Here is a 55468-nt window from a genome sequence, read left to right as displayed (position 1 = left end):
GGCCTTGTTGAGGAAGAAGTGTAAAGTTTGACATTGAGTGTTGGCATTCTATTCAACAATGGGGGTCAATACTGGTGATGTTATGCTCACTCAACATCAACCAACCTTGCACATTCTGGTTTAGTAATGAATAGTAATTAGTGTGAATAGTGTGAACCCTGGCTAATTTTGCTCTCTTTAACTCAGACATGCTGAGATTAATTGTAGCTCCGATTGATGCTCTGGCTCAGATCTCGATATGAATCCAGGACCATCTGTATGACTAAGCCTAAATACACTTTTAAATGTACTGCAGTTTGGAAAAAAAACTATTATTAATATATTTATTTCTTTGGATGAACATCTCAGTGCTTCAGAGATAATCTGGAGTATTGAATTTGGAAGAGAATTTAGGGCAGTTAGAGTGTCTACCAACTGAACCAATATATTACAAACAATACAGATTTACATTTATACACCAGCTTACCCTTCAAGAGGATGTTTCAGGGTGCTTGGCACCTGAGCTGAGTGTGGGAGCCAAGGAAGCTGGGAAGGGGAAAGATGGCCAAAAGTCAAAGAGGTAGGTCTTGAGATGGACTTTGAACAAGGTGAGAGAGGGTGTGAGTTGTAGGGATAGAGTTCCGGTGAATTGGGGCAATATTTCTTTAAGAAAGATTCCTTGTTCTCATTTTAAGCTGCAGTAAACCCAATGATCTGGTGCAGTAGCACCTCTTTTTTAAACATAATCGCTAAAATTATTTTAATGCATTTGTCAATTTTTTTCTTTTAATTTTCCTTGTTGCCTCCTCCTTTCCTGAGTGAATAACTATGGATTTGGCAGCCCTCCAGTACATTGCCAAGTGCCTATTTGTTACAGATGGCTGTTCATGCCATATTGTCAGTTGTGTAGATGAGCTTGGTCCTGTTCTTAACAGTGTCCACATTTGCAGGAGATATTACTGCCTTACTTATCTTCTTAAGCTGTATGGCTCAGTGCCACATCCTATAAAACTATGGCATGGACCCTGGATATATTTTTAAATGCATTTTCACCTAATAAGGGTTCAGACCTGTGCTTGGCAGATATCAATTGACCAAGTAGTTACTTTCCATTTCATTCTAACACACAGGAATTTCCATGTGTAGGTGGGATGTGTGGAACTCTGTTTGATTTGAATACTCTTAAGCATGGTAATGAATTTCCACGTATGTCAGATATCCAGTTGAGCAAATAAAAAGTTTGAGAATTTTTTATTGAAGAAAATCTCTATTGAGAATCAAACTTCTTATAATAAGGATCCAAAACACCATTGCCAGAACAAGAGCCTTTCAACTACTCTTTGTGTTAGTTTGGGTGTTTTATTCAATGCTTCACATCTGAAGAATGATTTGAGGTTTTTGGAATCATTTGGCAAACTGATCAATATATTGCCATTTCAGTTTTGGCACCGTACCTGGTCATCTGTTAGACTCGTGGTATGAGCTTGAATGTACCCCCACATCTGCTAGTTGATCAGGATTCTGAATTGGCAATTTTCAACTTTCTTCCAGTAAGCTACTTTATTTTCACTGTTCCTGCAAACACCAGAAGCTTGTGAGACATATGGTCATTGGAACAGCTTTAATCCCCTCTAATATTCCATTGTCATTCCCTACTGGAACAAACACTTCAACTGTTGAAAACTACTAGGGGAAGGTATCTACTATGTCAGTGTCAGTCAAGATGAACTTTGTTCCGAGGAAGTAGCAGAACAGCAACTCCTTTGGCAGAGGTGGATGGTGGAAGCAATGGAATACATCCTTCATAGCCCAAAGTTTAGCCACATTCTTGGTTGAAGGAAAAAGAAACCATTCCTCTCGCCTGTAATGAATTGCCAAGAAATATATGGATATCCAGAATGAAGTCTACCCCTGCCCCGCACTGAATGTTCCTTCTCATGTTGGGTTTAAAAAACAGCTTCACAGGGCAACACCTTCATACCAGACTGCAGTAAACTTTCAAAATGCTTCAGGCATTTCAAGTGTTTCAGTTGAGATTTTGAGTAGAAATCTTTAAGCTTCCCATATCCTTTTTGTTCATATGTTGTAAAATCAGATGTAAGACTTAGCTGAAGACTATTCTCCTCAGGGATCTGAATTGGCTCCAAGTTGGCATACTTGGCAACAGAATGTCAGTATAGAATCAATCCTCTTGGTAGTTTGGTTCCTGCGCCAGACTGGTGTGCAGCACTGCAGGGCATTGTTGATAGATCAGCTAGCCTCGCTCATCAGTAGGACTTGGAGGGGTTTCATGCAAGACAAGGGCAAAACATGGAGAGAGCATCTTAAAATTTAGAGCTAAGCTGGTTAGAAGTAAGATCAGAAACCATTTTTACAAAGGAATGTTTGAATGTTGAATGTGCTTCCCAAGAAGTACATGGATTGCTAAACAATGGAGCAGTTTGACGCTGAGCCAAGGGAAAGGGGAGATGACCATAGGCACAATTGAAAAAGAAAATGTTCAGGTTCAATTTGAGACAGGAAAAGTCATGGGATTGCGGCAATCAGTTCCATAGATTTGGGGTGGAGCAGAGATATCGGGGACCTAGAGGAAAGATGAAGGAATGGGATTAAAAGTTGTCTCATGATCTAATAAACTGGTGGAACAGATTTGAGAGTCTGATGAACTTCCTCGTGTACTTGTAGTCCTTCGATGGTCTATAGTTTATAAAATAAGAATAAATAATAATCCTTCTGTTTGATATAGCACTTTTCATGTCTTCTGGACATTTCAAAGCGCTCCACAGAATATACCGTAAAGTGAATTGAATGTATATTGTGGTCAAAACACAAAAGGTTGGGACATAACATGTACATGCGACTGCCAGGATGATGGAAGGCGAAATGGATGGACCTTCTTTTGTCTAGTAAATCTTATGTTCTTATGTCTTATTTCTTCAATACGATGTTGAAGGAATCTTGGTTTATATTCCATAACTCATTGTTTTCTTAAGGAACTGAGCTCTGGATGAAAATCAAGTTTGATTGTTATGACAATGTACCGCTGGATCTAGATGCTAATGTCAGCTCCATTAATGAGCTAATAAGCAGTTACTGCTACTTCCAGCAGTAAGCATGGATGCAAAAGTTTTGCAAGGCAAACATGCAAGTACATTACCCACCCACAGAATATGCTTTTGTGCATATATAATGGCGTCAATCACCAGAAAGCAAATAGCACCACCTAGCACTCAGAGACAGGGAAGTGAATAGATTTGTTGACTTGTTGATTAGGGGAATGGATTTATTACTGAAATTTGACTACTTTAACTAACTAAACAGCCCAGTATATCCATAACAAAGTGTTTTAATAATCAGGAAATTCATAAAACCATCTCCTTTTGGAATCTATAAAGTTCTAGAACTAAAATTCGGTTTGAATTCCTTCAAGATCTAATGATCAGCACTTTGAGTTAAAAGAATGTACAGGTCCACAGTATTGGGGTCTTTTAAATAAAAATCACCTCAAATGTATTTCTAATTTGAAACATAATGAAAAGATTACCGGTTTCAGTGATAGGGATTCACACTATGTTTCTGTCTCTGATGCCTTTCCAAATTTATATTCAGAGGGTGAATTTTGCTCTTATCAAAGTGTCACTAATAATGGTGGAATTATTTCTGAAGAGAGATTTGGGTGGATCAGGACCTTTGACCCATTCAAACTCACCCGTAAAATTTTAAAAAATCCATACATTTCATAAATAATACTTAACAGAAGGCCTACAATAGGCGACAATCCATTGCCCATCACTTTAACAAGAAAAGTCACCCTCTGAATATAAATTTTTAAACATAAGACCTTAGACATCAGGAGAATGACTCAAAGCGCTTCACATAATATATTATAAAGTGTGATGACTGTGTATTTCGTAGGCAAAGGCAGCAGCCAATTTGGACACAACAATGTTCCACAAATAGCCATGAAGTGAATGACTAATTTTTAATTTTGTTGGCCCGGTCACCGGGAAGAAATTCCCTTCTCTTTTTGAATAGTGCCATGAAATCCTTAATACTGAGCAAAGGCAGCAGCCGGCTTGGTGAAGTAGGTTTACAAAGGTAGGGTTGGGCGAGACCGTGGCAGGATTAGAACGAGAATCCTGAACTCGCTCTGCTGTAGGATAGGGAGCCAGTGGAGCTGAGCGAGAATAGGGGTGATAGGTTCACGGAGCCTGGTGTAGAAAAGGACATGGGTGGGGGCTGCCGAGTTCTGGATAGTCTGCAGCCTTGTGTAGGGAAGTTCAGCAAGTCCAGAGTGTTGGCATAGATCGTGATTAACAAATAGATGGGCCATGAGGAAGAATGATTGGGGTTATAGATTAGTTGTTTATGCAGACATGATATAGCACCCTTTATGAGGGGTAGCATTTTGGAGAACTGGAAACTAGTGGAAATAAAAGATCTCCACTTACTCTCCCCCAGGTATCAACTGGCAATAAACTGCCCCAATCCTTCTCAACCTGAAACACCATCTGAATTGTGTACCTTGTGGTAACACAATTGAAGAGCTGCTGCTAATACCATGAGTCCACACAGATGGGACCAAACAAATACTATCCTGAAAAAAAAACAGTGTTTGGGGGGAAAAAAATCAGGTCAAATTAAATCAAAATGACGATCACATTCCTGAGAACCTGGCAATATTTTAATCTTAAGATCTGTGTGAGATTGTTTAAGGAACTGTTATTTCTTATCCATACATCAGTAAATTGTTTTAAGAAAGCAATTCAACAAAAAGCACGGGTGTCATGTTCTCTGAAATCTAATGCAAATTACTGAACTTTACTGCAAACTAAGAAAATATTATCCAATGTCCTACCTATGTTATAATTGTAGCTCTATTCGATTCAGGGCACGATAACCGGACTAAATACAATATCATTTGCATTAAAGTGTTCATTGGAGCAAGGAATACGCCTGACAAACTGTTTTGCAACAGAGCCAGGAAAACTGTTGCTGATCAGGAGGCTCTCTATAATGTCTTGGGAAAATTATAATCTACTGTACGAGATCTCTGTCCGATTGAGGGCAAGATAACTCAACAAACTGTGCCCTATGGAGCACAGAATGCCTGTTCATGCCAAAAACTAAATTTTAGTGTGAGTATTAAAAGCAATCTTAGCCTAATTGATTACTTATTCCAGGATTAGATATATTTGCTTGGTGTTTGAGTAATTACATCTCAAATGAAAGAAAACCCATCCTTTATTAACACTTTTAATGTTGTTGTTGTTTTCATCACTGAGCATCACTTAGTTTTCAGTGAATGATCATTATTTTGTGATAGTTCCATTTGTGTTCCATTGGTTCTATAGGGGTTGGGATCCAGTTCCATGAAGGTTGGGAGTTCTTGTAAATCTTGTCCATCTTTTACAACAATGGACCTTTCTAAAAACATTCTCACTGCTTGTCTGGCTAGAGCCACCCTGACGGTTAGGGCTTGCCTGCAACAACAACAACAACAAGATTCCATTTATAGAGCGCCTTTCACGTCGGGAGGACGTCCCAAGGCGCTGTGACAGGTCTGCCCTTCCAAGACTTGCTGATGGGCCAGACTGCTGATCTGTCATCGGCTGTGCCCTGTAGTAGTGTACACCAGTCTGGCTCAGCAACTGGACTTCTATGAATCTGTTTTAAACACTCATGGTTGCTTGTGGAAGTCTGCTGTGTGCAAATGCTGCCATGTTGCCAACAAAGACAGTCACTACACTTGACAATAGATAATTGTAAAGTAATTTAACATATTTTGATATATGTACCTACATTAAAAATGCACGTTTCTTTCCTTTATATGTTCATGAGGAACAATTCCCTAAGAAATATGAGGCAGAACACCAAAACAACAACAACAACTTATATTTATACAGCACCCTTCCTGTGGGTCAATGTCTCAGAAGACTTGACGTCAGAAACTGAGCAATGGAGGATGTTGAAGATATTGAACTTTATTTAAACTTTGTTGAGTCAGCAATGTCACCAGTGCCAACGTTTTAGATGGGAAAAGAACTGAGCATCTCCTAGAAGGTCCATTAGCACCCTGATCTTGGGAATAGTGAAATGGGCTTGATACTGGACATGTGCAGACTCTGTTACAGTGAGTAAGTAACTCACTGTAACAGAGTGGAACCTCTATGTTCATCTTTACAGCCTCCTGCTGTAATACTCTATTATTTCAAATTTCTGTTTTGAACACATGACAACAACAATCAGTTCATCACAATGCAAAAAGTGACTTACCTTTCTCATTGATTTCTCGTCAAAGATCCTCTCACTAAAGTCTACATTAAACTATCCAATAACACAAGGATTGTGATCTCCATCTCTCCAGCATGGTATGACACAAATACACATCAACATTAGCATTTTGTGAACAGAGATTCCCCCACTAATCACAGGATCCACATGCATAAATTTGCAAGACTTGGTGAATGTGTCACAACAGTTTGGGTGATATTTGCAAAAATGATCAGAACAAGTTACCTGCAAGAAGTTATGACATAAATAGAAGCAATGGGTTAAATGGTCTGCCCTGCTGAAAATGTCTTTGTAAGAGAAGAAACTTAAATTTCTATAGTGTCTATCATTTGAAACATCTCAAAGTATTTCACAAGTTTAGTGACTGTTTACATTAGGTTCTATCCTTAATTGGTCTCATAGTTCTCACAGCATTGTGGGAACTAGCATCTGCACCATTAGCAAAGTGAGGAACATAGGGACAAGAAGAGATGCTTTACCCTGGTGAGGCTATTACAATATTTTATTACTTTATCGGAGATCTTCTTATCCTCCTTATCTGTCTGTCTGTCTGTCTGCCTGCCTGCATGCCTGCCTGTCTATCCTTATCCTTCTTATCTATCAGAGATCTTCGTTCCTCCGAGTCTGGCCTCCTCCTTGCCCCCCGAGTCCTCTGCTCCACCCTCGGTGGTCGTGCCTTCAGCCACAATGCCCCGAGGCTCTGGAACTCCCTTCTTCACTCACTTCACCTTGCCCCCTCTCTTCCTATTTTCAGGTCTCTGCTGAAGACCTTTTATTTCGACCAAGCCTTTGGTCACCTTCCTCCCCCTCCCCCTGGCTCGGCCCCGGGATCCGTTACTGTGAAGCACTCTGAGATGCCATGGAGGGCGCTATATAAATCCAAGTTGTTGTTGTTATCCCATTTTTCCATTTCTTCCATTTCCCTTACTTCCCAAGTAACCATCTACTTCTCTTTCAAATTTCAATGACCTCAATTCATTCTGTATCTACAGCCTCCTTTCATTGCATTGCACATTTCTCGCAACCTTCTGAATGACAAAATGTTTTCTGAACATTACTGAAGTTATTATAACTTCAAATAGTGCAGAAGTATGTAAATATTAACCGGTACTTGAAGTATGTGTCTATCAGCTTCTATTCCTTAATTTCACTCAATAGTGTGAAAGAAAATTCGCCACATTGGAAGGAACCTCCATCCAATGACTATTTTTTCATTTCATGTCAATGTTATTACACGCAGAATATTTTATATTATTGGGTCTGTTATTTTTACAAGAGAAAGAACTGCAAATTCCAACCCAAGATATAAGGACTGAAGGCAAAATACATTACGGCTTTCTCCCAAATTGCTCGAGCATCCTATGAATAGGTTCATCCCACTATCTGAACAAAGTAATCATCATTCCCAGAATTATGGGAATCTGCCTCCAGTCATGCTCAAAGCCGGGCTTAAATAAACACAAAACATTAGTTTCAAGGTGATTGATTCTGCAGCGTGACCTGCATTGTACACTGAGCAGCCTGACACCCCAGGGAGCAAAGGGGAGGAGCCACGTCATGTTGTTTAAAAGGCTGAACTTCTGAAACATATTCAGAGAGAATCTGAGAGTCTTGAGGTGAGTGACAATCTGCCTCCCAGTGTTGGCGTGGGGGCTGTGTGGACACACACTGAGAAGCCACACTCCTCAAATATATACTCATTAGGTTGATAGTTGGGATGGGACATCTACAGCAGGCAATTTACTATCAGGACTGGGATTAATTTTACCATTAGGACACAAGACCTCTGATGGACATTTTGATGCACCAGCTATACTTTCAGGAATTAGGGTATCTCAATAGTTTAAGGAAAGTTACAACATCTCTGTATTATTAAAGTCTGCATTTAATTTTCAGTCTCCCTATCGTTAATTCCTTTCCACTCTCGGACCATAGCTGAATCCCCAGTAACTGTGAGCCCATCTCTAAATTGTCAGCTTGGCGTCTGACTCATGAATGAATGTGTTTCTTTCAGAAATGACACCTGTGTGGCTCCTGGGTGTGATCCTCGCTGGCTTTTTCCAGGCTCCGACTGATGGAGTTTCAGCAGGTAAGAGACTGAGCAGGAATCCCCAGAGCTCTCTGAAGTACTGAACCTTTCTGAATTGAACATTTCCTTTTTCAGTATCGACAGCTTAATGTAAATCTAATCTTTCCATTTTTTAATATATATAGTTAAATCAGGCTTTGGTATCAGTAGATATTCAGAATTAGAAAAAAAACATTTCAACAGATTTAATTCCAACAGGTTTCTGGCAAATAATTCAAAATAGTTAGCACAGAAGTTGTACTAAAACACGTTTTTCATATTTAACCGATTCAGAATTATCTGCATCAATCAATGGTGTTGTTAATCTCATGTGAAGAGTATATGGCAGAGAATAATGGACTAAAACTCCCACCTTCAGGAATATGTTGGAGAAAGTTAAAGTGTGCGTTCCCATTGGAACCTAATGCAGGTCTACAGGTGTACTTTTACTTTTGCTAACCTGCTGACTGTTTCTGTCACATTTCCTGTGCCATGGCTTGTCAGTCTGGTTTGTTCTCATAGTCTCCGCTTTAATACAGGATCAATCAGGCACTTGAAATAAAACTCAATCTTCACCAGTATGCCTCGTATTTTGGTGCTCGGAAGAACCGGGCTGACAGAGACTGCCACACAGCGATGGCATGCTCACCACCTGCTATAACTGAGCCATTAAGGGATTACACACAAATCACACAGCTGCCCAACTTTCCAGCACTGAAGAGACAGCCTCTCTTTTTAATATGCCAAACACCGCCCTCTCTGAGATGCCTACATTAAATCGAAGCCACTGGAGCAGTTACACAAGGTAGCAACTCTCGGCAACACTGATATATGTTTGCAAATTGATGCAAAGACCATTTTGGCCGCATTTGGCCCATCTTGCAATTAGTGAAGTGCGCACAAACATGATGCATTTGAATCAATATAAAAATAGTATGATAAAGCACTAATGGGATTTAACACCAAACTGAGTTTATAGTAACGCTGAGAGTCACATTCAGTGTAAAGCAGCTCTGAGAGACTAAAGTCATACAGAGTTTTCAGAGGCAAAATAGGTTTTGTAGAACAGTTGATCGAAAAAGGCAGCATGGCTGATCATACATGAGATCTAACATTTTATATAATTGTCTTAGAGGCCACTTCATAAATTGTGCCTTTGGTTACCTCCCTACAGTTGTTGCCCTTTGTTTGTGTGTTCTCTGTACCTTTGTAATATTGTCATTGTGAGAAAAGTGCAATGCAGTGAAGCCAGGATGACAAGTTCAGTAATGCAAGAACAACAACTTGCATTTATAGAGCGCCTATCATGTAGGATAACATCTTGAAGCATATCACAATGATGGAGATGGATAAGGGAGTGGGGAAGGGAGAGATGACTATAGGTGTGTTTGAAGAGATACGTTTTTATTATTAATAATAATAATCCATAGATTTGTTTTTCTCCTTTCATGTTGGGAGGACGTCCCTAAGTGCTTCACAGGATATGTTGTAAAATGACAATGTAACTTAAAATAATAATAATAATCCTTGCATTTGATATAGCGATTTTCACGTCGGGAGGACGTCCCAAAGCGCTTCACAGAACATACTGTAAAATGAATTGACTGTATATTTGTGGGCGAACGTGGCAGCGAATTGCGCACAGCAATGTCCCACAAACAGTCGTAGATTGAAAATGACCAATTTTATTATTGTTTTTGGTTTTGGAGGGATCATTATTAGGCTCTGTGTGGAGTAAGGAAACTTGCCCAAGGTTTGGCCCTCTGCCTGGAATTGAACCCAGGTCTCTCACTTGCAAAGCGAATGCTCTAACCACTGAGTTATCGGACTCCACTTGTGGGTGAATGCAGAAGCCAATGCAGCAATGTCCCACAAACAGTGAAGTGAATGAAGCAGAATTTAAAGACAGATAGAGAGGCGGTAAGACCAATAAGGGTGAGCGGGGGCGGGGGGAGTTCCAGAGGTTAAGGCCATAGTACCTGAAAGTTCAACCACGGATGATGGAATGGAAGGGTGAGGGTAGGAGTGGAGTAGGTGAGTAGAAGAATGAAGTAGGAGAAAATCACAGAGAATGCTCCAACAGAGAGTCAGCTTGAGTATTTTAAAGCATTACATTGCATTATATTTAAAATATTATTGTTTGTGTAGACTAGATTTATAGAAAGATTTAATCACATTAGGTAAAAATATTAGTCTATTCAGAGATCCAAATGTGCCCACAAATTCCTCCACCAAATCAGACGACTACTTTCTTGACATTAAACTGTGAATGACTTGCCATTGTTTCTTATTTGATTATAGAGCAAGATCTAGTGGAGAGGGAGTATATGTACAGCGATCAATTGTAGGTATTTACCGTAATATCACTTACTCTGTAATTTGATAATAATAATCCTTACATTCGATACAGTGCCTAATCACATTGTTGAGATGTCTCAAAGCGTTTCACAGAATATACTGTAAAGTGAATTAACTATATATTTTGTGAGCAATGTTGTAATAATAAGATTATTAGACCATGTTCTAATAATCTTACGTATAAACAAATTCTTTTAACTTCTCCCTTCGAGCCAGGTTATAGAGTATTGTGCTTGGAAGGTGGGGAGGGAGATCTCTCTATTTTGGATTTTATCTAGTCTCAGATTCAGAGTAAAGTTTCTTCTATTCTGTCTCAACAATAAATCTTAGCTCTAAACTTGGAAGTCTCTCTTACAGCAGAACAACATCAACAACAAATTGGTTGCAACAAACGGTTACTTTTTACACTTTATCACAAGCTCAATTCCAATTCTGTGACATATTATTTGTGCCAACCTACTGTCAAACCAATCTATCTACTTACAATCATATTTCATGTTCTGTGCAGCTAATTTATTCAAACCAGTTTAGTACTGAAATGATACACATGTGATCGGTGCTTCCCAATCTGAATTAATAATTGACATCATATTATCTTGTTAAGTGAAGCACTATGATCTGCTTCATCTGATGTTTCAATTAATTGGGAATCATGAATATTTTAATTATCTTTCTATTTGAGGGCATCAAGAAATTGTAGGGAATTGGGAGAGCAAGCAACATCATGAATACAATGAGTAAATAATGACTAAATAACCCTTCCATTTCATAAAGCACGTTTCACATCAGGAAAGCACTTCACAAGATATACTGTAAAATGCAGTGACTGTGTATTTTATAGGCAAATACTGCAGCCAATTTAATACAGCATTGTCCCACAACCAGCCTTGAAGTAAATAACCAGTTTTTATTTGGGGAAAATGGGCTGAATAACCTCTTACAGTGTTGTAGATGTCCATGATTCTTTAGTTCATGCGTTATCTTTGCCTTGAAGAGTTCTCATAAACTGAAGTTCCATTACTTGTTGCTTATCATTTATTTTCTTTGTTTTTACCAGAGCTGAAGCTACTCATGATAATCTGAAGAAACGAAAGATGTGTAAGTTCAATCATGCAATTGAAGGAGAGTAATATACTGAAAGGAAGGCCTAGCAATTTGACAGTGCATTCTCTTGTTCTCCAAATAACTGAAATATGATTTTCTGTCATTACAAGTGCCTTTGGGTGGTAGGTGAAAGCAGAGTGACTGCCACCACACAATCCTCTGCATATTTCATACACTGATTATCCTTGCAATACTTTGCATGACCCAGGTTCCCTGAATATTAGGTAGGTTGTTACTGTGTGTTGGTTACCTACTGAGAGAGGACGGAATCACTGCCTCAAGACTGTTACTAGTTGGTAAGATTATAGAAACTGGATCTGGTGCCCTTTTCTGTGTCTCTATCTCACTGGAGGTTTTTCCCTGGTGCCCAAAAATGGTTCATAGTCTTTTAGATGAGATGTTAAACTGAGGTTCAAGTGCATATTAAAGATCTCATGACATTGGTAAAAATGGGTCAAATACCTGTGAAGGTAATTATCTTGGGAAAAGTTAGCCTTTGCACTATAGCAAATTCAAGAATTCTTATTATTCCCGGCTCTTATGCGTTAGGACATCAGCAGTATCTCTTGACCAACCTCCAGGTTAGATATTGCATTCTCAAATAATAGCTTGTAACCAATTGCTCAGGTTCTCTCACAATGTGCAAAGCTATCATTAGTTCAATGATATCTGTGGGAATATTTTGGAAATGTTCCAATCCACAGAGGACCCTTTAGATCAGTGTATTTAAAAGGAATTGTGCAAATGTGAGGGAGAAGAGAATAGAGGCGTATAGGAGCGGAGAATAGAGGGGTGGTGGCTCATGTGGGGTATAAACATTGTTATGGATTAGTTGGGCTGAATGGTCTGGTTCCATGGGGGTAAAAGAACAGAGAGACCTGGGGGTGCAGGTAAATGAATCCTTGAAGGTGGCAGGACAGGTAGATAAAGCTGTAAAAAGGGCATATGGGATACTAGGCTTTATAAATAGGGGCATAGAGTACAAGAGTCAGGAGATTATGATTAACCTATATAAACACTGGTCAGGCCTCAGTTAGAATACTGCACCCAGTTATGGGCACCTCACTATAGGAAGGATGTTAAGGCATTGGAAAGGGTGCAGAGGAGATTTACGAGGATGGTACCAGGAATGAGAGACCTTGATTATGAGGAAAGGCGAGAGAGGCCAGGATTATTCTCATTGGAGCAGAGACGGTTACAAGGAGACCTAATAGAGGTCTTCAAAATCATGAGGGGATTTGATAGGTTAAAAAGGGAAAAACTATTTCCACTGGTGGGTGTGTCGGTGACCCGAGGTCATAGATTCAAAATAGTCTCTAAAAGAAGCCGAGGGGAGGTGAGAAGACAATTTTTTCATGCAACAAGTTGTTTGAATCTGGAACTCATTGCCTGAAAGGGCAGTCGAGGCTGATTCGATAACTACTTTTAAAAACGCGGTGGACGGGTATTTGAGAAGGACGGGTTTGCAGAGTTATGGGGAAAGGGCTGGGGAGTGGGATTGACATTAATTGCTCTATTCAAAGAGCCGGCACAAACTTGATGGGCCGAATGACCTCTTTTTGTGCTGTACGATTCTATGATTCTATAATTCTATGCTGTATCATTCTATGTAATCATGTACAACAATGCAATGAACAACTTGCTACTGTGCACATTGTGAGAATGAATATCTCAAACCCATGATGGAGACTTGGTCAAGTTTGGCAAGTTATTCACAATAGTTTCCATTTAACCGAATCTTACAGTTGTTGATGCTTTTTTTGCAGTTATAAATTGTGGTCCTATTCCTGCAATTAAGAATGGAGATTTCGTCTCTCATGGAAAGACAGTGCACTACAGCTGTAAACATGGTTTTAGAATGGTGGGCTCAGCAGATATAGTCTGTACACGCTATGGTCGTTGGAGTTTACTTACACCTCATTGTGAACGTAAGTATTTAAAAACTAAATATATTTGTAAAAAAAAACTTTACTGCCAAATTGTAATCATATCGACTTTTGAATCTGAAAGTAACCTGTGCAAAATAAATTGGGACCAACTCTGGACTCACTGGAATCTACAAATACAACAACTTGCACTTATATAGCAAATGTAAATACAACAGAATTATCAAAGATTTCTCACCTAATTCAGAAGATCATCCCTGAAAAAATAATAATAGCCAAATTTATAAAATAGAAATTGTTCACTTCAGAGTGAAAAAGACAGACACTGGGATCTGAAGAAACCACTAACTCGGGGGTTTGCAATGCCACCTGGTGGGCAATATTTTATCCAGGCATTAGTTACGGGACGCCATAATTGCTACTCCTATGTTCCACTTAAGAAAGGTACTTTTCAGATCTTTTTCTGGTCAATTCTGTGAAACTTTGCGAGAACTAGTTGCTGCATGTTTCTCCCCAAACATCCCAGTGATATTTCTGAGGCTCAAAATATAATAAAATAATTCTTGCACTTGATATAACACCTTTCATGTCAGGATGATGTCTCAAATAACTTCACAGGATATACTCTAAAGTGTAGTGACTGAGTATTTTATTTCATGATCTTAGCCTAAGACTAAACGTGAAGATCATGGATCATGGTGAGACCGCACCTAGAGTATTGTGTGCAGTTTTGGCCGCCTTATTTAAGAAAGGATGTACTCGCCTTGGAGGAGGTACAATGTAGATTCACTGGGTTGGTACCAGGGATGAGGGGGATGAGTTATGAGGATAGGTTGAGCAATTTAGGCCTATATTCTCTAGAATATAGAAGAATGAGAGTGATCTTATAGAAACCTATAAGAGTATTAAGGGGCACGACAGAATAGATAGTGGGAGACTTTTCCCCTGGTTGGAGAAACTATAACCAGGGGTCACAGTCTTAAAATTAGGGGTGAGCCCTTTCGCACTGAGTTGAGGAAAAACTTCTTCACTCAGAGAATAGTGAATTTATGGAATTCTCTACCCCAAAGGGCTGTAGATGCTCAGTCCTTGAACATATTCAAGACTGAGATTGATAGATTTCTTGTGGATAAAGGGATTAAGGGATATGGGGATAGATAAGGCGGGTAGGTGGAGTTAGAATAGATCAGCCATGATTTTATTGAATGGCGGGGTAGGCCCGGCGGGCCGAATGGCCTACTCCTGCTCCTAATTCTTATGTTCTTATGAGAGTTTTGGAAAATCGTTAAATTGAATTTTAATTTGTAGACCAGTTTTCTGCAGTTCTCAAAAAAGAATATATTAACCTGCTTCTAAATTAAGACTGCATTTCAGAAATTTAAACATTTCAATTTGAAATCGTTGATTTTAAGATTAACTTGGCTCAGCTAGCAGCACTCTCGCTTCAGTCAAACAGCTGTAGTTTCCAGTCCCATCAGCTCTCACTGTAGGTTGACATTGTAGCACAGTACTGCGGGAGCGCTATGTTACTTTGCATAAGACAATACATTGAAATCTCATCTGTCTATTTGAGGAGGATGTTAAAAATCCCATGACATTATTGAAAAAGAGAATTTGTTTCTCCTGGTATCCAGGACAACAGTACTACTGCATACAAATTAGTCATTCACTTCACGGCTGTTTGTGGGACCTTACTTGGTGTAAATTGGCTACTGCATTCACTTACCAATGACAGTTATTATATTTCACAGTAAAATCCTGCGAAGCATTTGAAGTCATCTTGACAACCTGATAAGACACTGTATGAAATGCAAGAATTATTATATACATCTAATAGAAGGATCATTTCAGTCAACAACAACACAACTTGGATTTATATAGCGCCCTCCACGCCGGACTGCGTCTCAGAGTGCTTTACAGTCACGGATCCCGGGACCGAGCCAGGGGGAGGGGGAGGAGCCCGGGGGAGGGGGAGGAAGGTGACCAAAGGCGCGGTCAAAAAGAAGAGACCTGAAAATGGGAAGGGAGGGAGTGAGACGAAGGGAGTGAGGAAAGGCAGTCCCAGAGCCTTGGGGCATAATGGCTGAAGGCACGGCCGCCGAGGGTGGAGCGGAGGGACACGGGGGACGAGGAGGAGGCCAGACCCGGAGGAACGAAGGCAACGGGTACTGGGCTGAGGAGAGAGGAGGTCAGAGAGGTCGGGGGGTACAGAGGAGTGCAGGGACTTGAATACGAGGGTGAGGATATTGAAATCGATCCTCTCTGGGATAGGCAGTCAGTGCAGTCTGGCCAGGACTGGGGGGATCGGGGAGCGGGGTTTCGTGTGGGTGAGAATGTGGGCACAGAGATAGACACATACACTCACACAGAGAGCCTCACAGACAGACAGAAGAATATGTAGCGAAGCCCGTTTCCTGGATGCGCTTCACCCACAGGACATCAGTTGGACAGCGCGCAGGGCTGCGTATAGCGGGGGTGGGGGGGGGCTGCGTATAATGGGGGCTGTGTATAACGGGGGCTGCGTATAGCGGGGGTGGGCTGCGTATAGCGGGGGGGGGGCTATGTATTTTGCACTTTTCTATCAGAGGCTCTGGGATGAGATGTGAGAGTCAGACACTGCGAGCAATGGCAAAGATTCCGTCTGTTAGTTCAGTGCTTTTGACGGATTATTTCAGGATGATCCAATATAATATTTTTGAACAATACAATGAGCCATTCACTGCTGTGGACATTGTGTATGAATCTCTCAAACCCTTGAGGAAACCTCAATCACCGTTGTTCTTGATGCAGTTTGTGTGTATTTTACGATTACTCTTATTTTGCAGGTTTTGCTTGTGGACCTGTACCTTTAATTGAACATGGAATTTGCCACATATCAGGACATTCAGCAGTGTTCAGCTGTAATGCGGGATATCGGCTGGTGGGACGAGCAACAATAGAATGTAAAGCTGGTCTGTGGGAGTCAACCTTTCCTTGCTGTCAATGTAAGAACTGCACTCTAACAAAGGACGTTTGCAAAAAGTGGGTGGGAGTTTAGTCATGGGGGGCCTTAGGTCTCAAAGAACCTTGTACAAAGACTGAACATTTCCAAATGTCACCTGCAAATTGGCTCCAGGAAACTGTATTTTCTCATAAATAAGGAAATTCTGTATCTTTTTCTCTTGTATTCACATTAACCACTCCTCATAACGTTTCATTAGAACATATTATCCAAATTCTAATCAGGTCAGGAAACATACCTTCATGCAGACATGTTTGTGAGTATGTTCCCAAAGGTTGTTAGATACAGAATCAATAGAGATATTTAAAATAGAAATGGATAGATACTTGGTCATAAAGGGAAATGGGATTAAAGGATCTGGAAATTGGAGTCCTGTAGCTCAGTGGTTAGAGCACTCGCCTTGCAAGCGAGACACCTGTGTTCAATTCCAGGCAGGGGGCGAAACCTAGGGCAAGTTTCCTTACTCCACACTCCTAATAATAATCCTTCCAAAACAGAACAATAATAAATTGGTCATTTTCAATCCACGACTGTTTCTGTGAACTCTATAACTGCAATATGCTGCTTACTCTGCATGTAACAGCTCACTGACACTAAATGATTACTGCAGGTCTTTCATTAATGTGCAAAGCTTCGATTGTCATAGATTATATATGGTTGAATCCACAAAAGGCTTTTTAGAACAGTCCATTCGCAAATCCCACTCACTGCTGTGGTCGTGGAGTAAAAATCTCTCAAACCCACGTAGAAGCCCAAGACATTAATTACATTTGGTGCAGTTTCCATGTATCTGACTATTACTCTAACTCAGGATGTTATTTTTTGTCTTTCAGCTGTTGGTTGTGGTCTCATTCCTGGTATAGATAATGGAAAATTCCTGAGAAAAGGCAACAAAGTGGTGTATTCCTGTAATCATGGATTTGTATTGTTAGGAGAACCACAAATACTCTGTCTGTCTAGTGGTCATTGGAATTATGGTCCACCTCACTGTCAACGTAAGTACTTTAACCATCTCTTTGTGAAAATAGCTGGGCAGAACTGCGGAGGATGACTAAAAGCCATACTCTCCCCAGCCAACAATTAATCTTTTCCCGTGGTTTTTCCCTGATGCCTTGTGCCTAGACCATGCACTAGATGGCAAACTTTTATCTTTTTGGCTCCTCTTCCCCCTTGTCAGCAGATCAACCCTGGAAAGTAAATATTTAGCAAAAAATGTATTTGGAGATTGCCCTGGGCATAAAATTTACAATACAAAAATCACCCGCTTCAACATTTTTTTNAAGAAGCAATGTAACTGTGATCTGAAAATTATGGATTACTCCTGGTCACTGACTCCCGATTGCAGAACTGATCAAATTGCAAGATCCTCACACTCACATACAAATCACTTCAGGTGAGATACCCTCGCACCTCCCCACTTATCTCTCCAACCTGCCAAGAGCTCCAGATTCCTCAAAGCCCTGAATTGTATTGTACAGGATAGGTATTGCAGCTGGGCTCCTGAGATGTCACAATAGAGCAAAACAACAAAATAAAATCCTGTTTCTCCTAACACTCCCTGAATATTCCGCAAGGGTTTTGGTTGCTGGGATTAGGTGATTGTTTGCCCTCAGTGGTACAGTCAATAAGTACCTCCCCTTTTATCAATAAGAAACCCAGATATAACAACTGTAAGGTGCTAAACAGTCACAGAGCTGGCAAGAAATTGTATAAACAACAACAACAAAACTACATTTGTAAAGCGCCTTTCACATCAGGAGGTGCTGAAAAGTTGGGGATCAGGACCCAAGCGTGGGTGGAGCAGGGTTGGCATGAGGGAAGGCAGAGAAGTAGGAGGGCGGCTGGAGGCACGGTCGAAAAGGAGGGTTTTGAATTGTGCCTTGAAGGAGGCAAGAGAGGGAGTGAGGGGAAGGGATTGTGGGATGGAGTTCCAAAGGGTGGGCGCAGAGAGACTGAAAGCCTGCATGCCGCTGGTAGGGTGGGTCTGGCAGGAGACATGGAGGAGGCCAGAGCCTGCTGAACGGAGGGAGCGGGTAGGTTGGTAGGGAGTCAGCAGGTCAGAGAAGTTGAAGGGGGCAAGGCCATGGAGGGCCTTGTAAGTGAGAACGAGGATCTTGAATTCTATCCCCTGAGGGATGGGGAGCCAGTGGAGCCGGGCGAGGGTGAGGGTGACGGGGTCACGGAGCCTGGTACAGTAGAGAAAATAATCTGCAGAGTTCTAAATGATCTGCAGCTTTTGGAGGGAAGAGTTGGGGAGGCTGACGAGGGAGTTTCCATTGTCGAGCCTTGCTTCCGTCGTCGAGCCTTGTCTTGCTATCATTTGCTGAAAAGTCAATTTAGTAATAAATTAAATGCTCAACTTTCCCAATTTTCTTTTGTAGGTTGAGCTTTGAAAACTGTAGAGGGTACTTTTTGTAGGTGATGATTTCTTTCAAACTTCAAACCTTTAAGTGTAACAATTTTTTTCATAGAATTGATAATTGGTCCAAAGGGAGACAAAGGCAATATGGGAACCTCTGGACCAAAAGGATTCAAAGGTATTCCTGGGATGGTTGGATCAAAGGGCTTCCCAGGCTTGCAAGGTCTACCAGGGCCCAAAGGCATTCAAGGTGACCCTGGGTTACCTGGTTTCCAAGGGATGAAAGGTGACATTGGACTAACTGGCCCTAAAGGTAACCCTGGAGACAATGGAATGATTGGCTTGACCGGACGTAAAGGAATGCCTGGCCAAATGGGACTACCAGGAAGGAAAGGTGATCCTGGATTTATGGGACCACCAGGAGACATGGGAATACAAGGACCTATCGGACCTCCAGGTCCAGATGTTATTTTACTAATATCTGCCTTTTCTGTTAAACTTGAGAAAAGTTTCCCACCATGTGGCCTACCAATTCTATTTACTGAGGTGTTGTACAATGAGCAAGGGGATTACAATGTTGGAACTGGTCTGTTCACATGTCGGATACCTGGCGTCTATTACTTTTCACTTTACTGTGAAGTCTACTCCACCAATGCATACATTGAAATAATGGTAAACAACAGACCTGTCGTCAAAAGCTTCCAGACATACGACAAACATTACGAAATGTTGGCAGCAGGTATCATAGTTAAGTTATCAGCAGGTGATACAGTTTGTGCCATGGCTAAAGATAACTTCAATGGTATAACAGCACAGAGTATATTCAATGGATTACTGATCATGGGATGTTAATATCTATGCATTATTCTGAGACACAAATGCTCGGTTTCTTGTGTATCTAATTCTAATAATAATCATCCCTGTGATCTTCATTTAAATCTTTATCCTTCTGTGCAATTTATCATCCATTTTAGGACCAATTGAACCTTAATTGAAGGCATAGTGTGTTTGGAATGATAAAAATGCAAATTGTGTTTTACCTGCTGAATTATTGATGGACTCTAAAAGGTGAGCACAGGATATGAAGACAGGACAGATATGATTGAAGTATAATCATACCATTACCATTCACAAACACTTTCGTATCAAGCTTGTAGAATATGGTTGGGATTCTTGTGTATTTGGTCCAGAAATAATCATTTCATATTTCAATAAGCACAATTACATTTTATTATTTCAACAGTCTTAGAACTAAATTAATGTATTGTCTGGGTTTTTTCCAGCAGCTTTTAGTTAATTCAATGGGAGCTCCTAAACTAATATAATTTGTAGGTGGTATGATATTAATCTGATTGGAGCGCTCTGAATAACTAGTTGTGACACTATGTGTTGCACTCAGGTGACTGAACGCAATATCAACAGATGAAAAATTAATTTAAGCTTTAACTGTTCATTAACTGTTGTAAGCGCTAAAGATCAGCCTTCCTACTTTCATGTAACATCCAACAACACCATCTTTCAAAGTAACAGATTATTCTGATCAGGTTAAAGCGTGAGTTTGGTTAACAAACCAATACTTATTCGACAATAGGAAAGATGAGGGTTCTCTCTCATTTGGTTTAATTGTTACCATAGGTTTATTGCCCATTGTTATATATGTTCTGCTATAGCCAACATCCCAATATCCCATCAGAGACAACAACAGGCATCCAATCCAACCTCTGGGACAGCCAATCACAATTCTTCCTCCAGCTGCTCTGTCCATAATCAAAGCAGTTAAGGAACTGATGTACGGTCTAGATTTGCAGCATGACAAACACCTTCCCAGCACCTTCACAAGACTTTACAACCCAGACTGATACTGCAGTTCCTGCCCCTCACTCTGTAGGACCCCACTGGCTGGTGGTTGCTATAGATGCCTGGAGGCAGATATTGTTCAGTTTTACTGGTAACACATTTTGTGTAAAAGGTAAAAATATCATTTTGTGTAAAAGGTAAAAAAAAACAACTCCTTCATTTCTGTGCATGTAGTTTCTTGAGTTAGAACATCTCACCTTTGAAATATTGATTTAGGGACCATTAAAAATATAAGTATAACTGTTTTGATTTATGCTATTTGTTAATTAGATGTGTTTTGTAGTTTTAACATTCAGAATGTTATGAGCAGTTGTAAAGAATGTTAATCCAGCAAAATATCAGCCAATTGGATTAATTGGGCTGGAAACAGATTGCCAGAACTGTCCTTTTCTAAGTATATGTTTCTGTGAAAACTCAATTTTATGAAAATTTTTAAAGATACACAATAAAAAATATTGCACCCTGACGTGATATAATCCTGCTCTCGAATGTGATTTATACACAAGATGTTCAATAGATCAGGAATTCTGGTGCTCCTCGGGTTGATCAGAATTTTCCAATTTTTACACAACTCCTGGAGCATGGCTAGTTTTCCCAGCTCCTGATCTCCCGAAGCCCAGCGTGGTGAACAGTTTCCACAGCAATCTGACCCCATGATGAAATTGGAGGAAAGTCTGAGTGAGCTGATCCACTATTATTCTGGACATACATAGAACCATGGAAATTTACAGCACAGCAGAAAGCCATTTGGGCCATTGTGTCTGTCCCAGCTACTGTAAGAGCAATCCTTTCAATCTATTCAGTCATGTCCAAAAGGCAAACAGTTTGGACTTCTTTTCCATATAATACATTGACATGAAGAGACTTAGGAATCATTGTACTACTTGTGCTGGGACATCAAGATTTGTTTTATGATCTTCACTTGCCAAAAGAGAATAGGAAGAAAGTTGTCTGATTTTGACATGTTCTTGTATCTGAAGAGGAGCTGATCCTCAAAAAAAACTCTGATGGTGGTTCACACATTTCATTTGCCACAGGCAGTCTCTTCAGGTTGGCTCATGTTTTATGCTACCTTTTGGGTTTCTGGAACCACAAAGTAAAAGTGTTATTAGAAATTATATCAGGTAGGATTAAGAACAAAATTCAGCTGGAAGGACAGTTATAACACAGCCCAGGTCTTGGTTTTCAGGAAGTCTCGAGCATGGACTCAATTCCGGGACTTGTACAGCTCTAAATCGTAGGTAGAAAACTGCATTTCATCACCACCATGTTATAGAGATCAATAACAATTTTACTTTTATATAGTGCCTTTATGTCAGGCGGTTGCCTCAAAATGCTTCACAGAGCTGTCTGGGAGCCTGAGCTGGGGTGGTGGGAGCTGAAGAAGGGGGAGTTGTATGGAAACAGAAAACACCATTGCAATCCCAAACTAAACAAAACCCTGCATTGTCTCATGCCCCTAAGTCGACTTCCTTGTCAATCGCTATCAAAATTCCATATCCGCACAATCTGCCTCCATCGCCTCCTTGAACTCGACCATTCTAGATATTAACTGTTCTAGTCTAAAGCAAGTAAATCTGAACTATTATTTTTACATTCTCTCTTCTTAACTTCTGTGTTTGCCTAAAAATACAGTCACTAAAAGTTGCAGTAAATCCTGTGAAGCACTTTGAGACATTCTCCTGACATGAAGGAGTCCTTTCATATTATTATGAAAAGTGCTATATGAAATGCAATGATTACTTTTATAATTTCTCCCTTCTCATAAAGAAGAGAATAGCCACCTGAAATGAAAGGTAACACTGATGGAGTAGGGGCGCTCTTGTGAAGTTGTAATTAATAATAATAATAAATAATAATAATCCTTGCATTTGATATAGCGCTTTTCACGTCAGGAGGACGTCCCAAAGCGCTTCACAGAATATACTGTAAAGTGAATTGACTGTATATTTGTGGGCGAACGCGGCAGCCAATTGCGCACAGCAATGTCCCACAAACAGTCGTAGATTGAAAACGACCAATTTATTATTGTTTTTGGTTTTGGAGGGATTATTATTCGGCTCTGTGTGGAGTAAGGAAACTTGCCCAAGGTTTCGCCCTCTGCCTGGAATTGAACTCAGGTCTCTCACTTGCAAAGCGAGTGCTCTAACCACTGAGCTACAGGACTCCACTAATTGCGGCACAGCAGAGAGAACGTTACACTTTACTTAGGACTCAACCTCGTTTCTCTAATTTAGAGATCACGTGTGGCCCTGGGTGGTGGTAAAATAGAAACATTTTAATTCTGTGTTGTGATCAGAAATAGATTATTGTTTAAAATATTGTTTTATTTCATTAGGAATGCTTATGCTTGTTAGCTAGTGTCAAGCTGACCTGTGGAATGCCAATCTTGATTATAAATTGGTTGTTTTGACAGAGCGAAGGTTGCTTTTGGTTGTTAATCAGTACCAATAAACCTATAAGCCTAATGAAATTGAGTTGAATTGTAGAATTTATATCTAAGCGTGACTTATGTTACAGGATAGTTGGTATAACTGGATAAAATGTTATGGGAAAATGTCAGTATGATGCTGGAACAGAGGGCCAGTCCTGTGAAAACCGGAATTATTGGGTGGGAATGCAACTGGCGTCTCTCTGGCACCCACCCACACCTCCCCAGCAAGGCACACCGCATAGTTTGGGAACTTCTGTCTACGTGATGAAGAACTGGTCTCGCAAGATGGTTAAGTTGAAGAGCAACAACCTTGCCCTTAAGTGTTTGAAAAGAACAAACATGCCTCAAGCATTAGTTTTCGTTCTGCCCCAGAACTCTTTGTAATTAACACTCAAAATGAGCAAGATGGAATTTCAGTAAATGTCAACCTCAGGCTAAAACTAAACCGATTCCATAGCTTTTCTAAATTGAACATTAAATGATTGGAGTTTTTCATCCACTGGGGATTTGGGTAACTCTGAGCTCGCTTCTCTAATTCCATTCTCCTCCTCTTTCAGTACTTGGGTCACTTCCCCCACTGGAACTACTGTATCTGTCAGGAAGTTTATATTGGCTGTAGTTGTACTCATCAACAACAACAAGATTCCATTTATAGTGGGTGCATTCAACTCAGTAATAATGGGCCTGTTTGGCAACCCCACCTGCGCCCTTTTATCTGGAAACTTTGACAAAACTGTAAATGTCATAGGGGTCACTGTTATCTACAATACCTGTATAATGCTGAAAGCCATCATACAGCTTCTTCTCACGAGAGGTGCACTTTCAGATGAGGAAGGGTTCAGGAAAGTCCTACAGAGTCAGTCCTGTACCTTGCAGATCTCTAATCTACGGAGATAATCAGCAAACTGAACTCGGGTGTAACAGTAATGTGCTGACAGAGAGCTCTGTGGGATTTCTAATATTGGGCAGAAATATGGAGAGTGGCTTTCAACCTCAGAAATGTCAAGAAGAGTCAGCATTATTACATGCCTTATAAGAAAATAATAATCCTTGCATTTGACACAGCGCCTTATCACAGCTTCGGGACGTCTCAAAGCACTTCACAGAATATACTGTGAAGTGAGTTGGCTGTATATTTTGTGGGCGAAATGCAGCAGTCAATTGCACACAGCGGCATCCCCACAAACAGTCGTGGATTGAGTGACCAATTTATCATTATTAATTTTTTTTTAAGGAATTATTACAACAACAAAATTACATTTGTATAGCACCTTTCACAATGGGAGGACATCCCAAGGTGCTGCACAATCAGTGTTTCGGACCCGAGTTGGGGTTCGGGATTGGGGAGGGTGGAGAGTAGGTGGGGAAGGAGGGTGACTGAAGGCACGGTCGAAGAGGAGGGTCTTGAGAGGGTTTTGGGTCTTGAAGGAGGCAAGGGAGGGGGTGAGGCAGAGGGACTGCATGATGGAGTTCCAGAGGGTGGGAGCAGAGTGGCAGAAGGCTCGCCCCCCCAGTGGTGGAGCGGGCAAGGCGGGGGACATGAAGCAGGCCGGAGCCCGCTGAGCAGCAGGAGCGGGTAGGTTGGTAGGGGGTTAGAAGATTGCAGAGGTAGGGGGGAGCAAAGCCATGGAGGACTTTAAAGGTGAGAACCAGGATCTTAAACTGTATCCTCTGTGATGGAAAGCCAGTGGAGTCGGGCGAGGATGGGGGTGATAGGAAAAGCCAATCGACTTACAACTGGGTTCCTACTTACTACTAGTTAAGCAGAGGCGTATTGAGTAAGAAAACTTGCCCAACGTTTCACCCTGCCCGGGAATCAAACCCAGGTCTCTTACTAGCGAGGCGAGTGCTCCAACCACTGAGCTACAGGACTCCACATGTCAAAGAACGCTTCGTAAGTAATTACTGCCTAGTCTAGTAACTGCTATTTTGTAGGAAAAGGCGAAGTAACCAATTTGCCTGGGGAATTGTTGACCAAGTCAAACTCCCTTCTCTTTTCCAACGGTGTCTTTGGATCTTAAGGGGTTGAAATTCTGTTACATGAACACAGCTGCAGTAAAGGGTTCTGGACGGTGATGCCGGGAACATTTTAAGTGCCAAAACGCAATTTAATACGTTAAACGCAATAACATCGTGGTTTGGAAGTATCGGACTCTGGAAGTTCCCAAAGTGGCAGCAGTACCTCAGTCAATCAGTAGCTGTTTTGAGCTCAAAGTACTGGGGCCTGATTAATATGCCGGAAATGCTCGGCTGTATATAAACGCTTGTTTCACTGGGAAACCCCAACAACAAAATGGATTATGTTTGTGTGGCGATTGAGGCCAAGGAGGTCGGGGGTCAGTACTTCTTTCGTGTAGGACATATGGTGAGAGAAATGGAAAGAGGGAGACAAATTCAGCAGGCGATGGGTGTACACGTGCAGGCCCACTGTGTATGATACATTCATCCAAGAGTGAAAGGCGCTATACAAATGTAATCGTGTTATTGTTGTTGTATTATTGGTGATTGGATTTACCGCTTTCACATCAGAAGGTTGTTTCAAAGTGCTTCAGAAGATTTCATTGAGAGTATATTTTGTAGATAAACCCAGCAGCCAATTGTGCAAAGTCATGACGTACAAACAACAACAACATTACATTTGTATAGCGCCTTTTACGTCGGGAGGACTTCCCAAGGCGCTGTACAGTGACATCATTTCAGACCCAAGCTGGGGTCAGGGGGAAAGAAGGGAGGGAAGAGGAAGGGGGGTGGCTGATGGCATGGTCGAAGAGGAGGGTATTGAGGCGGGATTTGAAGGAGGTTAAGAAGGGGGCGAGGCAGAGTGATTGGGGGATGGAATTCCAGAGATTGGGGGCAAAGTGACTGAAGGCTCTTCCGCCAATGGTGGGGCGGATGGGTCGGGGTACGGGAAGCAGTTCAGAGCCGGCTGAGCGGAGGGAGCGGGTGGGTTGATAGGGGTTAGGAGGTCACAGAGTTAGGGCGGGGCGAGGCCGTGGAGAGCTTTGTAGGGGAGGACCACGATCTTGAACTGGTTTCTCTGAAGGATAGGAAGCCAATGGAGTCAGGCGAGAGTGGGGGAGATGGGGTCACGGAGATTGGTGCAGGAGAGGACATGGGCTGCAGAGTTCTGGATTATCTGCAGCCTGTGGAGGGAGGAGTTGGGAAGGCCAACAAGCAGAGTGTTTGCATAGTCGAGCCTGGAGGTGATGAAGGCATGAACAAGAGTTTCAGCGGCCTGAGGGGTGAGGTAGTGGTGGAGTCAGGCGATGTTACGGAGGTGAGGGAAGGCAGAGCGGGTCATGGCTTGGATGTGGGGAAGAAAAGACAGTTGAGGGTCGAACAAGACACCTCGGTTCCTGACTGGCTGGGGAGTTGAAGTGTGCGACCATGGAGGTTGATGCTGCCAGAGCTTGAGGTGCTGAGGCGCTGGCGTGAGCCAATCTGGAGGGCCTCAGTCTTGTTCACATTCAACTGTAGGACATTTGCCCTCATCCAGGTCTTGATATCCGACAGGCAGTCTGTCAGGACAGCAGTGGTCCTGAAGTTGAGGACGGAGGCAGAAAGATAGAGTTGGGTGTCATCTACATACATATGGAAGTTGACCCCATGTCTGCGGATGATGTCACCAAGGGGGAGCATGTAGGAGAGGGCCAAGGACAGAGCCCAGACGTGACAGTGCAGGGGCTGGAGGAGAAACCGTTAGAGCCAACAAAGTGGGAGACGGTGAGAGAGATAGGAATTGAACCAGGCAAGGGCAGGTCCGCAAAGATTAAGTAAAGAACAGCTATGAAATGAATGACTTATTTTATTGGGGATTTGTTGACCAGGACACCAGGATTGCTCCAGGTGTTTAGTTCTACACTAGCAATATAGCACTGTCCCTACTCGTTGTGCACACTCCCTTCCCACTCTCTGCCCACTCTTCCTGCTCACACTATGTTTCCTGCCCTTGTTCACTCAAAACCTCAGCTAGATACATTGCAAAGGTCATTCTACCCCGCCTCATGCAGTACACCCATCTCTGGAATTTCCTTGTGTAGGAGATGGGATGCATGGACTCTCAGTTTGGTTTGGATACTCTTAAGCATCGTGATGGGTTTCCACATCTGCCAGACACCCAGTTGACCAAAGCAATGTTCCTGTATATGTGATAGACATGAGTTCTAAACTATTAGTGAAGAATGAGACATTAAATTGAGGTTCCATCTGCATGTTCAGGTGGACGTTAAAGATCTCATGGCACTATTTGGAAAGAGAAGAGAGTTTCTCCTGGTATCCTAGACAACAATCAAATTCCTCAAATAAAATTGGTCACTCACTCTCTGGCTGTAGGATATTACTGTGTGCAAACTGGCTGCCCCACTTTGCCCTCAAAATATGCACCATTCCACTTTACAATATATCCTGTGAAGGGCTTTGAGACAGCTCAATGACTCGGTAAGACACTGTATCAAATGCAAGGATTATTATTATTAATAAACATTCTGGGAAAACAAGAGGTGAGAAAGAATTAAGCAGTCTCAGTGTCTTATCATTTAGGTAGAAATTTGTTCCTGGAAACATTCCACGAATACTGCCAGCTATACCAGCTAGACAACTTTTTAAATTTCCTATTAATCAGTGATTTGCATTTTGCCATGGTTTTGATCAGCTCTGATGGGAATGTGTTTGTAACTTTTGGTGTTGCATGTTATGTTGTGAAAGGCTATTGAACTTTGAAACTTCCTGCTACAGATAAAAGCTATAAAAGGTAGATTCCCTTATCTGTTGCAGACCAGTTGGCAATAATCAGTGCCTGGATCATTGATAACAATCATCAGAGAAAAAATCACTTTATATTTACATACACTATTTCCTCCTCTTGAACTGCGAAACGCACCTTTGGGCGTAGTTCTTCAAGGCCTGACTAAATACTTTCCTCTTTGGTCGTGCTTTCAGGCACCCTCCCACCTCCCCTACGCTCTACCACTCTTGATTCCAACCCCCAGCTCGGGTGCAAATCCTTAACTGTCCAGCGGCTTGGGAAGTCTTTCTGATGTGAAAGGAGCTATAAAAATAATAATGGTAATAATCCTTGCATTTAATTTTGTGGCTTGGTGGTGTAGTGGCTTGGTGGAATAACAATTGCAGTGAACCTGGAAGTGATGCTTTCGGAAACTGGGAGGTACAGATTCCACACAGTAAATGTTTGTGACTCAGAAATTTATTGAGTTGATTAGATTATTGACTTGTTCTTTGAACAGTCACGCAAACTGAGGCTGAGATTCTTGGCAAATACTGTACTGGAAAAGGCAATTAGCACCTTCCGTGTTTGAGTATCTAGTTGAAGAATTTTCTGGACTTATCTTCTATACCAATAAAACAACAACTGTCTATCTGTGTCTGTCTGCGCTTCAAGAAGGATCTCAATAACCGATTGACTTAGAGACATGATTTATATCTCACCGGAAAGGTCTTCCATCTGGGAGTAACATGGGCATATTTGTTTTCGTGTATTTCTATCGCAACCTAAAATGTATTTCAGTTTTGCATTTTTCGCTGCAGTTACACCTGGTGGCCGCTGAGTCAAAATGGTGCTGTGGCATCCCACGTCGCAGAACACGCATGTAGCTAAGCGGTGGCGGGAGCACAATAAAAAACACAGATGAAGCTAAGCCACAGCAACAACAAAATTACGTTTTTAAAACTCCTTTCATGTCGGGAGAACATCCCAGTGTTTATAAATTATACATTTATATTTATAAAGATGCCTAAGCCAAAATCAAACCTTTCAAGGATAAGCAAAAATGCTAGACATGGGAGAGAAGGCCCATTAAATGAAACTGAAGAACAAAGAATAGTGTGGCTGCCCTTCAGCGCCGAAAAGACTGCAACAGTGCCCTAAAGTGAGTTGCCCACTCAAAGAACAGCATGGCCAAAATAAGTCCTCCCACTGGGATCTTCCCAGATGAGTATAGATAAAGATGATATGTCTGTCTATGCATCAATCTGCATTCCATGTTGAATCATTTGGTTGCAAGTGTGGCTGCAATTGACAATAATTCTTGCATTTGATATAAGGTCTTATCCCATTAAAATGGATCAAAGCGCTTCACAGATTTTTCGGTAAAGTTTTCTGTGTTTTTTAGCATAACAATGTTCCATAAACAGCCAGGAAATAAATTAAATAATATTTTTTATCCAGGAGATTTATTGCACAGAAAATTCCTTTCTCTTATTGAATGAGATCTTCCTACACAGTATAAAATTTGCATTTATATGAGTCATTTTGCAAAAGAATTTACATTTTTAAAAAGGAAAGGGCAGCTACAGAATCACTTTAAGGTAGAATTAATAGATGATAACAGAGATAAATTATTATTGGGGATTTACTATTGATCCCCTGGCCAGGGTGACAGCCTTGATCTGGAACTGTGAGATGAGATAAGGAAGGTGATTAGCAAGGGATCAAACAGTAGTTAAGATTTTAACTTACCAGAAATTGATTGGGATAATGATCTGTCCACTGGTAAGATAGGGGAGGGGTTCTAGAGTTAAAGGAAGACTCTTTTCCTTCAACTCCAGGACTACTGGCATCCTGATCGACTGCCTGTCTGACATCAAGTCCTGGAAGAGGGACAACCTTCTCCAACTCAACGTCAGCAAGATCGAGGCCCTTCTGATTGGCTCGCGCCAGCGCCTCCGCACCTCGGGCGCTGGCAGCATCAGCCTCCACGGCTGCACACTCAACCTCACTAAGCCAGTCAGGAACCTGGGTGTTTGATCCTGAACTGTCCTTTCTCCTCCACATCAGTGCCATGACCGGCACTGCCTACCACCACCTCCGCAACATTGCCAGACTCCGCCACTGCCTCACCCCTCAGGCTGCCGAAACCCTCACCCACGCATTCGTCACATCAAGGCTCGATTATGGAAACGATCCCATCACTCCCACCCTCGTCCAACTCCACTGGCTCCCCATCCCCAAGATCGTCATTCTCACTTCTAAGGCCATCCATGATCTTGCCCCCTCCTACCTCCATGGTCTTGCCCCCTCCTACCTCTCTGACCTGCTAACTCCTTATCAACTTGCCCGCTCCCTCCATTCATCAGGCTTCGGCCTTCTCCATGTCTCCCGCCCGATCTGCCCTATCACTTAGTACTTAGTAGCCAATTGTGCACAGAGGAGTGTCCCACAAACAGTCGTGGATTGAGTGACCAATTTTAAATTTTTTTTGGAAGGAATTATTACTGCCCGGAAAAGCGATACACGAATCGACTAACAACCAGGTTCCCACTTAATACTGGATAAATAGAGACATGTAGAGTAACGAAACTTGCCCAACGTTTCGCTCTGCCGGTAATCAAACCCAGGTCTCTCCCTTGCGAGGCAGGTGCTCTAACCACTGAGCTACAGGATTCCACATAGCAAATAAATATAATTAAAATAATTCATCATTCTTTCAGAGTGGCTTTTTAAAATGTAATATAGGCCCCAAGAGAGTGAAAGGAGGAGTTATGAGGCTTTTTTTCACACAGAGAGTAGTTGAGTGTGCCTACTGAGTAGGGTATGGAGGTGGAGTCCATTGTAGTGGTCAGGGGTAAATAGACAGGCATATGAAAGAGGAGCTTGAAGAAGATAAAGCAGGGTGGTGGGATTGAATTGATCTTGGTTTGTGAGCAGGTTGAACTCAATGAGTCAAATGGTCCCCTTCTTCCTTGTAAATGTCTGTTTCTATGTTCTTTCATGTTCAAGATTATGAGGGATTTTGACAAGGTAATAAGAAAGTCTATTTTCATTAGTTGGTGAATCAGTATCGAGAGGAAGATTTGATATTAGCAGATTTTTTTTATACATAGAGGGTTATATGAGAAAAATTGAATACTCCACCATAAATAGCACTAAAGGCAGAATCCGTAATAGCCTTTGGCGAGGGAGTAGGCAACTATCTGAAAGAAAAACACATCTGAAACAGTTTCGGGAAAAGACAGGGAAGTGGGACTAAACAGAGAGCAACAAATATCAGAAAGTCAGCACAAAGGACTCCTTATATCACAAAATTAAACAATTCTATGATTTTAACTAATGAATTGCATTTAAACCTAACTCTTTGGAGGAAAAGTGATTAATATTTCTTTCGAGCCTTTGATTGAGGATTAACTGCCAATATCTGCATTGATGAAATTGCCATAAAACATCCAGGAAAAGCTTGCTATCAGCGTTCCAGACCACCATCACTTCCAGAGCCAGTCAATCGTGACCTAACTGAAGCTTATTTATCAAACTACTGCATTGCCTTCAATGCATTGGAGGATATTTTAAAAAGCCACTCTGAAAGAATGATGAATTATTTTAATTATATTTATTTGCTTTGTGCAAGTACCTTGTGTATCAATATAATCAAGTCATATATATGGGACCTCCCTCTGGCCCAGCCTTACAAAAAAGCTTTGCAGCCGACACACGCACATGTACAGAGTCAGTTACAAATTGTCCAGGAGAGAGCCCTCTCCAGTGTAGGCCGGAGCCCTTCCTCCCTGCAGCCACTTCCCGTGTTTGCCACAAACTCACCTCATTGCTGAGGAGATAAACCCGGTCTCCTTGGAGCTCAATAGCTCCAAACTCACACGTTTGGCATCGGATGTCAGAATCGAGCCACCCCTCTGTGGCCATGCAGATCTGCAGTATTCCAGAGCACTGCTGATGACGGTACAGCCAGCCTGGCTCATAGGCAGCACCTGGAAGGGCAGACCAGTCACTGGGGGCAGGGAATCCACCCACTCAGCTCTTGTTAATCCTGAAAGCACCGGCCCTAATAGGTAGGGTGGTCCTAGCTGGACAAGCAAGCTATGTGAATTTAGCCGGTTAGACTCCAGCCGTTACCCAAATGCACACTGTGGGGTCCCCAAGCCTTGGCTCTTGCCAACCTGCACCTAATACTTTCCAAAATTAGCTAAGCAGGATGGGTCCTTCCAGGCAGAGAGTGTGTATTCCATTCCAACAATCTATCTCTGGAGTTCCCACGTGTAGGTGAGATGCATGGAAATCTTAGCTTGGTTTGGATACTCTTAATCATGGTGATGAGTTTCTGTCTGCGTCAAACATCCGGCTGATCACAGTGATAGGTTTCCGTGTGTGTCAGACACCTGGCTGAGCAATAAATAAATAAATCCTGCAGAGAGCATAATAATAATAATCCTTGCATTTGATACAACACTTTTCATGTCTTCTAGACGTCTCAAAGCGCTTCACAGAATATACTGTAAAATGAATTGACTATATTTGTGGGCGAAACGCGGGAGCCAATTGCGCACAGAAGTGTCCCACAAACAGTCGTGGATTGAAGTGACCAATTTCACTATTGTTTTTTTTCTTGAGGGATTATTATCAGGCGTGTGAAGTAAGAAAACTTGCTCATGGTTTCGTCCCCTGCTAGGAATTGAACCCAGGTCTCTCAATTGCAAGGCGAGCGCTGTAACCACTGAGGTACAGGATTCCTAAAGCATGCAGGCACATTGCACTGAGAGGGAGAGGGAGAACACATACAGAACAAGCCGAGAGAAGTACACATAGACATACACAAGACATAGACAAAATCTACTGAACAGTTCAATCAGATTGATGGCCTGGAAACTGAGGATAAAGGCGGTGATGCTGAAAGAGTTAATCATCAGTAGAAGAACTTTTAGCTGCACCTTCACTGAGTGAAAATTTCCTCATTCATTAAATTCTTGAACAGAAACTAAATGTCAATTCTACCTCCTATCAGAATCCAGTGAAACCTGATTCAGTCCATCTGATTTATTATATATGCAAATTTTGGGGATACTATACTATATTAGTGGAGAGTTCGAGTTGCAGAAGTGGACTCCAGCCTGAATCAAGGATTGCGCTGAGTGTCTGACCAGGTATCATTTCTTTACTTTCCACTTGCTGGGTGGGTTCTTTTACATACAACAACACCTTGCATTTATACAGCACCCTACATGCGACAGCATCTCGGAGCACTTAACAGTGCCGAGCCAGGGGGAGGGTGAAGGTGACCATAAGTACGGTTGAGGAGGAAGGTCTTCAAACATGACCTGAAAATGGGGAGAGAGAGAGGGGGCGAAGGCGATGGGATTGAGGGAGAGAGTTCCACAGCTTCAGCATGTAGTGACTGAAAGCACGGTCGCCGATGATGGGGCGGAGAGTCCAGGGACAAGGAGGAGGCTGGAGCCAGTCGAGCGGAGGCGATGGGTGTAGGTATAGGTATAGTGGAGAGAGCAGGTTGGAGAGATGGGGCAGGGGAGCCAGGGTGTAAAGGGGTTTAAATACAAGAGTGAGGATCTTGAAAACGATCTACACTGAGACAGAGAGTCATTGGAGTTTGACAAGAACTGGGGTAATGGAGGGACAGAATTTAGTGCCGGTGAGAATGCGGGTGGCGGAGTTTTGAATACAGACAAGGGGTAGACTAGCCGAAGCTCCTGTGAAAATGGCTCCTAATTTTTAAAAATATAATAATAATATTAATAATAATAATGATATAGTGCTTTTCACCTCTTCTAGACATCTCAAAGCACTTCAAAGAATATGCTATAAAGTGAATCGACTGTATATTTGTGGGCGAAATGCGGCAGCCAATTGTGCACAGCAGCGTCCCACAAACAATCATGGATTGAAAATGACCAATTTATTATTGTCTTGTTTGTTGGAGGGATTATTTTACAAAGGCTGTGGGTAGCTCTCCCCTCACCCCATACCTGGCCAGGGTGGGTATGATATAGAGATGGAAGGGTGAGGACATGCTTTGTTTTATGCTTTTCTGGCTCTGTCGATGCACACTCCCTTTCACACAGACCTGTGTGCTGGAATAAATTCTCCGCTAGAGACCTGCAGACTCACCCTATACATATGGTCAAACCCCAACCCGAGCAGCTCACACACAGGCTCGAGCAGCTTGTAGTGCTACAAGTCTGGTTAGGATCAGAATGAGGAAAAGCTTTTGTTTAACAGACTGCAAATGTACAAGGAAGGCTAATTAATTCAGAGAAAACGTGTGTAAAAAGTGATAACTAGCGGTATAAATCTTCTTGTTATCTTCTTGTCATAACATATTGCGAAATATTTAATTATTTCAGTGTGAATCTATTTTAAAGCCACAGAAGCTGCAATTTAGTAGGAACTTAGCCCACCGTGTCTGTGCTGGATTCTTCATTGGAGCTCTCTACTCTAATCCCATTCCACTACTCTTTCTCTGATGTGTCTGTTTTGACTGTTTGTGGGGACGCTGCTGTGCCCAATTGGCTGCCACGTTTCGCCCATAAAACATACAGTTAATTCACTTTATGGTATATTCTATGAAGCGCTATGAGACATCTCAAAGACTTGATAAGGTGCTACATCAAATGCAAGGATTATTATTATTAGCACAGATTTGAATGCATTTTCTCACATCAGCGAATGTTTCTTTCAGAAATGACGCCTGTTTGGCTGCTCGGTGTGATGCTGATTGTTTTTTCCAGACTCTGGCTGAACGAGTTCCTCCAGGTGAGAGAGGTCTAATTCACACCCAGAATTGATTCTCTCTCTGATGAGTCAATCTTCTATTTATCACTTGGAAAGTTACATTACGTGCTCGTGGTTTGGTGCTGTTGGTTTCATGTTATTGTCCTTTGTTCTTTTTTCCTTCCAAAAACCACCAATTTTGGGGGGATTCCAGTCTACATTTACAGTCTGTGTTATGCTCTAGCCCAGTCATTGATATCGTATCATGTGAACCTAAGAGGAGCAGAGGAGCAAAGAGATCTGGGGATTTAGATCCACAATATCCACAATAGGAAATATAGGAAAAAGGAAGAGGCCACTGTGCCCATCAAACCTGATCCACCACCTTATTAGAGTTTTTAATGACAATGTATCTTCACCATAGTGTGAAATGACTGGTAATAATGAGCAGACAATTGAAGACTGTCTTTGATGGAACTAATAGGAATTCTTATTAATGTGTATAATTAAACATTGAGCCGTGGAGTCCTGTAGCTCAGTAATTAGAGCATTCGCTTTGCAAGCGAAACACCTGGGTTCAGTTCCAGGCAGGGCGAAACCTTGGGCAAGTTTCCTTACTCCACACGCCTAATAATGATCCCTCCAAAACAAAACTATAATAAAATTGGTCACTTCAATCCATGACTATTTGTGGGACACTGCTGTGCGCAATTGGCTGTCGCATTTCACCCACAAACATATAGTCAATTCACTTTACAGTGTGAAGCGCTTTGGGACGTCCTCCCGACATGAAAAGCGCTATATCAAATGCAAGGATTATTATTATTATTATATTCTGTGAAGCGCTTTGAGGCATCGAGAAGACGTGAAAAGCACTATATCAAATGAAAAGCTTATTATTATATTATAGTTTAGGGTTTGTCTAGTACTAAGTTGTGTGCCTCAGAACCTCTTCTCTTTCTCTTTTGTTTCTAGAATCTGAGAGACTTTTGGGTACCCCATTCATGAAGAAAGCGATACAGGAAGCCATCGAGTGGGTGGACAGATCCTACAAGAGCACAAGAGAGAAGTAAGTTTTTCACCTCGGTTAAACTACACTCAACTGAACTCATTCAGAAATATTCATCTTAGTAAATCATCTTAATAAGGACTTATGTTTCCTTACTCCACACGCCTAATAATAATCCCTCCAAAAAACCAAAAACAATAATTAAAATAGTCATTTTCAATCTACGACTGTTTGTGGGACATTGCTGTGCGCAATTGGCTGCCGCGTTCGCCCACAAATATACAGTCAATTCACTTTACAGTGTGTTCTGTGAAGCGCTTTGGGACGTCCTCCTGACGTGAAAAGCGCTATATCAAATGCAAGGATTATTATTATGATATCGCACACTGGAGTAAAGTTTGTGTTAACACAAGGAACACAAGTGTAAGCCGTTATTTGACGCTCCTGTACTTCTGAGACTCTCCCCAGGTGAGAGCTACAAGGATTATTATTATTTTTATTATTATATGTTACCTGAGTCCGTTTATTTGCAGCCACCGGGAGAAGCTAAGGAAACAGTCTCTGACGCCAAGTGATCTCCTGCTCTTCTTCAAGCAGCCCACAGCTGACACCAGGCGGGTAGTGCGGGCGGCAGAATACACTGAAACTGCGCTGAACCTCATCCAGAAGAAAGTGCACCAGATCCATAGACGCTCACTCAATGCAACAGGTCAGTCCATTGCTTTACAGAGACATCGTTCTTTGTGTGCCCCATTTTGCCGCCAATGTATCTAGTATTTCATCCAATGCTCATCTCTTCACATCCACATCCATGCTATGACCCATTCCGCCTTCCCCCACCTCCAAAACATAGCCCACATCTGCCACTACCTCTCCTCTCAGAGACCCTCATCCATGCTTTCATCTTGGCTTGACCATGCTAACTCCCTCTCATTGGACTTCCTGGTTCTTCCCTCCACAAGCTGCAGATTATTCAGAACCTCTGCAGCTTGTGTTGAGTACCTCAAACAGATCAATTCTCAACGTCCAGCCAATCTAACCCCAGGTCAGTCATCACAGCCAGTGCCACTCAGTCAATATTGTAACTTATATGGAAGTTTGTAGACTCTCAACTCCTAGAGAACATCGCTGTCTAATTTTATTAACTCTATTTATCAAAGTTAACATTGTGCAGCAAAAGGTATTTATTTGAATTAATGTGTATTGTATTATTGCTTTTCTCATTGCCTCAAATGGGCTTTGTGTCTGCAGATTTGCTGTCGCAAGCTGACCTGGACACCATAGCCAAGATCACAGGCTGTGCCGCCACACGCCTGACCCCAAAGTGTGAGGACGACTGCTGGTCAAACAAATACAGGACGTTCTCAGCTGAGTGCAATAATAAGTAGGTATTGTGTGAGCAAAGTTGTGGCTTAAAGCCTCGCAGTTGGGACTTTGAGCTCATGATCCAGGCTAACAATCCATTGCAGTGTTGAGGGAGCCTTGCATTGTTGGAGGTGGTGTCATTTGGATGAGATGCTAAACCAAGGTCCCATAATCAGGTGGTCGTTAAAGATTCCATCTTCTCATTAGAAAGGAGAATCCTCTGCAACTCCATCAAACAGTCCCTTCACCTCGTCCCCTGCCTTGTCTTCTTCAAGACCAGTCTCAAGACCCTCTTCGACCAAGCCTTCGGTCACCCTCCTACTTCTACCCTCCCTGCCCTCCACCCCTCCTGATCCCAACCACCAGTTCGGGTTCAGATCCCTGACTGTCCAACGCCTTGGGATGTCGTCCTAACATGAAGGGGGCTATACAAATGTAATTTGTTGTTGTTGATTGGCAGTTTGCTTTCCTGGTGTAATAATCCCTTCAAAAACAAAATTGGTCACTCAATTCACAACTGTTTGTGGGGTCACTGCTGTGCGCAATAGGCTGCTGTGTTTAGCCCACAAATACTGTCAATTATCTTTACAATATATTCTGTGAAGCACTTAAAGATGTTCTCAATGACTTGATAAGCTGCCATATCAAATACAAGGATTATGGTTTATTACCAGGAGGTGTCAGTCACAATGAACATTCACACCTGTTACAATGAGGAAGAAAAAGCAAATGAAGCTGCAGTCAGGAACAGCTTTGATTTGGTAAATGGATCAAAGAGCTTCAGGCAATGCTCATGTAACAGCTTCTGTAAATCATGCTCAGCACGTGTGTCTGCTTCAGTACTTTATAATAATCCTGCCATTTGATACAGCACCTTTCTGACTACTCCATAGGATTCACTGTAAAGTTTAGTGACTGTGTATTTTGCAGCCAAATGCGGCAGCCAATTTGAACAAAGCAATGTCCAATACGCCAATAGAGTGAGGTGGGAGAGTGAGTGGAGGGCAGATGACGGCAGTGGGTGAGCCTGGCTTTGATCTCAGTGCTGCCTTGTGGCTGATCATGTTCGGTGGCTGCCACTCTGCTGCCCGAGGCTGCAATGTCCAAATCTCAGTCAATTATTAATTTGGAGATTTTTAGGCAGCCACTGACTCCTCTTCCAACACACCTACCAAACCGCAGCTCGCACTGTTGGAGAGATTATCATTCCTCCCCCTCCCCCACAGCTCACATTGTACTTTTGATCATGTAATTTCCCAACTAAGCCAAAATAAGACAGACTTAGTTTCTTGTGTTGTAAATGTTACATTCGTCAGGATGCAGCCAAACCTACACAGCGTGACGGTACATGAGGTTCTGCCTCGCTGCTTTATCTCAGTTCATTAACAGTTCAAACAGCCAGAAATCACTTGTACCAGAACCTGGCCAGAGCTGCCAGCGAGCGCCTGGTCACCTAGTGATGTCGATCATCACCCCACTCCCTTTATCCCGGCCTGATGTCCAACTCCACCAATGTGAAGCTCTCCAACACAATATCTTATATGAAGGATGTTATATAATGCAAGTTGTTATAAGCATGGTGTGTTACTCCAGGGAGCGCCTGTACATTCCACGCCAGATACCGGGAAATTAAATTAATGTGTAGGTGACATACACAGATGGAACTCTTAATCTGATTTTGATATGCTTCAGCTTGGGTTGTGAATGTGTCAGACCCTGAGCTGAACAAAAAAAAGTTATGAATGTTATTTAGGCCTTTCACTTGGTCCACAATGATACTGCAGTACAGGACTAGGGAGCACTGCATTGGGCTATGAATGAGACATTAAACTGAGAGTCCGTCTGCCTGTTCAGGTGATATTAAAGATCCCATGGTACTATTCAAAAAGATTAGTGAGTTTCTTTATTTCAAAGCACTTTATTTTATTAATTTCCAGGAACAATCCCCGTCTGGGTTCGTCAAATACGCCCCTTGCCCGCTGGCTGCCGCCTCGCTATGAAGACGGGGTCTCGCTACCCCTGGGCTGGACTCCGGGAAAGTTACATTCAGGATTCCCTCTGCCGCTGGTAATTCACACTCACAGAACCAGCGGAACCTGGTGCGGGTTTACAAAATTGGCTGTGTAGAGTCTCACAAACCATAGAATAGGAACCCAAACTCCCCTGATGACTGGTAGATAAAGGTTTCAAACAGCCAGTCTGGTGCTGAGTGAACCTAAAGCCAGACTGTAGTCGGGGCTATATTTGGCCTCAAAGCCCAAGGATAGACAAACAATTATTGCTACTGATTACTCTCCTGTGACCTCTGCTGGAATGTTAATTAACTGAGCACAGATTAGCAAGCCCAAGAAAGATAGTTAACTAACACAAGTTAAATGTGACACCAACTGCTTAAGTACACGGAAGGCGGGTAAATTTCCTTATGCTGCCATTGACTAGAGCTGGAAAGTGCTGTTATAATGTTTACAGCCATAAATAATGTTGAGTTATCACAAGGGGAGTAGATAAGAGAAGTCCTCACCTGGATAATTGTGGCCTTGAAATGTAATGTATCAGTTTAATTCAATTCAGAAAAAATAGTATTTCTTCAAGTGTCCCTGGCAAACAATAATGGTCATTGTACACATTGGCTGTGGTGTTCGCTGAGAAATGCACAGTCTTGACAGAGATGACCCATGAAATGCTTTTCAGATATTTTGATATCATAGATATGAAAAGGCGAGGATTCGTATTAATATTGTCATTATTTGTTTGTGGTCTTCAGGTCCGCGAGGTGTCCAACAGCATCTTAAAAATCCACAACAACGAAGTGATTTCAGATGATACAGCAAGTCATATTCTTGTGCAATGGGGTCAGTGGATTGATCATGACATGACTTTGAACCCTCTGTCTGGCAGCCTGGAAACATTCAATGATGGAATCAGATGTGAAAATACATGTGTACAACAGAGTCCTTGTTTCCCGATTAAGGTGAGGTCTTCAGTTTGCTTGAAAACTTCTATGTGCAATCTATCTCTCTGTACTTCACATTTGTTTACCTTGTCCTATTCTCTGTATAAACGTAGCGTGGAATGAAGGAATAGTATTGGCAAAGTTTTTTTAAAGACACACCTCAAAATGTGAAGCTAGGAGAAAGTCTCTGTCTATTTGGGTCTGAGTTAACAGGCCTTGAACCATGTTCTTTAGTAACTAAATAACCCAGAATCGTTAGTTCATCTTGCTTCCCACTCTACTTTGTACACAATTCTGTCAATGTATCTTTCTCCAAATCTCATTACCCTGAATCCTCTCAATATGTAGAAACTGGTTATTCTTGTTTGAAACCTTGTTTGACTGTATGTGCGGGTGTTTGTTCACATGCCTATCGTCCTTTGTAATTGGCTGCTGTGTTTTGCCTACAAAATACACAGTCAATCCATTTTACAATATAATCTGTGAAGTGCTTTCAGGTGTCCCAACGACGTGATACGGCGCTATGTCAAATACAAGGATTATTATTATTTTCTACAATATTCTCCCATATTTTAAAATTGCAATATCTTGTTTTCAAATTTTGACCTAAGAAACCCATCTAAATCCAAATTTTCCAAACCTTCTTAATTTTAAACACTTTTGTCACCAAGGTTTCCTGGTGTTCTCCACTAAATCACATATTATACCTGATGGTAATTCCAAAGTGCTCTAAGATATTTAATATGATACACACTATAAAAATGCAATTTCTTTTTATCTGCTTTTTTTTATCTCTGTTTTTCTCTGAAAGAATAAACCATACAATACACAATACAATTTATATTGCTATTTTCATGTTGGGAAGACACAAGTTCTTTGTTCAGTTGCCTGGGCATTCAAGTGGGTAGTGGCAGTGGAGGAGAGGAGGGAGTTAAAGACAGCATAAATGCACAGCTCACTCTTAGAGTAAAAGGCATTCTACTGCAGTTGGAGTCACAAGGTGCCCATCATTAACACTTGTGGTCTAAATCCCTAACTGTCCAGCGCCTTGGGACATCCTCCCGACATGAAAGGTGCTATGTTATTTTGTATTGTATAGTGGGACAGGGGTGGGGGTGGCAAAGCTGGTCAAAGAGTTAAATCTTAAGGAAGCTTTAAAAGTGGGGAGGAAGAGGCAAGGGGTCTCTGGGATGGAGATCCAGAGAGAAGGGTCAGAATCGCTGACAACCCTCCCACTGATGGAGGAGTGATCAGGTGGGGGACAAGAAGCCGGGCAAAGCGATTGCAGGAGATCCACAGGGTGGGGTGAGATCATGGAGGGACTTGAATCCAGAGCAGATGCTGTGGCTTATCACTGGTCAATGGCTCTAACATAAATGTGTTGCCATTTATCATGGTTTTCTGTTTTTATGATTGCTTTCTGATTCACGTTGCTTTCTGTTTTCATTTCCTGACAATTTAATTCCTGGACTGCTCTGAGAGTATTCTGACATTTTTCCAACAGATTCCTCCAAATGATACTAGGATTCCAGACACGAACACCTGCATGCCTTTCTACCGCTCTGCTCCTGCATGTGGTAGTGGCAAGCTAGGCACTCTATTTGGAGATGTGAACACACGGGAGCAGATAAATGCTCTCACCAGTTTCCTGGACATGAGTGAAGTGTACGGTAGCACAGACTGCATTGCAAACAAGCTCAGAAACCTCTCCAATGAGCTGGGCCTTTTGGCTGTCAATAAAGAATTCACTGACAAGAAATTGGAGCATCTGCCATTCAATACAATTTCAACCAACCTCTGTGGCAGACAAGAGGAAAGTTGCGCCATCGATAAAACTAAAACGCCGTGCTTTATATCTGGTAAGAGTTGTCCGATGCAACAGATAGATATGACTCATTCCTTTGAGTTTACAAGTGAATCTTACTCAATTAGTATATAGAAATCTGTGACCCACCTAGCCCTTTCATTATTAAGTTTCTTAATTGCGTTTTGTAATTAATCCCACTTTCCAACTCTTTCCTGATTTCCCATAATGTTTTTATTGCGCAGGTATTTATCCAAATCTGTTTTAAATGTTCCAGCCTCAATAGCTTAATGAATTAATAAGTGTTCTTAAGATGCTACCCAGTGTGGAGGGTGCTATGTAAGTGCAAGTTGTTGCACTCTTCAAGAAACCTTCCCTAGATCCCTCAAACCCCAGCCACTACCGTCCCATTTCTAACCGGCCCTTCCTCGCAAAAGTCCTAGAACGCGTTGTTGCCAATCAACTCTGCGCACACCTCTCCTCCCACTCCCTCTTCGAACCCCTCCAGTCCGGTTTCCGCCCACAGACTTCGCTTGTGAAAGTCATAAACGACATCCTCTTTATCTGTGACCAGGGCTCCCTCTGCCTCCTTGTCCTCCTGGACCTCTCCACAGCGTTCGACATAGTCGATCGCGCCATCCTCCTCCACCGCCTTTCCTGCATCATCCACCTCAGTGCGACCGCACTCGTCTGGTTCGAGTCCTACCTCACAAACGGCTTCTCCTCCCGCTCTCACCTGGTCACCTCCGGGGTACCCCAAGGATCCATCCTTGGCCCCCTCTTGGGGATGTAATCCGCAAACATGGGGTACATTTCCACATGTATGCAGATGACACCCAACTCTACTTTTCCACCTCTCTTTGCGACCCCCAGTCCCCTGATGTTCTGCCTGTCAGATCTCAGGGACTGGATGAGCGCAAATTTCCTTTAGCTGAACTTTGACAAGACAGAAGCCATATTCTTTGGCTCTCGTCAACATCTAAAATCTCATGGCTCTCACCTCCTCCACCTATCCGACCTCCCCCTAAAACTCTCCGAACCCATACGCAGCCTAGGCGTCAGGTTCGACCCCCAATTATCCTTCCTCCCCCACATCCGGTCCCTCACCAGCACCGCCTTCTTCCACCTTCAACGCATTGCCTCCTTCGCCAATACCTCTCTCCGAAAGCCGCTGAAACCCTAGTCTATCTTTGTCACCTCTCGGCTGGACTATTCTAATGCCCTCCTCGTCGGTCTCCCATCCACTACCATCCATAAAATCCAGATCATTCAAAACTCTGCCGCCTGCATTCTCACCCGCACCAAACTTCGCTCCCTGATCCCCCCAGTCCTTGCCACACTGCACCGGCTGCCTATCCCAGAAAGGATCGATTTCAAGATCCTCACCCTTGTATTCAAATCCCCCCACTCCTCTGCACCCCCCGACCTCTCTGACCTCCTCTCTCCTCAAAACAGTAACCGTTGCCTTCGTTTCTCTGGGTCTGGCCTCCTTCTCATCTCCCGAGTCTTCCACTCCACCCTCGGCGGCCGTGCCTTCAGCCACTACGCCCCGAGGCTCTGCAACTGCCTTCCTTACTCCCTTCGCCTCGCTCCCTACCTTCCCATTTTCAGGTCTCTGCTGAAGAGCTATCTCTTCGACCGCACCTTTAGTCACCTCCCCCCCGGCTCCTCCCCTTTCCCCGGCTCGGTCCCGGGATCCGTTACTGTGAAGCGCTCTGAGACGCCATCCGGCGTGGAGGGCGCTATATAAATCCAATTTGTTGTTGTTAAATTCTAAACCAAAATGATTCTCCAAGTGAAGAAATTCTTTCCAATCTCTTTTTTGTTTATTCTGCTAAAAATCTCAAGTTTCTCAGGTAAGATTGAGACGCTTGATAAATTTCAGCCACTGTAAATTGATATCACAATTTACAATGTTTGGTATGAACCTAACATTGCTGGATTCTCACTAAAGCCGGTGTCGACAGTAAATGGCCACAAGGTGTCAACCTTTTCAGTTTATCCATCCCTGCAAGTATCTCATCTATTCACTCAACATTCTGACCTAATTCTAATTTTCAATTATCTTGTAAGTTATTTATAATAATAATAATAATAATCCTTGCATTTGATATAGCGCTTTTCACGTCAGGGGGACGTCCCAAAGCGCTTCACAGAACACACTGTAAAGTGAATTGACTGTATATTTGTGGGCAAACGCGGCGGCCGATTGCGCACAGCAATGTCCCACAAACAGTTGTAGATTGAAAATGACCAATTTATTATTGTTTTTGGTTTTGGAGGGATTATTATTAGGCGTGTGGAGTAAGGAAACTTGCCCAAGGTTTCGCCCTGCCTGGAATTGAACTCAGGTCTCTCGCTTGCAAAGCGAGTGCTCTAACCACTGAGCTACAGGACTCCATAAATTACATTTATATAATGTAATAACAATCCTTACAATTGTTATCGTGCCTTTCATGTCAGGAGGCTGTCTTAAAGCACTTCACAGGATATTACTGTAAAATGTAGTGGTCATGTATCTTGTAGTTCATACTTCAAATTTGCATACCCCAATGTCCCACAAACATCCCACAAACCAATATTACGTAAGGGATTGTTGGTCAGGACAGTGGAAGAAATTCCCTTCTCTTTTCCAATGCTGCTATGGGATCTTTAACATCCACCTGAACAAGCAGATTTAATGTCTCACCTGAAGAATGACACCTCCAACATTGCACTGCACTGGAATGTCAGCCTAGACTGTCCCAATGTGGTTGCTGAATGGTCTCCTGTTTCTGTTGACGGAGGCTCCTCACTCTTGAGTATGTTGCTTCCTGTTGCTCTGGATGTAACTTTATGTGTGTTTGTTCTTTCATTACTAGGTGATGTTCGTGTGAATGAACAGCTTGGGCTTCTAGCCTTCCACACATTGTTCCTCCGGGAGCACAATCGTTTAGCCAGAGAGCTTAAGAAGCTTAATCCCCACTGGAGTGGAGAAACAGTCTATCAGGAGGCAAGGAAAATCATGGGAGCATTTCAAGAGGTACATTCACAGAAACAGTCGTGTTCCTCTTACAGATGTGTTCCACTTACGATGTGCGATGATGTTTGCAATCTTTGCTGCTTGAAAAGCTCAGTGATGGATAAAGGTCATTAGTCCATTTAACTCTTGTTATAGATCCCAGTCTATTGTCAACAAGCCCAGAGCTTGTGCCTCTGTTACTTTTCTTGGTATATTACCACTCTGAGTGAAGAACATTCTCCTAAATGTGCATGTCTCTGTTTTCCACTGAAGTCTTTTAGTTTTAGTTTTACTTTCTTGGTTTTCTCTGCAAATATGTTGAAAAATCTTAAATTAATCTTAATTTGGAAACTAGTTCTTTCCTCGCAAGGGAGAGGACCCGGGTTTGATTCCTGGTCAGGGCGAAACATTAGGCAAGTTTCCTTACTCCATACGCCTCTTTTTACCTAGCAGTAAGTAGTTAGTTGATTGGCAGATCAGTTTCCGGGAATAAAAATCTCTTTTTAAGTAAAATATGGTTACTCAATTCATAACTGTTTGTTGGACACTGCTGTGTGCAATTGGCTGCTGCATTTCGCCCAAAAAATATACAGTGTATTCTGTGAAGCGCTTTGAGATGTCTCGACAATGTGATAAAGCATTATATCAAATGTAAGGATTATACTCTATTCCTCTGATATTCTTTCTCACAGAGAATCCTTGGGAATTTATTAATCTTGCTTGGATGAAAAAATGTTGAGGATATAATTTCTCACTATTGTTTTACAGATTATAATTTACAGAGATTACATTCCCAGGGTGATTGGTGAGCAGGAGATGGAGAAACATATCTCCAATTACAATGGTTATGATGAGACAATTGATCCCAGAATTGCCAATGTGTTTGCTACAGCAGCTTTCCGTTTTGGACATCTGAGCATTCAACCCACACTGTTTCGCTTTGATGAGAATTACCAGTCAGATCCCACAAATGGAAATCTGATGCTGCACAAAGCTTTTTTCACTCCGTGGAGAGCTATCAAGGAGGGTGAGTATTTTCAGGTCTGTGGTAAAAGAGTGGGGAAGTGGGACTAGGTAGATAGCTCTTTCAAAGAGCAGGCACGATGGGCTGAATGGTCTCCTTCTGTGCTGTAGGATTCTATGATTAACATTAATATCACTGCACCAATCATAGTATTGAGAGCCCATGACAAGCAATGCCTAAGTTTCTTCTGACTGGAGTTTATCTTCTCTCTCTGATTAATCACTGGGGGCAGAGATTCTTCCCATTTGGCTTATCTTTACACTGCACACCAAAGCCCTAATGGATAATACAGTTGAAGCTAGACATGCATCAGGAAGCTTGCCAGACAGTGCTCACAATGGCTCGCTTCACCTTTTAGCCAATTAAACTCCAGCAGTTTCCCACCCCCCCCCCCCTGTGGGGTTCCAGCCTTGACTCCTGCCAACCTGCACCTAATACTTTCTGGGATTGGATGAACAGGCTGCAGTCTTCCAGGGATAGAGAATGCACTCCATGGCAAGCAAAGGAAAATGTCCATGCAAATGTGGAATTCTCTGTACTTTGGTTTGGAGACTGTAAGGGATGGTGATGGGTTTACGCTTGTTAGATGCCTGGCTGATTGGAGCTGAGCTTTTCTCCAGCTTCTCTTAGCTTTTCTTTGTGTGAATGTGAGAGGCCAGGTTGGATGAGCAGGAATTGGGTTGGTTTGATGCTCGTGCCCTGCTATGGATCACTCACATTGTTCTCAATGAAGCCAGTTTCAAGATGGACATGAAACCAATGAAGCAAATGTAGAATAGAGAGGCTGGCGTCCTCACAGAGTATGTCTTGTGTATACATTTAGGTGGAATTGATCCCATCCTCCGAGGAATGATGGGTAATCCTGCCAAACGACAAATTGCAGGAAAGATGATGCCAGATGAGCTGAGGGAGAACCTCTTTAAGTTGACGTCTCACCTGTCACTGGACCTGGGGTCACTGAACCTGCAGCGATCCCGCGACCACGGAATGCCAGGTAACAGCGCTGAGAAATACTTCTGATTGTACAATCATAGAAATTCCTGATTCTTCTCCCATCCCATTTTACTTGTTCCTCTCAAATATTTATCCAATTCCCTTTTAAATATTGCTGTCCTCAGCCCCAGCAGCCACTTGGAGCAAAGCGTTCCACACTCTTAACAACCACCTGTGTGAGAATCTTTCTGCTTAACTTTAGTGAGTGATGCTGAGTGGCCTTGCTAACGGACTGAGCTGCTGATTTCAGCCAAAGGCATCATTTGGAGATCAGTCATAAGGCAGAGAGAGGAGACATTTACTGGTGATGGCTGGGAGCAGATCATTCGTTCACATGGATGATGGCAATTGCAGCAGCCAAACTACACCAGCAATGTCCCACAAACAGTGAGAGGAGAAGCCAATTCATGTGAATTCAGGGATAAATATGTCTGAGAAAGGGAATATAAACCAGTTACTGAGAGAAAAACTCACTGAATAACTGATAGATATGAACATTTTCCTCTCTCTGCCTGGGCACAGGGTACAATGCATGGCGAAGGTTCTGTGGCCTCTCAGCTCCCAGGAACGTAATTGAACTTACGCAAATTGTTAAGAGTATGGACCTGGCAAAGAAACTCCTCTCCCTGTACGGAACTCCAGAGAACATCGACGTGTGGCTGGGAGGCATCTCAGAGTCCTTCGTGCAAGGGGGCCGGGTTGGACCCTTGTTTGCCTGTATAATCGGAAAACAATTCAAGAAACTGAGAGATGGAGACAGGTAACAAATGCTATTAGCAAACAGGAAGAGGCCAACAACACACAAGGTTGTTGTGGCAGCCCATAATGATCTAGGGCTGCCTCGAGCTGCTAGTCATTAATAGAAAGTGTTACATCGCAGGAGACCGTACAGCTCAGCGTATCTGGACAAGCGCAAGCTATTCCGATCTCATCTTGTTCCCCTGCTCTTTGCTCATTTCTTTAAATATTATTTTTTTCTCAGTAACTATCTAAATCCCTTTTAAATAATGTTATTGTCTCAGCTTCAACAGTCATTTATGATAAAGCATTCCACATTTTAGCTATAAAATAAAAGCTTCTCCCTCTTTTTTGTTTTTTTGATAATCCTCAATTTGTGGGCTCTTGTCACTGACTGGAGGGTCAGTGGAAATTCAGGGGTAAAATTTGTAGTGTTTGAGAATTAATGCTGGTGTAAATTATCACTCCAAATGCAACGATTTTATATATATATGTAATTATATTTTGTTGTAACCGCTCCAGTTTACAGTGTGCTGTACTGTACAGCTTCTAGCAGCGGCTTTGTGATGGTTTCCCTTCTGCTTTGTTCCTTAGATTCTGGTGGGAAAATGAAAACGTTTTCACAGAGCCCCAGAAGTTGGCCCTGACTTCCGTTTCTCTGTCCAGAATAGTCTGTGATAACAGCAATATTAAAACCCTTCCTCCCGATGCGTTCAATTATGCCCCAAACCGACAGGGACATGTCACGTGTGACCAGCTAAAACGTGTGGACCTGAGTGCCTGGAGAGAAGATGTGGAGGGTAAGGTATCTCTGGAATCGCTCCAGCTTTTGAAGTCTCACATTCTTCCATCTTACCACTCCATCTTCGTCTCCACTAAATCGTCGTTCTCCTCCAAAACAATCTTGGAGGCCAAAGACAACCCCAGACTCCTCTTCTCCATCACCAACCAACTCCTCCGCCCACCCTCTCACACACCTCACCCCTTCTCTTCTCCAACACCAACTGCAAGGAGATGCTGGACTTCCCCGAGAACAAAGTTGAGGGGATCTGCTTAGCTGCCTCTGCCCTTCCGTCTACTACACCATCCCCATCTTCCCCTCCCACCAAGACCCCTCCTACCCATCCCTCTCTCCACACCTTCAAACGTGTCTCCCACCTGCTCCCTCGACCCCATCCCTACCTCTCTCCTTACCTCCCAGCACCACCTCCTTGCCCCTTCACTCACAGACATCATAAACCTCTCCCTGTCCACTGGTACAGTTCCCACTCCATTAGAAACGTCCATCATCACTCCTATCCTCAAAAAAATCCACCCTGGGCCCATCCCTGCTCTCAAACTACCCACCCCCAACTCCAACCTTCCCTTCCTCTCCAAGGTCCTGGAACGAGTCGTTGCTTCCCAACTTCGCTCCTTCCTCTCCCGCCAATCCCTTCACGAACCCCTCCAATCGGGTTTCTGTGCCCGCCCACAGCACAGAATCAGCTCTGGTGAAAGTGACAAATGACATTCTGTCCATCTGTGACCAGGGCTCCCTTTGCGTCCTCGTTCTGCTGCCTTCGACACCATCAACCACTCTATCCTCATCCACCGCTACTCCTCTCACCTCAACCTTCACGGCTCTGTCCTTGACTGGTTCAGATTGTACCTCTCACACCACCTGCACTTCATCTCCTCAAACGGCTTCTCCTCCGGCCCCCACACTGTCTCGTGTGGTGTTCCTCAGGCCTCTGTCCTTGGTCCCCTTCTCCAATACCTATATGCTCCCTTTTGGTGACATCATCTGCAAACATGGGGTCAACTTCCACATGTATGCAATGACACCCAACTCTACCTCTCTGCCTCCACCCTCAACTCCAGAACAACTGCTGTCCTGACAGAATGTCTGTCGGACATCAAGTCCTGGATGAGAACTAATTTTCTACAGTTGAACGTGAACAAGACCTTATTGACTCCCATCAGCGCCTTCACACCTCAGGCATGATAGCATCACCATCCATGGATGCACACTCCACCTTACTAAGCCAGTCGGGAACTTTGGCATCTTGTTTGACCCTCAAATATCCTTTCTATCCCACACCCGCCATGACCCGCTCTGCCTTCCCCCAACTCCGCAACATTGCCTGGCTCCGCCACTGTCTCACACCGCAGGGTGCCAAAGCTCTCATACACGCATTCATCACATCCAGGCTCGACTATGCAAACTCCCTACTTGTCGGCCTCCCCAACTCCTCCCTCCATAGGCTGCAGATCATCCAGAACTCTGTACCCGGTGTCGTCTCCCATATCATGCTCTATGACCCTATCACCCCCATCCTCCCCCGACTCCACTGGCTTCCCATCACACAGACTATACAGTTCAAGATCCTGGTCCTCACCTTCAAAGCCCTCCATGGCCTTGCCCCCATTACCTCTGCGACCTCCTAACGCCCCTAACATCCTGCTCGCTCCCTCCACTCAGTGGGCTCTAGCCTGCTTTATGTGCCCGACTCACCCGCTCCATCATTAGCGGGCGGACCTTTTGCCACTCTGCTCCCACCCTATGGAAGTCCATCCCACAGTTCCTCTGCCTCACCCCCTCCCTTGCATCCTTCAAGACCAACCTCTTTGACCGTGTCTTTGGTCACCCTCTGTCCCCCCCTGCCCTCCATGCTCCTGATCCCGACCCCCAGCTCGGGTCTGAAACACTGACTGTCCAGTGCCTTGGGCCGTGCTCCCAACTTCAAAGGAGCTACAAATGCAATTTTGTTGTTGTTGTTGTTCTTGTTTGTTTGGATTTGGGATTTATAGTGAGTTGAGAGTTAAGGGGAATGTAAAAAAGGGGGGATCTAGCTTTTTGCCATATTTCCACTCAACATCAGAGGAGGCTGAAAGGCCAAGAATGTGCAGCAAAGGATTAAGAGTGAAGTGAAACCATGGTTGGTATGAGGTGATGGTTCAGCCTCCCAATGGCTCAGTGTGTTTACCCAGAGCCGTAGATGGCAGGAAGGCTCCAAATTTGATTTTGGGTTTCGGCCATTAGCTGATCTCAACCAAGACAACATTTAGGATTACCAGGATTTAACTGTAAAGTGACTGTGTGTTTTGTAGGCCAAGGCAGCAGTCAATTTTCACAAACAGCTGTGAGGTGAATGACCAATTTCACTTGGGGGATTGTCAGCCTGAATCCAGGATGAACTCCCTTCAGCGCCATTACACAAGTGTTGAATTTCTTTCCCTTTTGATATCACATCCATGGCAAACGCCACCATTTTCACGTCAGCTCAAATCTTCTTTCCCCACTGATGGCCATGAGCCCCGGAGCCAAACATGTAACCTCAGCGTTGCAATTTCAGAAAGGAAATGACAGCTGCCTCAGCAATCACTTAATAGGTGTCTGCCTAGAGAAACATTTGAAAAAGATTTCAGATTTGAGGGCAATGATTTCCCAAGTCGGCAAACCAACACTTTTGAGATATGAAGCTCCCAAAATAGGCAGTTTCTCCAGCTTTAGTAATGGATGGTTGTTTCTCTTCCAGTCACACCCTGCGGCTCTGTTCCTGTGATCGCTCACGGATTTTTCTCCCTGTGTATGTCCTCTGTGAGGTATACTTGTGCCTCTGGGTTTCAGATAGCAGGCGGGGACACCATCACCTGCCTGGGCAATGGGAATTGGGATTCTGCACCTCCCATCTGTAAAGGTAATCACTCGATCCAACACAAAGTGCCAATAATATAAGGCATAGATTGTAAAATGTAATGTTTGCATTGTTTGCTCCATAGACATCAGGAATCAATCTTATTTTTTCTCCCCTCCTCTTCTGCTGAAGGTTTTATTTCCTTATTCTGGGGAATAGGTCCTTGGTAATTCTCTGGTACCTTGCTAGGCAGCAGCCTTCACTGTGACTCCTGACAGCGAGTATTGGCAGAGTATTTGACTGACGGGCTGAGGGGGCAAGAACTGCAGGTGAACCCAAGGTTGTGTTCACCCACATGCACATGCCACCTTGCAGCGGGGGCGGGAGGGTGGGGGAGAGTGGAGATGGCATTGGTCAATCTTCCCCTCCCGACCCGATTGCGATACCCTGGTCTTACACTGGGCACCGCATTCACCAGCTCCGCCATTCGGAGATTGTGTAAAAACAGAGTATTTGTTAGGAATTGTTTCTCTTTTGAAAGTGAGAGCTGGGTCCCAGACAGTATAATGGAGTATTGTGTGTTGAGTTCTAGTCTTTCTTCAAACCTCTTGTGGTCTGAATGTTCTAACTGTGTTCCAGCTGTGATGATAAAACCACTATTAATACAATACTTATCCTTGTATTTGATATTTGCCTTGGGACATCCTCCCGACGTGAAAGGCGCTATACAAATATAATCTTGTTGTTGTTGTTGATATAGCGCCTCATCACATTGTTGAGACAGCGCTTCACAGAATATACTGTAAAGTATATTGACTGTATTTTGTGGATAAAACATAGTAGCCAGTTGCACACAGCAGCGTCCCACAAACAGTATTGTTTAGTAAGTAATGTGATATGTGAATGAACACGGTTATCACATCTTTGCAGATGACCCTGAACACGTTTATGGGGAGAATAGCAATGATTCAACGACTTCAACAGGATCCAGTTATGGGACTGGGGTTGTTGGTCCCCCTGGCCCCAAAGGTGACATGGGACCCCCTGGGCTCCTCAAGAAATCAGCCTTTTCTGCACAACTTGCTACAGACAATGTAACACCTAATACAGCAATCCCATTTGTAACTGTGATCTATAATGACAATACGGGCTTCAATCCTGCCACAGGTATCTTCACCTGTCAGACAGCTGGTGTCTATTCCTTTTCTTATAATATTGAAGTGCACAGAAGGGCGAGCATCATCCTAAAGAAAAATGGCAACACAATAATCACTTCCAGGATTGAGGATAGATCCAGAGCCAATGTCATGTCAGGAAACATCATCCTTTCTCTGGCTGCTGAGGATAAAGTCTGGTTGGAGGCTCCAGAAACAGGGGAAATGATACACAACCTAAGTTTTTTTATGGGCTTTTTGATTTATACGCTTTGATAAGTGACCTTTTCTTCTAATCATCTATTCCTCCAGTAAAGATTCTGAGCAGTAGAACATAGCAACTATCTGCCTTTAGATATTTGTGAGGTAAGGCTATCAAGGGATATGGGGCAAGGGTGGGTAATTAAGAATTGAGGTATGGTTCAGTAATGATCCTATCTGAGCTGCAAGCTGTTCCTGCATCTTTTTAGAAACCTGTATAAACACACAAAGGATTTTCTCTTCAGAGCTCTGACCCAGGGATTTATCAGCACCAGAACTAAACCCCTTCCTTCCCAACGCTACACTGAAGAAGACTGCAGTCAATTCTAAATCATGTGTGTGTTTGAGGCGCTGAGGAAGACAAACAATGCGATTCCAGGCATCCAGACTGGTGAGAAAATATAGACGCATGTTTGCTGCAAGGATTACAAATCAGTCTGAAAATCTAATAGGTTTGGCACAGCTTCTCACACAAAGAGATTCTGGGTAAAGATATTGAGAAAAGTGGGGAAATGCAGGGTAATGCAATTGAAGGAAGTTGCCATAGAATTAATATGGGAGCAGGTTTGATGGGCTGAAAGACCTCCTGTTCTAAGGTTTGTAAGTTTCTAATCTTTGCAGCAAAACCGTACACTTTCTCACTGCTCTTGATTTGTGCAATTATCTCCCTGTAGCATCTCTATAAAGTCTACTATAAGTGGGTGTGTCACTCGCCAATTGCAAGCAAACTGCACAGGAATGTTTGTCTCAGGGAACCTGCAGATTCCAAAGTAAAGGAAAAGATTAATCTTCCTCATTAACTAGTTACTGTAGGTGCTAAAACGTCTTTCCTGTAACAACCAGCAGCACCATTCTCTTTATTGAGCTGTGATCAGGTTAAAACGTGAGTTTGGTTAACAAACCAATACTTATTCGACAACAGGAAAGATGAGGGTTCCCTCTCATTTGGTTTAATTGTTACCATAGGTTTATTGCCCATTGTTATATATGTTCTGCTATAGCCAACATCCCAATATCCCATCAGAGACGACAACAGGCATCCAATCCAACCTCTGGGACAGCCAATCACCATTCTTCCTCCAGCTGCTCTGTTCATAATCAAAGCAGTTAAGGAACTGATGTGCGGTCTAGATTTGCAGCATGACAAACACCTTCCCAGCACATGCATGTAGTTTCTTGAGGTAGAACATCTCACCTTTGAAATATTGATTAAAAATATAAGTATAACTGTTTTGATTTATGCTATTTGTTAATTAGATGTGTTTTGTAGTTTTAACATTCAGAATGTTATGAGCAGTTGTAAAGAATGTTAATCCAGCAAAATATCAGCCAATTGGATTAATTGGGCTGGAAACAGATTGCCAGAACTGTCCTTTTCTAAGTCTATGTTTCTGTGAAAACTCAATTTTATGTAAATTTTCAAAGCTACAAAATAAAAATATTGCACCCTGACGTGATATAATCCTGCTCTCTAATGTGATTTATACACAAGATGTTCAACAGATCAGGAATTCTGGTGCTCCTCAGATTGATCAGAGTTTTCCAATTTTTGCTGGAGCATGGCTAGTTTTCCCAGCTCCTGATCTCCCGAAGCCCAGCGTGGTGAACAGTTTCCACAGCAATCTGACCCCATGATGAAATTGGAGGAAAGTCTGAGTGAGCTGATCCACTATTATTCTGGACATACATAGAACCATGGAAATTTACAGCACAGCAGAAAGCCATTTGGGCCATTGTGTCTGTCCCAGCTACTGTAAGAGCAATCCTTTCAATCTATTCAGTCATGTCCAAAAGGCAAACAGTTTGGACTTCTTTCCCATATAATACATTGACATGAAGAGACTTAGGAATCATTGTACTACTTGTGCTGGGACATCAAGATTTGTTTTATGATCTTCACTTGCCAAAAGAGAATAGGAAGAAAGTTGTCTGATTTTGACATGTTCTTGTATCTGAAGAGGAGCTGATCCTCAAAAAAAACTCTGATGGTGGTTCACACATTTCATTTGCCACAGGCAGTCTCTTCAGGTTGGCTCATGTTTTATGCTACCTTTAGGGTTTCTGGAACCACAAAGTAAAAGTGTTATTAGAAATTATATCAGGTAGGATTAAGAACAAAATTCAGCTGGAAGGACAGTTATAACACAGCCCAGGTCTTGGTTTTCAGGAAGTCTCGAGCATGGACTCAATTGTGGGACTTGTATAGCTCTAAATCGTAGGTAGAAAAGCACATTTCATCACCACCATGTTATAGAGATCAATAATAATTTTACCTTTATATAGTGCCTTTTATGTCAGGCGGTTGCCTCAAAATGCTTCACAGAGCTGTCTGGGAGCCTGAGCTGGGGTGGTGGGAGCTGAAGAAGTAGTTGTATGGGAACAGAAAACACCATTGCAATCCCAAACTAAACAAAACTCTACATTGTTTCATGCCCCTCAAATCAACTTCAAATCAATTGCTCAGTTTCACTGTATCTTACTTAGAGCATTACTTGATGATATTGTTGGGTGTCAATTGTTATTGAGATTTTAAATGTGTCCTGGCCTCAGCCACCTTTCCTGCCAACCTGTACCATTTAATTACTCTCTGAGTAAATCTTCTCTTCCTCTGCTGTCCTGATGCAGCCATATTGTTACATTCATATCAATATACATTCATATTGTTATGAATGTAAATTTTCAATCCCATTTCAATATTTTACACCTCTATACGATGCCGAGTTGTCTTCTCTCAAGACT

General features: G+C 42.6%; 2 protein-coding genes across 2 annotated transcripts; both read left to right on the top strand.

Moving 5' to 3' along the window:
- Positions 1 to 7868: 7868 nt before the first annotated feature.
- LOC103180491 (complement C1q and tumor necrosis factor-related protein 9-like) lies at positions 7869 to 21372 on the top strand. The gene is made up of 8 exons (XM_007896384.2): positions 7869 to 7889; positions 8288 to 8362; positions 10643 to 10685; positions 11757 to 11797; positions 13570 to 13731; positions 16515 to 16673; positions 17524 to 17685; positions 19162 to 21372. The coding sequence occupies exons 2-8, from the start codon at positions 8290 to 8292 to the stop codon at positions 19899 to 19901; spliced, it is 1380 nt and encodes a 459-aa protein (XP_007894575.1). The 5' UTR covers positions 7869 to 7889; positions 8288 to 8289; the 3' UTR covers positions 19902 to 21372.
- An 11811-nt stretch (positions 21373 to 33183) lies between these two features.
- mpx (myeloid-specific peroxidase) lies at positions 33184 to 54181 on the top strand. Its single transcript, XM_007896385.2, has 15 exons — positions 33184 to 33228; positions 34779 to 34852; positions 35786 to 35879; positions 36353 to 36528; positions 37071 to 37203; positions 39122 to 39251; positions 39949 to 40155; positions 41642 to 41996; positions 44803 to 44963; positions 45711 to 45969; positions 46790 to 46960; positions 47482 to 47719; positions 48292 to 48497; positions 51216 to 51377; positions 52245 to 54181. The coding sequence occupies exons 3-15, from the start codon at positions 35815 to 35817 to the stop codon at positions 52742 to 52744; spliced, it is 2763 nt and encodes a 920-aa protein (XP_007894576.2). The 5' UTR covers positions 33184 to 33228; positions 34779 to 34852; positions 35786 to 35814; the 3' UTR covers positions 52745 to 54181.
- The last annotated feature ends 1287 nt before the right edge of the window (positions 54182 to 55468 follow it).

The sequence above is a fragment of the Callorhinchus milii genome, unplaced genomic scaffold (genome assembly GCF_018977255.1).
Source record: "Callorhinchus milii isolate IMCB2004 unplaced genomic scaffold, IMCB_Cmil_1.0 Scaffold10, whole genome shotgun sequence".
NCBI lineage: Eukaryota > Metazoa > Chordata > Chondrichthyes > Chimaeriformes > Callorhinchidae > Callorhinchus > Callorhinchus milii.
Note: the sequence above shows the minus strand (reverse complement) of the source record. Positions and strands in the feature narration are given on the sequence as shown.

What these genes read in the sequence shown, in the direction of transcription:
- LOC103180491 (XM_007896384.2), top strand. Translation starts at nt 8,290, where the DNA reads ATGACACCTGTGTGGCTCCTGGGTGTGATCCTCGCTGGCTTTTTCCAG. An exon ending in GACTGATGGAGTTTCAGCAG is followed by an intron (nt 8,363 to 10,642) that starts GTAAGAGACTGA and finishes ATTTGATTATAG; the next exon opens with AGCAAGATCTAGTGGAGAGG. An exon ending in TCTGAAGAAACGAAAGATGT is followed by an intron (nt 11,798 to 13,569) that starts GTAAGTTCAATC and finishes CTTTTTTTGCAG; the next exon opens with TTATAAATTGTGGTCCTATT.
- mpx (XM_007896385.2), top strand. Translation starts at nt 35,815, where the DNA reads ATGAAGAAAGCGATACAGGAAGCCATCGAGTGGGTGGACAGATCCTAC. An exon ending in TACAAGAGCACAAGAGAGAA is followed by an intron (nt 35,880 to 36,352) that starts GTAAGTTTTTCA and finishes GTTTATTTGCAG; the next exon opens with CCACCGGGAGAAGCTAAGGA. An exon ending in CCGCGACCACGGAATGCCAG is followed by an intron (nt 46,961 to 47,481) that starts GTAACAGCGCTG and finishes GCCTGGGCACAG; the next exon opens with GGTACAATGCATGGCGAAGG.